The 72,089-nt window shown below is 39.5% G+C and overlaps 3 protein-coding genes across 3 annotated transcripts in view; 1 reads left to right on the forward strand and 2 right to left on the reverse strand.

Moving 5' to 3' along the window:
• The first annotated feature begins 207 nt into the window (after positions 1–207).
• LOC139738065 (uncharacterized) lies at positions 208–15,639 on the forward strand. Its single transcript, XM_071648726.1, has 10 exons — positions 208–217; positions 582–698; positions 1,434–1,700; positions 2,947–3,096; positions 5,401–5,514; positions 7,653–7,766; positions 11,827–11,940; positions 12,641–12,754; positions 14,451–14,564; positions 15,512–15,639. The coding sequence occupies exons 1-10, from the start codon at positions 208–210 to the stop codon at positions 15,637–15,639; spliced, it is 1,242 nt and encodes a 413-aa protein (XP_071504827.1).
• A 6,609-nt stretch (positions 15,640–22,248) lies between these two features.
• Positions 22,249–46,465, reverse strand: LOC139738108 (uncharacterized). Its single transcript, XM_071648777.1, has 28 exons — positions 46,401–46,465; positions 41,436–41,549; positions 40,917–41,081; positions 40,156–40,341; positions 39,509–39,622; positions 38,967–39,080; positions 38,208–38,321; positions 37,416–37,529; positions 36,911–37,024; positions 36,461–36,574; positions 35,730–35,843; positions 35,244–35,357; positions 32,687–32,800; positions 31,087–31,200; positions 30,664–30,777; positions 30,382–30,495; positions 29,756–29,869; positions 29,379–29,492; positions 28,807–28,920; positions 28,100–28,213; positions 27,767–27,880; positions 26,494–26,607; positions 25,697–25,810; positions 24,991–25,104; positions 24,322–24,435; positions 23,904–24,032; positions 23,143–23,341; positions 22,249–22,309 (listed from the first exon to the last, which is right to left on the reverse strand). Exons 1-28 carry the CDS (start codon positions 46,459–46,461, stop codon positions 22,249–22,251), a joined length of 3,309 nt encoding a protein of 1,102 aa, XP_071504878.1. The 5' UTR covers positions 46,462–46,465.
• Positions 46,466–64,124: 17,659 nt separating this feature from the next.
• Positions 64,125–72,089, reverse strand: part of LOC139738087 (COP9 signalosome complex subunit 1-like) — a gene marked incomplete at its 5' end in the record, with an annotated part of 18,281 nt that continues 10,316 nt past the window's right edge. Inside the window, one exon of the mRNA XM_071648749.1 lies at positions 64,125–64,516. Within this exon, the coding sequence (XP_071504850.1) occupies positions 64,448–64,516 (69 nt within the window). The remainder of the gene's footprint in view (positions 64,517–72,089) is intronic.

Consider the following 72,089-nt stretch of genomic DNA (forward strand, 5'->3'; position numbering starts at 1 on the left):
TTTATTTCTGCATTTCAAAATCAATACAAATCAACAAATCAACAAAATACTTACATAGTCATTTACACAGCTAATATTCGTAACGTTTGGATCTTACATACATTTTCTTTTTTTCAAGAACGAATATCATATATGAAAGGAAGCAATAGGAAATGATAAAAATGAAATGCAGGGGACCATCATCATAAGCTAAGCTTGACGAGGAAGATGGCCCCAGGTAAAGAGTTGATTGACCTAGCTAGTAACATACAGGATACCTTACTTTAAGCCAGAATCTAAAATGATAGTGTCCCAGCCCTAAGCCAAAAAGCAAATAATTGTTATTGACTATGTTCAACTTTACAATTGGTCTAAAGGTGGATGACTCATATCACACCCGTACATGAATAAAATGGTTACATGTGAACACAACCTTTTCTGACGACGATATGAGAAATCATCGGCAACCACTATCCACCAGCCAGTTTATTTCGGTGAACGAAGATGCCCTAATACCTGTTGGGACCCCCTTCAAGTCTGCTCAGCTTTAAACGTTTTGTTTTGTTTTGTTGTTGTTTCTGTTTTGCCTTTACTTATATTAGGGGAATGCGACAGTGACCCTTGTCAGAATGGCGCCACCTGCCGGGAGTACGATGGTAGCCACATATGTCTCTGCCTGGATGAATATCACGGACACAACTGCGAGCTGGATATCAACAGTACGTACGAAAGAGCATGACCTGACCTGCTGAACTGCAGTGAGAATGTACTACCTCTAGTGGTTATTCATGTGGTCGCCTGTCAATCATTGCTCCTTCTTTCTTTTAGTTGCAGTGATATTTTCGATCTGTAATGTTCATTCTGCTATCACGGCTATTAACAATAAACATATCGACATGTAAATCGTTTTATGTACATGTCATGAAAGGGACAATGCTGTGCAAATGCATGTTGACTCGTGTTGACTCACGATACCCTCAAAATTATATGGCGAAACAGATGCCTAAATACGGTTCATAATGTAATTTTCTATTTTTTCTTCATTTTACTCGGATACGCCCACAAAAATCTCCCAAACCAAAGTTCTGCTGTGAGCTTATCTGTCAACTATTGCTAAAGTATACTTACATGATTAACAAGGGCTACAACTGAGCATAACTTTTTATGTAGCTATATGGCTAATAAATGGCATTGCACTGGAAAACGTGGAAATTATGGTCGGTCTATTAGAGGAGATACACTCAAGTAACTTGTGATAATCATTATCATTATTATGTGTGCTTCACATATAGGCTCGTTTTCTTGAATGATTGTATTCATTCTTTTATTTACATTATATGCGGATGGTTGCTCAGATGTATAGTCTTCATCGTTGGTGCAGGTATGTATATGCATTCAAGTTAACTTATTTCTGTCATTTTGTTCTCTTTCAAACAATACTCTTAACTTGGAAGTTGGCTGTGGTTACAACAGTTATACCTCATCTGGCGAGCTCACCTCTCCAAATTACCCTAATAATTACGACAGTGGCTCTGATTGCTATTACCTCGTCAGAGTTCCTACCGCCACCTCCATTAATCTGACCATCCAGGACTTCGTCAGCGAATTGAACAAGGACGTGCTTGAATATGGCGAAGGCTCCACCATAGATCTGACATTAATTGATAATCTGCTTCAGGGAGATATTTCCATGCTGCCCTCAACCCAGATCGTCATCAATGGTAATCAACTCTGGATCAATTGGAATACGGACAGGAACATTGATCTACGGGGATGGAATATCACATATATTGCCGGTGAGTCTATCACAGTCATTGTTTGTTTTTTTATAATACTTAATCTCTATCTTTTAACATGTTTAAATATTCAATCAAGGCAATGCAGTATTCGGGTATCCGTCTCTTTCAAATTGTAGATGTATTTTAAAAAAAGAAAACAATTCAAATGGGCAATAATCTCACCACTGGACGGAAATTATTGTTCAGTTATAATTCATCACCACCTTCTCTGCACCTATGACATGCAAAGGTGTTTGCTTGAAAGGACACATCTGGGACTAAGTGAATAACACCCACTGAATTGTGTCCACCACTGTGTTACAGCATGCCATGGCCAGGTGTAGTCTCTTCTCTTTTGAACGCTGAGCATCCAAAATTTGCCCCGTTCTCAAAACTGTCAATTGCCCAGAAGTTATTTTGGTTTGGACAAAAAAAAAAGAAATACATACTTGTGCGCATTATAATCTAGTGCATTTAAACAGCGATTTCATTACGTGTATATTTTATGCAACCTTTCGATACAAAATGACCGCAGTCTTCCATTGTACAGTATGTCCCCCAAGAAAGATTACAATCGGATTTTCGCATTGATAACACCCAGTATGATTAAAATATCTTAATACTACCTCAGAGTCTTGAATTTTATATATGTTGTTATATAATTTATCTCGGATACTACATGAATCTTTTGCAAATGTTTGAACAATATTATTTCATGACATGTATACTTTGTACTATGTTTTGATTTTCGTTGATTGGAAATAAACTATGATTGAATTGAACTGAATTGAATTGAAATATAACATATTAGTTCTACTTTGCAGAAAACTCCATTCAGTTTGGTTAAGCGGTCACATAGAAATATGGATTGTTGTAAAGCATGTCATGAGTCTGATTCTTTCAAGTTTAGCACTTGGATGCTCTTGGAACTGCTTATTTTATGTGTGAACCCAATAGACAGAACTTGGAGGGAAGAGATTCCAGATATGATCTACAAAATTCCTCATTTCTCTTTGACCACTCAAGCAAATTAAATGGGGTTTTCTGTAAGATGTGGGCAATGAGATATAATTTCATACCCTGAAATTGTGTTTGGATTGATTCACTATTTTTAAAGTTATCGTTGCGGAACGTACCTTTGTATTTTTTTTTTGTGGGGGGGGGGGGGACTTGATTGATAAATGTAAAGGTATTGATGAATTTTTGTTCTCATGTTCTGTAGATATCGACTCGTGCTTTGAGACGAACCCCTGTCAGAATGGAGGCACATGTCTAGACGGCTTTTTCGATTACAGCTGCATGTGTCCAGCGGGATATTCTGGCTCAAACTGCGAAACTGGCAAGTATCCCATGTCGATATGTAACTGTATTAGTGATGTTGTTATAAATGTTTTTTTTTTCTTCCAGTTACTGTTTGCAAAGGTTTGCCACGGTCTGTTAACGATCTGCTGATAGAATAGCCACACTCTGCAATGACATATTGTATATAACAATGTTAATGAATTGCTTGGAATTGATTGATGTATAAGTAAAGCAATGCCATGCAGAGAATGAATCAAGTCATATCAAATCAAATCAAAACAAAATCAAATCAATTGCAATTTTCCACTGAATAAAAAAATCGCATGCCTTTGGTAGATATGTGTTATCACATGCTACATTCTTACTCATTTGTTATCATATTGAAGTCATTTAGCAGCTTTTATAAGAAGACTGAAAAATCATAAAAGCCGGCTTCCACTCTGTTACCTCCTCTATCTCTCCCCTAGTCCTGCGCAAACGACAAACAAAGGTTTTAGGCATTGTTTTCCGTAGTTGTTTGTTCTTGCCTGTGACTGGAATAGTGAACAAAATGATGTCTTTCAAATCCATGGATTTTGAAGTATCAGGTAATCTTTTTTATTTTTTATTTATCTTTTTTTTTGGGGGGGGGGAGCATCGAGGAATCCATGATATCAATTTTGGCCAGTAATAGTGCATGGCATGTTTGCTTTAAATCCTTCAAAATCAAATGAAAATGTTACGAATCTGTAACAAAAAAGAACAGTGTGTTCACTAAACGTATCTGTCGCTGTAAGTTCGATCAAAGTCACGACATGAGGCAGATGCCAATAGCACGTTACACTGGTTATTGATGAAAACCTTTGTGGACCAATATTACTCAAAAGGATTTCATTCACAAAATTACTATTTCACATAAAACAGGAATGGGCTGTTGCCATCTAGCTATCAATGCCTATGAGAACGTTCCGAAAGGGGAGAAACCAAGTCATAGTGCGCGTCAAACATTTGTAAGAAGTTTAGTAGAATGGGTACATATAGGGTACCAATTACGTACATCCAGCGCAAACTTCTTACAATGTTAACCGGCCTAGGCTGCTCTCTTTCCCATGTTATCAACGGGTGACCATGTCCCTAGGGGAGCCCGTATTAACCACTCTCGGACGAATATTGTAGCTTTCATAATGATAAAAGTCTTTTAATCCCTTTTTGATGCAGAAATCAACGAATGCATGCCATCTCCATGCGAAAATGGTGGATCTTGCACCGATCTAGTCAACGATTTTAACTGCTCTTGCTTGCCTGGATTTGCGGGAGATAGGTGCCAAACAAGTAAGTGTCAATCCATATTGAGTAATCTTTACCATGATGACCCTTTTTTTTTCGCATTGCTGCTTTTATTTGACGGCAGTCTATACGTCAGCTCAAGTCTTACAACAATGAATTGTACTGATTTTGGTCCACTTCCATTTTATTTCACCTATAACTAAAGGAAACTGCCTATAGATGAGGACTTTGGTCACTACGATTGCTTATCACTGAAGCATGTTTTGCATGTAGAGACAAACAATGCATGGCACATTCCGCGACGTTTGATCTCCCCTGAGCATACGTTCTGAATCAGAATGTCCTTGGTCATTACCACCTCAGTCATTTGAAATATCATAATGCTCATAACTTCGTCTAAGAAGAGAGAAAGCTTAGACTAAATTCATCACTGACGCTAAAGGAAATTCTGTCTGACAAAGATGACCTGTTAGAGTCACTAATGTTTCTGTTGGATACAATCCTAGCAAATATATCTGAATATCGCACGGGTCATCCAAATCCAATTCTTAAAAGAGAACTTTTCAGCCCTGCCGAGTAACTTTTGGTCGGCAATCAGATGCCAACTAATCACAGATTGCTATACGACTAGATTAACAGCTACTGCTTATTGTATATTGCACGTTTTAGTGTGGGTGTGTGTGTGTGTGTGTGTGTGTGTCGGGGGACAAGGGGGGGGGGGGGGGGCTGCGGGTGGACCTGGGGTCGGGAATGTCGAGGGTCAGTGGTACTTCGGCTGTCTTCGCGTATGATATTAGCTTCGCCACGCAATATTTACAAGTCTAACTTTCAGTGTTTTTAAAAGTTGAAAAAGAGTTTGCATTAAAATCTGCTTGCTTAATCTTCACAGGTAACAATGATCAACGATAAACTTTTATTGAGCAATGCAATAAAAAACAACAAATAAAAAGAAAGAGAAAGAGAATTTCACAGTATTTCTCAAGAGACAAAAGATTCTTGGACAGTTGAGACAATATTTCGACAATTAAGCTCTTCCAATACCCCGCTCATTAGAATCCCGTATCATTTTATACAGATATCGACGAGTGTATGTCGGATCCGTGTATGAATGGAGGAACGTGCATTGATGGCATTAACGGGTTTACCTGCATGTGCGCGTTGGACTTCACAGGAAATAGATGTGAAAACGGTAAGTTTACGAGTGCTCATTTTATACAGGATCACTAATAGTGAAAGGTGTACAATACTGGAGACATGTGAATACAAGAGAATTTGTTCATCACTTCCTCAAGTATCAGCTGACGTCTTGTTGAAACTAGTCCAGCTCATCATTCTTCGTTAGTCCGTCATCAGGGACTATGATATGCAAGTCCAGCATAATGATGGCAGACCAATTTAAGTTTTGAGGGTTTTCAGTGTACGGTACTCGTAATGATTACAATTTGATTCGATCAACACTTATCATTTAAAAGACAAGTTGAAGTAGTCCCCCCCCCCCCTCCCCCCATGATAAACCCTCACAGGTTTCAATGAAAAGATCGTTAACGTTGTGGACTTGCTATCTACTTCGAGTTTCCTTATTGTCTTTGTGTGGTTTCCACCATTCAATTATCATCTCATTACTTCTACATGAAATTTTCACAAGTTTCATAATATCGACTAACGCCCGGTGATGTTAACACGTATTTACTTCAAAAATTCCGATTTTTTTTTCTAACATCATAGCATATTCTGTTAAAATAAGCATAATATTCGATGGTATGCAGCCGAGTGTAATAGCTTACATTTGCAAGATAGTTTAACGAAATACAATTCGAACACCCTTTTTTTTTTTTTTGCTGCGTCGGGACACTCAAAAGGAATCATTATCTGAGAAATCGTGCGGTGTCCTTCGATGTCCTTTTTTTTTTAAAGTTTTCATTTTTTAATTCATTTTTTAAAGTAAGCTATGTAGGTTGATAATAGAGCGTAAAAGCCTACACCATGTACCTCTCTAGAGGTCAGGCTTACCAAGGAGGTTTGTTTTGGATGGTTCAGGTTGTAGTGATTTGAGTTCACGGGAAGGTAAGAATGTCAAAAAGGCACATTTTGGCGGTAAACGCATCAAAAGTAATAATGACATAAATGAGATACTAAGAGGGATTATCACATTTTCCTGTCATATAATGTACGTTGACATTCTTGACGTGATTTCTTCACTGTTTTTCTTGTAATCTTCTTTCATAATATTTCTGAAGAAACCAATCAATGCGCGAGCGGTCCTTGCGTGTATGGTATATGCGTGGATGGAATAGACATATACGTCTGCGTTTGCAATCCTGGATACACTGGCGTCAACTGTCATATAAGTAAGTATTTATCCGTCTATCCATATGCATTTGCATGTAATCATGTACACGTTCAACATAAATCCTGGAATCGTTGTAGATTAGGAAGTGACAAGAATAGGCATATAAGTTTTTACTCATGTAAAAATGGAGATGCAACAAACAAAAGAGTATGTTTCATATCGAAGACGGATGTATCTTTACACAAAACTTTGTTAGTCTGTATCTATTAACCCAATAGATATTCAAGTCTCTGTTGCTTTCTAGTTATGACATCACTATATTTCACATCGAATTAGGCGTCAGTGGAAATAGCAGTAGCAAGGCCAAACCATACCGATATGTCCCTTTGTTTAATTGCTTGCTTTTCCAATCACTCTTTTAACTGTGCACCTGAATATTGCTCCCAAATTGAAAATTTCAAACTATTTCAGGATATTTAAAGCAAGATATCATTTAGCAAAGGGGTGAAGGTCGAAGTGTGGATTTTCTTAAATGTTTCCCTCTACAGATGAAATCTGTAAGATCGCAACTGCTGATCTGTAGCTTTAGCAAACATGCCGGGAAAAAGAAACCACGGGACTCGAACCTGTCATCTACTGCTTTCCGAGCGGCGACGCTACCACCAGGCTATCCCTGGTTGCCTTGGCCTTTGCTAAAATTATAGATCAACAGTCGCGATCTTACAAATTCCATTTGTAGAGGGAAACAAATTGAATAAAAAAAATCACACCCATATGTGAGGATATTTTTAAGTTTTATGTAACTCTCGAGTGAATAGGCCAGTTCGTAATTAGCTCATGTATACACATTGTTACAAATGACCTTTCTTTTTCCTCAGTTGGTTAGGCACTTCACTCTTTATCAAAGTGGCACAATACATAAGCTTGCCCACAGTAACAATTTAAAAATTAACAAACAAACATGTCTGTTGGTACAAATGACCCTTTTCTGCTCATGCGCAGAGTGGAATTACGAACTGGTCTATTGTGTTCAACAGATATCGACGAGTGCAGCTCGGATCCGTGCATGAATGGAGGCACTTGCATGGATGGTGTAAATTCATACAACTGTTTATGCCCGCCCGGCTACACTGGAACAAACTGTGAAACAGGTACGTTAGTTACTATAAATGTTGGTTTTGCATTGATTTAGTTTTGCTTCGTGTTGCACATATTATTTATGTGAATGTTGCCAGCACAGTAAACCATTCCACCCTCCGAGGATTTGTCCAATGTTATTCGTCTGTACGGTATCCGAAACCGGATGGTGCTGTGCAGGTTTAGTCTGCTAGGCACTAGAGGTCTCTATGTATGTATGTATGTATGTATGTATGTATGTATATGTGTATGTGTGTATGTATGTAGGACCCAAGAATGTTGAGTTTAGTTGAGTCTATTAACAACATACATGTGAATATGCTAACATGATAACATGAAATTCCATAGGGTAAGATACAATAACATGAATTTTTTTATGAGAATACAATGATTTTGTACAAGGTTCTTACAGCTATGCAAGCATATATTTTACATACTTATATTTACCTTATATATGAGAATACATGTGGTATAATAGATTTAGTTTCGTTGTGATACATTTATAACTGAAAAGGCAAAGAGAATGAATAAGTATGTAATGTAGACATATATGCATAGACAAAGGTTCTGAAAAAAAAAATAATAGAAAAACAGAAGATAATGTTGTTAAAGGGGGAACCAAAGGTTAGTACAAGTGCTAGTCGAGAATGGTTCTCCCATTATAGCTACATGTATATCTAAGCTGCTTATTGCAAGGTCTACTCTTTTAAAGTAACTGTACTATAGAAGTACATTAAACTAAACACTGAATATCCTTTTCATCACTAAACTTCATTTAAAAGTGACTTTTTAGGTTTCTTCGAACTGAAGTTCTTGTTCTTTCCTCTTGAATATTTTGGGGCAAACTATTCCAAAACTTTGATCCGACAAAAGATATAAAAAAATGTACCATGTGTCGTTTTACATTTCGGAAGTCTAAGCATGGAATGATCTTTGCCTCTAGTCCTGTATGCATGATTCATTGGCTCATAATATTGCGTTACAGAATGTGGTAAATGTCCCTTGTGTAGATCATATACAAAGGTTGACGCTGCAAGCTTATGCAGGTCAAAAACATCTAACACTCCTAGACTGGTGAATAATGGCCTAGAACTTGTTCTTAAGGGGGAAAATGTAATTGCTCTCACAGCCATTTTTTGTGCTAAAAATATACAATTTAAGTGGCTTCTGTAGGTACTTCCCCATACTTCAATTCCATAAAGTATAATTATGCGATTGTATAAAGAATTTATATAAAAGCATGAGAACATGCCTTGGAAGAAAGTATCTTAACTTGAAAATTAAGCCAATTTTGCGCCTAATGCATTTGTTGATACATTTAATCTGATCCTTCCACATCAAGGTCTCATCAATTTGGATTTCTACAAAAGATGCTACATTTACTCTTTCTATAACCGTTTCAGAGACTGTTAACACACCTTTAATTGCAATTGGTTGTTTTGGTCCTTTAATAATCATATAATTTGTTTTCTTCAAGTTAATAGTTAATTTATTCACAATACACCATTTCTGTACCTCATTCAATTTTCCATTTACGTCATTCATATCAATTTCTTTTGTACCTTTGGGAAAGGTATGAAAAATGTTTGAATCGTCAGCGAATAGTCTGAACTGAAAATAGATGAGCTAGGTAAATCATTAATGTATAATAGGAACAGTGTGGGTCCCAGCACTGATCCTTGTGGTACTCCACATGTGATCGTTCTACTACTGGATACTTCATTCTTGTAGCACAATATCTGCGATCGGTTTGAGAGGTAATTTTGGAACCACTGCAACACAATGCCTCTTATGCCATAATATTCTAATTTCGCTGAAAGGATGCGATGATTGATTGTGTCAAACACCTTTTTGAGATCTATACTCGTAAGATACCAAGGGTTATTTCACCTTTATCATTTGAGTGTATTAATGTATTAACCAAATTGATTAATGATAATTTTGTACTGTATTTCTTACGAAATCCATACTGGTGTCTGTACAAAATTTTAGTGGACGCCAAAAAGTCCATTAGACGACCATTGACTAATTTCTCGAAAATTATTGCAATTACTGGCAGAACTGAAATAGGTCTGTAATTACCTGGGTCATCTTTCGAACCTTTCTTGAACAAAGGCGTCACTTTTGCAATCTTAAGTGCATCTGGGAATTGGCCCATTTCCAATGACAAATCAAAGATATAAGTCAATGGGGGAACAATATATGGTGCTGCGTCCTTGATGTGTATGTATGCGTGTATATGCGTCTATGCGTGTATGTGTGTGTTATTTATTATGTGTGTACACGTCTGTAGATTAAAGAATTATAAGATATTGTTTTTCCCTACAATAGTTGTGTTCACTCACGCACTGCATGGACTTTCTTTTCCTCCGCCTTACAGAAATCAACGAGTGCGACAGTTCCCCTTGCATGAACGGCGCTACGTGCAATGACGAAGTGAATGGTTTTACTTGCACCTGTGCACCCGGATACACTGACACTTATTGCTCGACCGGTATGTTTACAATCCTTATTGCGGCTGACTCAACTTCGTAGATAAAATGCTTCTGTCCTCAAAGGTTAGATGAGGCTAGAATTTCGTATCCGGGCAATTACCCTCAGAGGGCAATTACCCCCCGGCTAAATACGGGTTAGTGGTAAGGTTAGAGTAAAGATTAGGGTTAGGGTTAGGTTTAGGGTTAGGAGTTTCAGTAGTGTTAAGATTAGGATTAGGTTCAGAATTAGGATTAGGATTAGGGCCATGGGAAGGGTCCAGGTTAATTGCCCAGGTGGTAATTGCCCTAGACCCTAGAATTTTTATGGTTGTCTGGCTATCAGTATGCACACTTTGACACGATTCAGGGGAAAACTTTAATAGGTGGATTTAGTTCATACCTGCCCAAGGTCTTTGTTAAAATTAATTCTAAAGGAGGTGATAAAGTTTTTGTGGATATTCCAGACGTTCTAAGACCAAAGATTGTATCATCCGATACAATCCTCCCTTTTCCCGGCGATGCAATGACTGCAGCTAGGAATGCCCAATTTAATTAGTTTAGTAAGAATGATGACATACACTGTATGTATGTAGATAGTCATTGACACAAAATCATGGCAATGTCATATAGTTGCCGAAATCTTCCCATACACGAATTGTATTTCCAAGTATGAATTGAGGTTAGGAGGTCAAGGGGTGATAATATTACCAAAAAGGAGAGAGAAAACGCATTCGTGCGTATTTTGCAGTTCAGAATGTTATTTCGATTCTTAAGACATAATTCAATTATTTATCGCAGCAAATTTGTAGGAGACATTTGACTTGTACCTTACAATTTCATACAGATGTACATCATAAAGCTATTGCGCAGGATGTGACTATGAAGGATAACATAAGATATGGATACAGTTATACAACCTTCCTTGCTTTCGTTCTTGTCTTTGTCATATATAGTCTTCTTTCCTTTTGTCTGTTTCGCCTGACGTCATGATATCAAGATTTGTATACATGGAGTCCTTTACGGATCTTGAGATGCCCTCATCTCCGACAGTAATTCACAAAATTTACGAGCTATGCTTCTCTTGTGAATTTCTCTTTCTCATGATATAGAGTTGAAAAAAAAAATATTGTATTTGCTAACTTGTTTATATATCGAGAAACAAAATTGATATTATTATCATTATTGTATCCATGTTTTGCCGAAGCCATTCTAAGTTCCTTAGAATATTATGCACACTTATGTAAGCTTTATGTATATTGCCTTGGATTACTATATACGAAAATAAAATGATTGGGTGATTTCAGCAATGCAGTTTTCTTCTATTCATCCTATTATCTATCTGGAAACCAAAACTAGAGAAATGCAGCCATTAGTGCGATTGTGATAGGGTAGCATTCAAAATTGGGATATAATTACAGCAAGCATTAACAATCATCGGCCATGATTGTATAAATCTGGAATTCATTGATGAGGATTGTCCATGGTCCTCATATTCCCATTGAACATGTCTGATCAATACTTATGCTACTCTGTTCTCACGTTTGTTTGTTTGTTTGTTTGTTTGTTTGTTTGTTTGTTTGTTTGTTTTTTGACTGTTCAGATATTGACGAATGTGCAAGTACCCCTTGCCAAAACGGAGGAGAGTGCATGAACCAAATTAACAGCTTCGAATGTATCTGTGCACCTGGATTTACTGGAACAGTTTGCGACATGAGTAAGTTTGTTTTTTTCAGTTATTCCAACTCCACAATACATTCGCAGTTGAATTATTATAGTTAATGATATAGATCCTTTTTTAATTTTTGCATCATCAAGATTTCCTGGCTTTGAAAGACTCAACGAACGAACGCTTTGTCACAGAAGTATGAAACTAATGCACATCATAATTCTGATCATCAAATTTCCTGGCAATGCCAACATTTTTATCCATCTTTTTGTTCCTACATTTCTTGCTCAACCCTTCATATTGCTTTGCCTATCAGTTTACTAGATTTATATTCTAAGCAGTTAGTAAAATACGGATTTTTCTTCTTCTTTGTGAAATCTATGTACGTTTCATGAATAAAATAGATGGTAGCAATATGTTGATACGCAAGTAATGAATATTTTATGTTATGTTGATATGCAAGTATAGCGAAGAGATGTGCAGCCAAACTGGCCCCCTCCTTGATCATTCCTCTGCCACCAAATCTCTGTCGATAGCGTTATTTCTGAATACATGTTTTAGAATAGAAAACAGTTTATGTTTCTGTTGTATAATACCATCTTCGGCTTCGATAAGATTGACTTCGTTCACTTGCTTGATAAAATATCTATTCACCTTCACAACTTTCTACAAATTATATCTATATGTCCTTCTGAAGCTATAAAATTATCTTGTCCTTACTCCAAGCGTATTTTTGTCTTCTTGACAGATATCGACGAGTGTATGAGTGATCCGTGTCAGAATGGAGGCACCTGTGTCGATGGCATCGCAATGTACACCTGCATGTGTCCTGATGACGCGACGGGAACCAATTGCGAGACGTGTAAGTACGATCCACAGCACGCCACTCACGAATTGAAAGATTTCGAATTTGCTAAATGTACATTGATAAAATAATATGTTACACATATTTATTAATTTACTTATTCTTATTCGTTCCGTTTTCTTTTCACAAGTTAGCCATTTCAATTAAAGAACTAATTCACAAAAGCGCCCTGCATGTGAACAACACAAAATACATACAAAGTTACGTACAAAAGCAACATAAAAATAATTATGATAAATACTTACAAACTGAATCCAAATTTGAGATTATAAAGGAAAGAAATACAAAAGTGTAGATTATAAAGGCCAAAATTGGTTCCGAGACGGGTCAGAAATCGTCTTCCACCTTTGTTCTACTTTCCTTCATTGGGCCTACATATGATATAAAATGAAAAACGGTAACAGTGGTATCATAATTTAGGTTACTTGTGGTAATATTAGGCCCAGCAGTTGCAGTTGTATCGAGGAGAATAGCTATAATAACCATGATTATTATGAGGAAAAAAAATCAACGACAACTGCAAAGTCATATCCTGTATTTTAGAACGGCATTGATGTCTGATCAAGCCTCATGATAATGCTACCGCTCAACATCGTAGAAAAGTATAATTTACGATGATTACCATTACAGTAATACCATGCCGTTAAAATAATAATCATAACAGATGGCACCAAAATTCTAATTGTTTGTATTTAAATGTAAATTATCTGATTGCATTCATTGTCGTAGAGTATCATTTTAAACAACATCCACGAACCTATTTCTAAATGACTCTGACCTGAAACAACTATTTCAGAACAAAAAGTAATGCAGAATGTCCTTTTTGAAAACGAAATTTCCCATCAGAGTCATGCAATGGGTTGCCGGCAGTACGTTGATTGTGTATTTTATGTTGATTAATGAATATTGTGTTTTGAATATGAATAGCAGGCGTCATACACAATGCCTATGTATGTGTAGAATCCTATACGTTCCTCCGTCAGTTGGTTGAACTCATAGTGTAGAGGTGCAATTAAAGGGGACTTTACCCCAAATATGTATGTGGATTGGAGAAGTGCAGCAGTGTTAGCAGAACACAACAGTGATAGTTTGAAAATGGGACAATCCGTTCACAAATCATGAATTTTTGAAGTTTTGGTGACAAGACCGCTGGATCAGAAGACTACTACAGATCATGACATCACATATGAACTACGATATATAGAAAATGCAAAGAATATTCGACATTCTTTCTCTTTTCTCGTACAATGAAAGAGCACTATTAGATTAATCTCTTTCAGAAAGCACGGGGAATATTATTACCCTTGACATTTGTCCGTATCTTGCAAGTCCAAGGAATGTGCATTTTCATATAAAATTATATCTTTACAAGGATCTTTTTTTTCTTTATACTGTAGTTCATATGTGATGTCATGATCTGTGGTAGCTTTCTGATCCAGGGGTCTCCTCACCAAAATTGCAGAAATTCGAAACCTTTGGAAAATAATGTCAGCATTTTCTCAAACTTTCCTGATGTGTTCTACCAATATTGCTGCATTCAATCCATATGTATATCTTGGGTAAATTCCCTGTACCAGTTTGGTGGCCATGGTTGTTGGTGACAGATTCAGTTCAATGGAGTATTCCGTCCAAGTTTACCACCCCCCCCCCCCTTTCTCTCTTTTTCGACCTCCTTTCTCCTCTTGAATTACAGCTTTAGACGCGTGCCGAAGTGACCCTTGCGTCAACGGGGCTACTTGCACCAACGATGGGGCTGACTATGAATGCAGCTGTCCTCCAGGATTTGCTGGAATGAACTGTGAAAACGGTAAAAGTTGTTCGATAGTTTTCTCCCCCCCCCCCCCCCCCCCGTATACATGTATATACAAAGATAGACAGGCATCCTCACAATATTATTTGCTAATGGGCCTAGTGCAGTTCTGACTGAACATAGTAGTCGCCTTACTGCCCTCTAACATCTAATATTAAATGCTCTTATCCATCACATTGATAACCATTCAATGTCAAATTCTTTAAAACGTATGTACCCCCCCCCCCAACAAAAAAAAAGATAGGGCTTTCTGCATATATTAACTTTAAAAATGGGGGATGAAAATGCAATTTGTAATAAATTAAGGACATCTTACAGGAAATCCTAATCAATTTGCTTCAGTGGTCACAGAGAAATTGAGATCTTTGTAGAACATGTCAGGAAAGCTTTCCCTCGAAGCTTTGTCCATTATGCTCACACCTTACAAAATACCAAGAGCATCCAAGTGCTAAACTTGGAAGAACGGGCCCGTGACATGATTTACAATGATCAACATTTCCCTGTGACCACTTAACCAAATTGAATGCGTATTCTTTGCAAGATGTAGGTAAGATGTGATAGTTTCACACCTTGAAATAACATTCAGATTGTTTAATCATTTTGAAAGTTATCAATGCGGAAATCTAATTGTATTTTTTGAGAGAGCCGGACATACTGTACCATGCAACCATCGGATATAACCGGTGCTTGTTTGTTGTTGTTGTTGTCGTCGTCGCTGTCGTTGTTGTTATTATTATCATTGTCATTATTACTATTATTACTATTATTATTATATCATTATTATCATTATTGTTACCACTATTATTATTATTATTATTATCATTATTATTACTATTATTATTATCATTATTATTATTATTATCATCATCATTACCATTATAATTATTGCTGTTTGAAGAAGTAGATGCCTCTCCTCTTAATTCTGCCGTTTCCTCTTCCGCCAGATATCAACGAATGCTCCAGCCTCCCCTGTCAGAACGGCGGCACTTGTGTGAACGGTTTGGCCATGTTTACGTGCCAGTGTCGCACCGGCTACTCGGGCGACTACTGCCAAAACGGTAGGAAGATTTGATTTGCTATAGAAGTCTTAGGAGTCACACATTTAAAACAGCGATGCCTACTGATCAGATTGTAGACGTAGTAGGGACAAGATATGCTCATAGAGATTTGCATATTATAGATGAAACATTTGCATAAAAAAAAAAATAATAACAAATTAATACTTGGGAAGACAGTTTTAGCATCATGGTCTGTAGAATGCTATTAGTCTTCGATTATCCGTTCCTGTCACTTAAAAGATAATGAGTTATAATGGGTTGTGCTCATGGCTAGATAATGAACATTCAGAAAACACATGCAGATACACTCTTTTTTTTGCGTTTATTTAAATGCCAGATTTCACCTTGTGAATAAAGAGATAGTCATGAGGTGTGGATAAAGAGAGTTAATTTGTTTTCTTTAAAAAAAAGTATTTTCTTTAATCTTATATTAATTGTTCTGTGCTGTTGTTGTAAAATAGTTGAAAAACATATTTTCGGAGGCATGAATTATGTTTCGTGGATATATTATGCTTTTGTAAAACATCAATTTGTAATCCATTACGTTTGTTTTCTGCTTGGTTGCAGTTCAACTGCCCAAAATAGTTCGTTAAGCCCAGAAGCCGCAGTTGCACAGTGTACTCTCTGATTGAAGCATTCTATTGAATTCAATTATTATCGAATTTATGGCGCGTTACTTTCCGAAATCACATTCTTGTACGCATCCCAAGATGACTATTGGTCGCTACATGTTGTTATCATTATATAGAATACAAATAGTGTTCTATTCACTGCGAGAAAAATAGCTTGTTACTAATTATTTATCAGTCTTAAAGAGCAGGTTGCATAACCCGGTGAAGTAGTCCCGCCTCACATCCAACTGGAAAGCATGGATGACCAGCATGGTGCAGATGTATAGATGGGCTATACTATGCTCTCAGATGGATAAAATGAAACAAACAGAGACAAAGTAATGACAATGTTTATGAAGATAGCACATACAGTAGTATTTAGCGTATTTCTTCTTTTTTTGTCAGCATCGATGTTATCATCTATAAATTCATAATTATCAATACATTTATAATCATGATTTCTATCACCCAGGCTACAGCATGGTGGTGGGATTCGCAGACAACACCTGCGCATTTCCGACATTTGGCTTCACTGTGAGCAGCAGTAATGGTGAATCCACGACAAGCTGGACTGGTCAGTGCCATTTGTGCGACGAGCAGGAAGTACTTTACACAACTTGGATCAACTCGAATTCCGTCAACACGTGTTGTGACATCAGCAAGTCCAACCGGTAAGACAGACTCTAGAAATAAACACAGTATGAGGATTATTTTCCACTAGGGTGAGGTTCTTCACTGAATGTTCGCATTATTAAAATGCTCGAATATAACAGTGTGTATAGATTTCTCACTGTGTTTCACATTGTGTTTCACACTATGGGACACTATGCTCTTTTCAGCAAGGTATATATACAGCTATATACACACACATAACATATACAGGTTTAGGGAAATATTATATACTCCTAATAACTTTATTGAGGAGACACACGATTTTAAGGAAGGCAATTCGTACCTCCTGAACGTTTTCAACTATATTACATCCCATTCAATCGCACGCTTTACTGCTGGAATTCCTTATCTACACGATGTTTCTCCAAAACAGGCTCCAGACTTACAGAAATTGTAATTCACATATATGTATATATATATATATATATATATATATATATATATATTTATATATATATATATATATATATATCATCCACTAAATTTGTTTTTGCTTGTTTCACGAAATACGTTCTACCGCTTGAATATTTTGAGGTATTTAGACTCCATAAGAAAAGAAAGACATGGGAAAGGTACAACAGGGAACAAAGCGGAAAGAGAAGATGGAAATGGGAAAGTCTTGTTCATACAGTTCCAGAAATTTCCGATAAATAACTCACCATGTCTTCTTGTTTTTCTCCTTCCCACTCTCCCTCTCTCTGTCTGTTTGTCTGTCTGTCTCTCAATCACTTCTGTTATACTACCACCTCTATGCTCCATTCTTACAGCGTCGGGCAAGATCGGTGGACTCGCTACATGCAGAGCCAGGCCCCTGCCCAATATATGCCGTAAGGAGGGCCCACGGCCCCGCGTGAGTCAGGACGGACTGAACGGACCCAACGGTGGAAAAGAACAGAACGACAAAAAAAAGAAGAGATAAATTAATAACCAGCTTTGTAAAAATCTACTCATTTAAATGTAGTTGTATGTCCTAAAAAGTTGACTAAAAAGACAATAAATCAAACTTTGTACCGTATGTTCGTTGTGTGCTTTCAATGGTCTTTCAGGGACGTATTTGAAACTTGAAAATTAGTAAAGAACGTCCTGTCATGAACGGTGGTTTATACTGGGAAAAACTATGAATATTTTCATTATATTGTGTTATCTCTTATTGTTTGTTTAATATTAATGATAATATGGATCCTAATCAAATGATTGGCTAAGAGCAGTCACGTGACCAAACTTTCATTGTGCCTGACATGCCCAGCGGGCATAAGTTCTTACCATTGACCGCGTACTAATGACCGGTATACTGAGGACAGCTTAGAGATACGCACGTGACTGGCTTGCCGTAATCACGCTCACTGAAGTCAAAATTGCATATTTTAGCAGTGCGCAATTAATCAGTAAAACAAGTGCCCTCTATCACTTTTCTTTTTCGTGTATACTGTAAAGAAGTTCGAAGTCCGTTTTAAGTGTGTTTTGAACATTTCTTCGGACATCTTGGATTTTGAGAGAGTTTAACATGTACCTACCTGATATTTACCCATGAAGGTTAAAGAAAAATAGTTCATAGCCTCATTTCATAAAACAAATAATGCCCAGACTTAAGTTCGTGACGTTAGTGGAGATGCAGGTCGCTTTCGGGTACAATGTATTTAGAATGTTAGGCAGCATAAACTCGACTACGCCTCGTGCATGTTACATCATTGTCAATGCCCTGGAGTGCTCTGCATCTCCATCAAAGTTCTTTCCCCTGTGCATTTTAATATTTGTATACCTAACCATGGTATCTGAGATATGATTTTCATTGTAAGTCAGACTCACGTCACACATTTGTGGTAACGTAAGATATGAGTTCATTTTTCTCCCGAAGTTTCCTCTTCAGGAATGTACCCAGGCATGTTCAGTTATCAGTGAAAATGTATTAAAGTACTCAGAATGCATTCACATGAGCGTCCCGAATCTCACCTGTCAGGCGACCACAGACGCTGACTGAAGAGGGATGGACATAGTGGAATATTCCATCAGAAGAGTTATGAAGACTATAGTTCTGAGGTTATTAGTTGCACGACTACCCTGCAGGTTAGGCTATTCTGTATATTCACGCAGACAAACGTGACCATTAGTAAAAAATCAGAGCTCTGCAGGGTGCATAACCCGGTTAAGTGGTCCCGCCTCACATTCAACTGGACCTAATAGAAGATCAGCTACATTATAGTGCACATGAGCATTGGCTATCCAGCCATCTTCTCAATTGGCAAAATGAGGCAAACATTATTATATGACTTGCTATTTGCATGATCCATCGACTGGATTTGAACAGCCTTTGTAAATTCCTTGAGGTTTTTTTTTCTTCAATTTTACGCAGTGAATGGAATACGAGAATTCATTTCATAGATCATTATAATTTTGTTGATTTCGTTTGTTGAGATTACCATGGGAAAATATATATAAAAAAGAGTTCTGCTCCGTAGCCGATCATAACCACTCATAGCAAGCGAGTTCTTGTCTCTCACATATATGATAATGGTTTTGAAGTACTCAGTGAGCACCTTCCTTCTTGGAACTGTATGGAACATTTTGATTACCTCTTCTATTACGTTTCGTGAGTTATGAAATATCTTCGTGTATACTTTCAATTCTTTCGATCTTGTAGATTATATTTTACCTAAACTTACAAATTAACATAAAAGGCGCAATTTCAATGACAGTGATAACGGAAGGCGAAACAAAACTTTTTTATGTGTAATGTTGAAGTTTGGTAATAGCGATGATAACTGCTACATTTCCTATGTGTTAAGCGCTTTTGGTTTTATATGTTATTCTATCGAGACGTGAAATTTGTTATGACAAAGATGCTCATCTTTCTTGTGTAAACTCTAACTATTCGATATTCAGACGGTGAAGACGAAATGCTGCATTTATGAAAGAGACATTTTTCGATGCCGCAATGTTTGGAACGTGCGTGAGCAGCTTTTTGTTTCCACTTTTAAGCACAGAAGCAACAAATCGTTTAAAGGGGAGGTCCAGTTGATTTCCATATATCAGATCATGCCGTACATAAATCGACAGCTCCATGTATAGATTTGTGGAATTAACTGCGGTCCTTGAGCACAGAAACCAATATTCTGAAAACCCCCAAACAAAGATGATGAGAGATAGCAGCTTCACCATAGGAATGCATGAGTGGAGGCTCACCATAAGAGTATAGGAGGCTCACATATTTCAGAAATGTAGCAATGCAATTCATTATAATACCACTTTGCTGAACAAGGTCATCTGTGTAGAACTTATGCATGCTTTCTTCTTTTATTTCGTTTCCATGGGCCCCCACTTATGCATTCTTAGTGTGAAGCTGCTATGTCATCATCCTTGTTCATTGTGCTTTGTTATAAGTTTTGACTAGTACATTCTAAGTCCTTATCCCAATCACTATCAATTTTGAAACTCTGTACCAAGTATAACCAATTAATGGTTGTTCAAATGTATAAAAGCCGGAGTTTTCCTTTAAAGACATGGAAAGGATCGAGATATATGTCTGAAGTTACGTCAGTCAACACCGGCTATAAACCTTAATGTGACCTCCTTATGGAACTGGACATGTGACAGTAATATCATTGAGTGCGACTCCAGGAAAGCGTAGCTACTCATGTTCAACGTCTGCGAATTATTCATCAAATCAAAATCAAATTTTTCTAGAAATATATAATTCCTCCATGACTGATCAAGTATGTATGCTTGTTCCACAAAGATATTTCGTTTGAAGAAAGAAACCAGCTTGACTCTTACACACACTCTTCCTGTGTACAACCAAAAGAGTTATGTGACGCACGAAATATAGCAACAGGATTATCTAGCTATATCGAAGTTTGGTATACCACATTGATGATCTGTTTGTGTCGCAGTTGAGACTATATTGCTAGAATAGGATTAGTGTTAGATCAAAATATGACTCATATTAACGAGAGCTTTTGAATAACATGAAAAGCCAAACTTGAGATTGTTCTTTCAGAAATAAAACAGACTTTTATATATTAAAGTGTCCCCGGACTTCTATCTATAATGTAATTTGTGTGATTTTGGTCTGCTAAAAAGTTTATATTAGTCACACTACCAACTGGTTCTGTCCTTTTTCGACCAGTGTCTCTCGGTTTACGTGCATTGTGTGTTTTCTCTCTCCCTCTCGTTGTCACATACGCACATGGGGCGCACACACGCACACGCACACACACACACACACCTATGTGTCCCTTTGAGCTAATAATTTTAACATTATTTTTCACCCATAACTCACCGAGGTACATAGATCTTTTTTCCTGCTCGTGTCTCTGAAATTTCGCATTATCTCTTATTCTCATTTTATATCTCCTGTCGTCCATCTCTCTCTCTCTCTCTCTCTCTCTCTCTCTCTCTCTCTTTTACGTATTGCATACATGAAATAATGGCCCGGAGGAAATACACAACGTTATATTAACATCTCGCAGCAGTTTATTTGAAGTGTTAAAAATGCAGACGGGGTAAAATTGCATATCATTTGTAAGATACCAATAAATAGGCATTTTGATTGCAAGAATGGTAGGAAAGACTAGGATATCGCGACGAATCTTCAGCAAAAGACAAAATCTAGCATTAAAATCTGGATGATCATTTAGTGAGACATACACGATCAGTGGATACAGTTAAAGCTTTGGAAGGATAATGGATCATCGTGTCACAGTAAGTTTATTACGGAAAGAATGACGCGATGAAACCTTAATACAGTTTGATATCACAAGAAAGATACAGGATCAGGTGGTTAACGCCTCCAAGGCAACACTCTAGACAAGTGCCTACTGCCTTAATGGCTACACCGAGATATCTTTTTCAATACTGATTTGGTGATATGATGTAACGACATACTATTCTGCCGCCGCAACTACAGGATTAAAAACACACAAATTCAATAAATCGAAAAATATGCTTGTTGCTAGCATTCAATTTATTCAGTAAACGCACTGTTATTAAAATGTATAAAAAGTTCATTCTGGAATCTTGAATAAATGCAAAACCATGGTGTCGGGTGTCATGATTATATACACATAAGGTGGAAAAATATATATGATACGAAAATACACACAGTGTCGCTATTGTTTCTATACATTACCACAAACTCTTAAAAAATTCTTTAAAACATTTAAAAGAAGGCTTATAACCTTTTGGATCTCGGATAATTCTTTTTTTTTTCCTTTTCATGGTAAGAACATACTTTGCAGAAATTTGTGTGGGATATACAAAAACATACAGTGACGTCAACTATTTAGAGAAAAGGATTTTTTGCCGAAACTGATGGCGCCTTCGCAGAGGAGTCTCTCACACAAGTTACGCGTCCGGCTGAGGGGCAATACTTTGTTCGTAGCGCGTCCATTTGTCCTGCCCAACTCTGCAAGGGAAAGAAAACCAAGCGCATAAAAAACAACACGTAAATATATTAACTAAAGAGTGCAATTTCGAAGTGAACGTATTCGCAGCTAATCCTCATCCTTTTTCGCCATGGGAAGCACTTTATCATTATCATGTTACATTAGCAAACACGTATAACCGTATCCTGAAACATGAACAAAAGGTGTGGGGTTCTGAAGACGGGGATCCACAGTTTTGATTACAGGTTGTTTTATTCTTTGACCCACGACGAATGGCAAGAGTTGTATTATAAAACCTCCCCCTACCCCAAGGAAAAAAAAGAAGAGACATAACAGAGGGGAGACTCTATGTCGAAGGCAAAAGTCATCGGTAAGCGTATTATGTGGTGAGAGCCCGAGAACATTGCAGCAGACACATTATGTTAACTCAATGGAGGCACGGGCATTGCACACACTTCAGGTATGTGAAATATGAAGTAAGTGCTGTACCAGCTGTCTTCAACAGGGTAGAAAAATTCAAACTCTTACGTGCCAATAAGAAAGAATGGTTCTGAACAGGCCTGAAGTAAGCAAATCACCCGTCGTTATTCTTCGCCAACAGTTCTGCTAAATATGTTCAGTACGCTTTAAAAATTTTGGTCTTATTGGTCCAGCAGAGTTGCACAGTGGAATGGTTTAGTTTTAATATTATTTCATGATAGCAATAAACATGCTTTTCCAAGACTTTGGGTCGGCACTTCTATAAAACTATATTACCTATCCATGAGCGCAACACAATTTGGTGGCGCAATGTCATAACAGGAACCACTCCCTTCACCAATATCCTGATCGGTACACGGCGTGTTTGACTTACAGGTTGGACTTCTTGATCTCTTGGCAGGTTTCCACCATGTTGGTGTTGATCCAGGTGGTGTAGAGGACTTCCTCGCCGTCACACAGATGACACTGACCAGTCCAACTGGTGGTTGACTGGCCGTTTTCGCGGACCACGGTGAAGCCGAACGATGGGAAGTCATAGTTGTTGCTGGCGTAGCCGACGACGACGGTGGGGACTGCAGTCGATAAATCGAGAGAGTGAAAATTATCACTCGGATGGCACATGATCAAGCTGTCAGTGTTACAATTACCCCAGTGACTTGTTATACCCATGATATTTCGCGATGGAAGGAAACGCTTTGCTCCAATGCCGACACTTTACATGGACTCGACGGATACGCGCAGGTTTATGCAATTCCTGAAATTTTGCTCAAGTCTACTAAAAAGATCACAGCTAAAGAGTTAACCTCCGCCAAGTTAAATGGGAGGGATTTTTCATATCAATACCACTAATTCCATCGTTTGCAAAGGGGTAAGATTTGTTTTCCTGGTACAAAATACTTGTAGTGTAACTCACGAGTGTCAAAATGTATGATCTGAGAGTAATGACAGGAGCTCATACGAGTAGTCGTTAATTAACACAATTTGGCAGGATTTCAATATAATATCAAGAGATACATAATACCTATGACAAACACGATAATGGAGGAAATACACAGAAAACATTGACAGGATTGTCAATGATAAAACACCGTATGTTGAAGGTGGTCAAACTGATGCGTGATTCCAGCGAGTTACCTGAATATCCGAGAGAGACCTCGTCCGCGGTCATGTAGTCGCCGAGCATCATACCCGTGGACGTCTTCGTGATCGTAATCTGGTCGTTGCACTCGTTGTACCACACTCCTTCCAGATCACAGAATCCAACTGAAGGGGACGTTCAAAATATGACGATAGATGTACTTCCGTGAAGAATCAAACAATCACGTAAACAAAAGACGCAACGATGAAATTAAAGACCAAACTGTATTAAAAGAAAGAATTCTTAACATAACTGAAGGATGCAAAAAAATACTTCCGGTTAGCTCAGATTTACTGGACGATTTATCTATCAAGTTGCACTCACAAGTGCGAGCGTGAGTGGATGTGTGATGTACGCAAGTGTTGTATTGCAGTCGGAGAGCAATGGGAGAACTTTCCTAGCGAATTCACTCACCTTCCTCGCAGTTGACGCCGATGTATCCAAGGCGACACTGGCAGGTGTAACCCGCTACTCCATCGATACATGTGGCTCCGTTCTGGCATGGAAGGCTTGCGCACTCATTGATGTCTGTCGACAATTGAAAAGAAAATAGTGACGTTATAACATTTTGTTCCTCCCTTGCGATTAGAACCCCCCCCCCCCCCCCAGAAAAAGGGGGAATTACCAGACAATGAGAGTAAGCTCCATGTTTTCTGAGCATCTTCCCACAAACTGATATTTCCAGGAGACAGCAAACAGGTATGCGTACAAAATCGTGTCAATGTTCGACTTTTGGCTTGTGTACATTCTGAACATTTTAATATCAAACGTGCTAACTTCTGTCATTTTTCGTCATATTCATAATTCATCACGTAAACTAAACTATGCGATAATATAATCCTGCATTTATAGCCTACCTCCTGTGGTAATTAGGACTTTGCGCATGAAGAATCGACCCTCGACGGTGAACCTTCTCTGCCTGATCTTTGACGGCAAGCCTGTCTTATGTTTTTTCCCGTTAAGATTCATGTTCTATCTCTAAGTGTTATCTAACATCACTACCATTACCACGATCACTTGCCAAGATCATCACTAGTTGCAATCTCGTATATTACACTCGCGAGCAAAATTCAGAGCGCTTACCAATTTCGCAGTTCCTGCCGGCGTAGCCTGGGGGACACTCGCACACGTAGTCGGCGCCTACATTGATGCAAGTAGCTCCATTTTCACACGGCATGCTCTGGCAGGCATCGAGAGCTGAAAAAAAAAATAGGATTGAATAGAATACGATTGACCGTCATCATTCAAGTGTGTCTTACGGCATATGCCGTGCCTAAATTGAAAACTTACCTGCAATCTGCCTGCAATTATACCTTTGAAATTGAGCTCGGCATGAATTCAAAAGGATGAAAAACTCAATCTTATGTAGAAATGCAATGAAAGGAGTTCCATTTATTTTTCCAGTATAAAAGGGAGAAAAAAACACATTCGTTTGAAAAACCACAATGTTGCAGAAGTCTCCTAAAAACCTCCAGAAAGAAACCTCCCTCCCCAGAAAAGGACCAGATAGTGTTTATTTATTGTTACATAGTTCACATCACAATTATCAAAACATATAAAAAATGTAGGAACTGGCATCATTTGATGTGAGGGGATATTCAATGTTTTACCATATTGGCGGAGAGAATTCTTTTACGTCTGTTATTTTTCTTTTGAATACCGACATCGTTCTCGCTTTTCTCTTATACGTATAGTTTACACCCCGCATTCATGGGTAGAATATTTCAAAAACGAGCACTTTTCAAAACACTTTCACGATTTTTCTTCCAAGCCCATGGATCATACTTACAAATCTCGCAGTGGGTTCCAGTGTAGTCCGAGGGACACATGCAAACGTATCCATTAACACCATCGACACACACGCCTCCATTCAGACATGGGTTGCTTGCACATTCATCAATGTCTGTTTGAAACAGAATAAAGACAAAATATCAATAAAATTCGCGTCTCCACAAAATCCTTCATAGGATAGATCGCAAATATCAAAAGGTTAGATAAAAGTTCCTAGAAAGGATTAGAATTCATCTTCCACCATTTGGAATTTACTTGCAGCTCGGAGAAAGGGTCTACAAAGAAACTTGCCGGTCTAACCTGACGCGATTTGCCAAGAGAGTGAGTTTTTTTTTTATTGGGGGGGGGGGGTCTGAGGGGGCGATATTTTGAGATCAAAAACCATTACGTAGCAACCGCTTTCAGATATGCTTTTTTCATCGTTATTCGACTGAAATCCGTCATTCAGGGAAACTAATCATAGCGATATTTAACACATCTTATGCATGATAAATTATGTGCCCATTTCAGAGCAGAAATGAACAGTTTCTGAAGCCATATGAGATATGAGGGGCCATGCCATGAAGCACAAGAGCCATTATGCTTGTTGTTTTTTTCGGTGGGGAATGAGGACAAAACTAACAAAGGGAAGCTTATAAAAAAACCCATCAAGACATCAAATCTTTTGCCACATTGTCTCACTTATCGCACATTCTGTCATTACGGTTGTGCCTGAACCTACAGTTTTGTCCCATTTAGTCGATGCATACTGAGCAATAACTATACAAGCAGGCAATCATTGCGATTGTGACTTACTGATCTCGCAGTTGCTACCGGTGAATCCAGGCACACAGTCACAGGTGTATCCATTAACACCGTCTGTACACACTCCGCCATTTTGACAAGGATCGCTGGCACACTCGTCAATATCTGAGAGAAAAGAAGACATATTATACACCTTGTTAGGTTTCGTCCGTATATGTACGTACATTCTGAATTTTCCACGCGTAATAGCGACGAGGGTTTAGTGCTTTGAAAATATCTCACATTATGCGACGTTGACAAGTAAACAGAATGTAAAGGGATTAGAGGCGGTCATTGATATACGTGCGTACAATATTCGATATAAAAGATTGATAGCCAAACATTGAAAATTGAAAGCAAGTGCCTATATACTTGCGGCATGTTGTTGGAAGAAGTCAAAATAGGTGTTAGGAAATAAGTGGTGAGTAGGAATGTAACTCACAAAACGTCGCAAAACACAAAACAAACATTTCACCAAAAATTATACAATTACTTTCGACAAGGACATGAAAGAAAATGTATCCCTTCGCTCTTTCAACAGGCGGAGCAGATGCCATTTTCATTCCACGAAGTGAGACAGTAAAACTCCCAATGAAATGCACCGTCTCTTTATTTTTATTTATACCACGTTGGGTTGTTACATAAATAATCCCAGAGAAATATATAAATCCACGAATATGTCTGCTTTAACTATTGTTACTTGTTTTAATTTGGTTACATCCTAAACTTGCACATAAACATAAACACAATGAGATCACATCATGCATTGCTTAATTCGGGTTAGTGATCCGCGTATCCCACGATGAGATTCTCAGATTAAGCAATAGGTCAGAAAACGTGTCTAAAAATATGTGGTCAGTGCGTCATAACATATCAAAATGTGGCGTGTTCTGTTAAGTGGTCAACACAAGTATTACTGAAATTCATGGCAAAACAAATAGCACAAGTGTTACCAATCGTATTCATTCCAGCCATCTTATCTTCACCGACACACAACATACGCAATCACATTGCCACAAACACATGGGCACAGAAGCAGACACACCACATTGAAACTGCAATTCGCAATCAGCAGCAAGTCCAGATATTCTGTGATTATCAACAGAGAACTTAACACATTTCTAAAAATATATATCATCTTTTGGAGGAAAAAAAGGACGATAACAAACATACATTGTTGTTTCTACATTTTCAAGACACTCAAACCCCAAATAGCTAGTTCCGGATATTATCTTAACACGCCCCGCCCTGGTTTTGCTCCAGTGTGGGTCATCATATACATTACTTGTTTCACAGTTAACACCGGTGTATCCAGGAGCGCAAGTGCAGGTGTAACCGTTGACCAGATCGGTGCAGACACCTCCATTTCGACACGGGTTGGAGGCACATTCGTCGATTTCTACAAGTAATGTGAAATTGGATAAAAATAAATTATGTGTTAGAGAAAATGCAGAGAATCGACATTGTTTTGACATGGTTTGAAATGTCAAGACAAATTAGTCACTGTATATACCTGTATGTTTTACCTCTGTTCAGAATAGAGGACAAACTGCCTAGAATTTGTGTAATTGATCCCACAAATGGAACTTTAAGGCAATGGATCAGGATTTGCACAAACCTGTTTCGCAGTTGGTCCCTGTGTAGCCAGGTGCGCAGGTGCAGACGTATCCATTGATACCGTCTGAGCAGACGCCGCCGTTTTGACAAGGATCGGACGAGCACTCATCAATATCTAGCGGGAAACAAAGACATACATGCTGAAAATATTAACCACACAATGCGAAATAATTCAAGCCGTTTGATTTACTTAAGCTTTGTAAAAGTAGTCACCAGTTTAGTTCATTAAATATATTGTTGGTTTCTTGTACTTTGTTCTGATTGTTTGAGCACTATTTTGAGCAGGCGCTAAGTACATGTATTGCTTATGTTATAACATATGTATGATGAGCACAAATCACGAACTTCTTTTCTTTGTCTTATTTTATGGACAAGACGTTGTCGATCCACGGCATGTGTTAAAAGTCATTTTCTACCTTCTTTCCTGTTTTGCTGACAAGTACTTGTAAGAAGACGATGTCTAAAAAGCCTTGCACATGGATATAAACACTTAGATACATTATGGAACTCACTGGAAACCATAATTGGAAACCATAATTGAAGCAAACCTTTATCTGTTTGTTTTGTTTTGTTTTCTTTTTTTTTAGTTGCAGTGTTTCACGAACTGATACGACGAGGTTGCGTATCAAAGCAAACGGCATTTAAGTAGGTCATTGTCTACTGAGTGATGGCGATATAGAAAATGTGCACTCTGATATTTTCTCTTACTGATCTCGCAGTTGGTGCCAGTGTAGCCGGGAGCGCAGACACATTCGTAACGGTTGACTCTGTCGAGGCACACGCCGCCATTCAGACAAGGGCTACTGTCGCATTCATTGATATCTGCACGAAGTGGACGAAATATCACAGAATGTTTTGAATTTTAATAAACTGATTGGTAGCCTATGGCCAATAACAACGTGTAAGCGCGAAAGGCTTGAAATAGAGATTATAAAAGATATAACTCCTCATATATCTTTTAGCTGAACTCAGAAGCGAGTAAGCAACTTTCGTGGCAGGTGGAACTCTTAAGACTGAAGCGTACAGTGTATTTGTAACAAGTGGTAAAATACGCTATTATTAGACATGTTAGACAGTTTTGAGAGGTCTCAATTAAATGAAAAATAAAAGCATCGGGATATTCAATTTTTGGTCAAAAAAAGGAATAATCGCCAGTGTGCCCTTTATAATGGATACCATCTCATTGGTAGTACAATATGTAATTTGAGGAATGAAAGAAGATTATAAATCAATCATCAAATAAACTGGGTTTGTTAATTCCTCGCTCTTGGAAAAGGTACCTGTTTCACACAACGTTCCGGTGAATCCTGGCAAGCAGAAGCAGACGAATCCATTCACTTGGTCGACACACTGGCCACCGTTACGGCAAGGCGAGCTGGCACACTCATCGATGTCTATGACAAAATGAATCACCAATAAAGATTAGACATGTCATTTCAGTCATACTACAAGATGGGTACGGTGACACAATGTCACATTTAGAAGTGAAGATCAATAAACTTATCCGTCACTCAACTACACCTGACATAGTAACTAGATTTCATAAACAACTTCAAAATTCTACTGGATGATTAGTAAAATAAAAGAAAAATCAGCATGCGTATTTCAATATATCAAAGTAATATCAGGTTAAAAAAAGAAAGAAAGCATTTCTTACTAATTTCGCAGTTTGATCCTGTGTATCCAGGGGCACATGTGCAGACGTATCCATTCACAACATCAGTACAAGTTCCGCCATTTTCGCAGGGCATTGAGGCGCATTCGTCGCGGTCTGTGAACAAAAATCGATGCTTCGTTTTTCATTGTACATTTATGACTGGGTGTTCCAAACAAAAGTAATTGCCAAAGTAACTACATCCAATGAAGGGATAGAATGTACTAGTACTCTAAAAGGTAGATCTCCGTTTAGGGTAGACGACATTTGTGATGTCATATTGATATCAATTGTCGGCATACTGGTTATCTTGGAAAACCTTAGATAAGGTTAGCATGTATTTGTATCTGGTCCGATTTGCCTTCGAATAAGATATTGCATATCAATGGGCATCCAGGTATCACATGCGCACTACATAATTATCTTATTGCCTCCAGGCTCAGTCAGCTGATCTATATTACATACATCTGGCTGAAAATTAAACGTACAACCAAATGAAACTGAGATATGCTTTCGGGGGGGGGGGGGGGTGCGTCTGTAGCACTTACTTTTTCTTCTTTCAATTAGATAATGTCCACAGATTTCCCAATTGACACGAGAGAAAAATATACTCTAGGGCTTTTTCCTACCCGTTTCGCAGTTTATGCCAAAGTAACCGGGAGCACAAGTGCAGAAGTATCCGTTGACTTGATCGGTGCAGGTACCTCCATTTTGACAAGGCATCGAGGCACATTCGTCAATATCTGATAGAAAGAAAGATTAGTAATGCCAACGTAAACACAAGTAAACGAGTTTCCCATCGGTTCACTAATTGTGTACAACAGCAAAAGATCGCAAGGCAAATTCAAAACAATATTTCATGGCGGTAAACAAAGCCCGCATAATACAACTCAGAAGCCCGATTAACTCACCTATTTCGCAGTGTGTTCCGGTGAAACCAGCTGCACAAGTACACACGTATCCATTGACTTGGTCGGTACATGTGCCTCCGTTTTGGCAAGGGTTCGACGCGCACTCATCAGTGTCTGGGCACATGTGAAAAATACAATCAGAAGAGTGTCATCAAACTGAATCACGAAGTTACCACTTCAACTTTAACACTAACAATTCGCGATTTAATTGCTAAAACTTTCCGTTCAGAAAAAGAAAATTCCAATTTGTTACGAGCAATAGACACCATCGCCATTCCACGACATTTCATTGTTTAAAACTAGATGCCTTATGGAGCTGTTGAATATACAAGTGGTCTTTTAAGGTAATCAGCAAAACCTGTCAAAAAGAAACTTGGGTGTAAAAAAGGCAATGAAATGCTGCGTATAAGCACCAATGCTCACCTGTTTCACAGTGGGTGCCTTCATATCCTGGTGCGCAGGTACAGAAGTAACCGTTCACCTGGTCTGTGCAAGTGCCTCCATTAAGACAGGGGTTGCTGGCGCATTCGTCGGTATCTACGTGTTGGATGCGAGAAATGGCAACTATGCTACGAAATCGGCACTACATTTCATTCAGATTGGGCGAGATAAGAACGGAGGAACGGTTAGGTATTAGAATTCCGTGTAAATATATTCGGGTGACGTTATTAATTCAAGTGATGATCGAGTGAGTGAGAGGATGTAATGAACAGAGAAAGGCTGAAAAAGTGAAAATACAGATTAGAAAGAGCAGCAGCTTGCAGGAGCTTTCTCTCCAATCTCCTGCATATTCTTGCAGCGGATAGACGTTTGAGGTTGTGAACAGTTTAGGACATGCCATTGCAATTTCATGGTTCCACACATTCAGCACAAAGTCTCGACAATCATTCAAAAAGAACAGGTGGAGTGAAGACGTGAAAATAGTGACATTGGTTAGTTTTTTAACTAGAATACTATGTTTAAAGTAAATCATCACTTGCCGACAAGATTGGCGCACACGTAACACGCACAAACACACGCACACACACAGACAGACACAGACACACTTACACTCAACCACAATACACAGAGCTTCATTATACACAAATGGTTTCAAACACATTGCATGAATGCAGTTATGACATTACTGCAAACACTCTTGACCGGTTTCCTTAGATAGGACGTATATTGATGACGAAATGCTTAAATGCTTCGTGATGTTCATGAGGAATAATTTTAATTAGAAATCAATATCTTGACAATTTCCACAGACTTTGGGTTTAATGGGCATAATTGATATCCACACAAATCATGTGGTGCTTATTTTCATAATTTTACGACACTGGACAACTAATTCACTCTGTCTGAAGATTTGAACACGAAAGACTATAATATAGAGGAGACTGCAAGAAACAGGGCTAAATGATTCAGAATGGATGGGTAAGAAATAATTATAGCTGGCGATCGTGAAGAGGTGGGACCACATGCACCATCAGGGTATTAGTATCTGGATGGGAGTATCTGGGTTGGAGTCAATTCAAAGCAAAACGGTCACAGCGGAAATCATGCTTGCAAAGCTGTCAAGTCATAGAAATAATAAAAAAAAAATCAAATACAACGCATCATCCATGCTGGATGCTTTTTACTCTTCAGTCATTAAGGGGAAAAGGCACAAGATGACTCGGGAAAAAAAATCCACATTACAGAAGCAAGTGACAAGGACTTTCTTTGTTGCAAGTTGATAACCCGCGTTTTCCGGTCTATTTAGTCTACCAATGTCAAGTTGAAAAGAAATAGAAATATCTTTTTCTTGGACTAACGGGTCGTGATGAAAATCTCCGGGCTTTGTTGTTCTGATTTTTCGTTTATTCACAAGAACAACAATGCCCATCACACGCTGTTCGTATACTCTTTCTGCACCACATGGCGATTGCGAGTGTGAAAGCAAAGGGTCACGTGAATTACACAAAGTAAATGGAATCATCGCTCCTCTGTGGAATAACTTATTGCTATTCTCACTCAGTTTGATTGCTCAGCAACTCACCGACTTCACAGCGGGCACCCTCATACCCAGGAGGGCACGTGCAGATAAAGCGATCAGCCTGGTCGATGCATGTGCCACCATTCAGACACGGATCTGATCTACATTGATCAACATCTGAAACATAGGAAATCGATCCTGCCGTTAGGAATCGTTCGGGTTATCCAACAAAGGTAACCCTACGCAACTAGATGGTTGTTGCATGATGGAAATGGGAAAATGCAAAAAGAATAAGAACAAGAAAAACAGCACATATGGGAAGATGGAACAAAGTTTCCGCAGCTAGAAGAGGGCTATATGTAACTATAAATGTGATGGTTTGTGTACTAAGATGTATTACAATTGCCGTCACCGGATTCCGTTCTAATGGTCGAATCGATATCTAATGATCTAGATGGTAATGATGCTTACTAACGGAATGTCGCCTGTGCTACGTGGATGTTGTCAAAACATATACGCATAACACCCATTCACAATCAAGATCTACAGTATCTTTTGTTTTACCTGTCGTCTGCAGGTGAGGCCAACAACTGTGTAACCATTCCGCGGTCGTTCTTTATGGCGCGTTATTTTCAGACACATTCAACCTTCAGTATTCTGCATGGAAATTAATTACCTATTCTTAAATTTTATGTAGCCATTTTCTGTTGATTTTTGTGTAGACTTTACAATTGTAGAAGATCCGAATCATTCTACTCAAGATTTTTCTTCTATTTTAGTGAATATACTGATATGATTTCATAGAAAATGATAGATAATTTTGACTCATAACTCGGTTAGTTAGAATCCTCACCTTTCGCCCGGGTTGTCTCCAAGGCGGGGTCAGTCCGTGTAAGCTGTAACATACCGCCACCATTATGCCAGGATGGCAGCATGGCCCTTCACCTGTTGCTATATATGCCACTGAAATGCCATTTCGTCGACAACACATGTATAGATTAGAATTAGATCAAGATTCAACGAGATAAAAAGGAGAGTCATTGCTTCCAGGAAGGTTGCCGTCCATCCGTTAAAAGGAAAAACATGAAATCCGTATTTTTGTGGAAGATAGGTACCTCTCCTGCTCTTGCTAAACAAATCGATGTCAGGAGTTAGATGTAACATCCCGAGGAAATAGCGGACAAGAAAAGTGAGCCGTACCATGTCGAATTTTCACATTTGTGAAGCACAGAAGAGTCATTGCGAAATCAGTGCACGTATAACAATTTTTAGTGCCAACTTGTATTTTCAAAGCCACTGTTCTCCGTGTGGGAGTCATTGTACATGGAAAACAGCACATTCATTATTTGACACGCAAGCAAGCGTTTTCTATTAAGACCAGCGTCTTCATCCACACACATTCCACAAGATGCATCAAAGCAAGCACACTGGAAGGTATCGAGACACCCTCCTCCCACTAAAGTGCAATCAAAATCATTCAAGTTGTATGCCAAAACAAATCTGCCACTGCAAGATGCATACACTTCACCACACTCACGCCCATTAAAAAACACACATTTTTGTTTCTCATTCTCAAAAACACCGCAAAGGTGATGAAACAAGACAGTCATGCTAGTAGGATTAGTGCTCCGACGGACATGGACACAGAAATACCAGTCTGCTGTGCGAATGAACTATACATGGTGTAGAAGTGTAGTCTACAATCACTAAGAAAATGTCATGATATGAAGAGTAGTGCGCCTCTAGAATGAATGCAGTGAGTAAACAAGTATTACGGAGAGCAAAATGCAGTGTGCCGCCTTAAATCATTGTCGGCATTAACGTCTCACTTTTGCCAGTATAATTTGTCATCAGCTACTCGTGTGTGGCAAGTTATATGTTAGTTGTGTTAGCGTACTCATCGTAGGTAATGCCCTGGAGATGTGTTAGAAAATAGTTCCTCGATCTAAGTGGAAATTAGTCACAACACTTGGAAGGATCGATTGCGCACATAACTTTGGTCTGGAAAATAGTTACAATTGAATGAATTTTTTTTTTACTCCACATGACGTAATATACTACCATCCGTCACTGAAAACATTGAAACGCAATGTTGTATGCATGAAGAAATGGATGTTGCTAAGTATGACCAGCTATTGACAGTTTGCAGAAAACTATAAAGACCATACAAACGTGGTTAACTTGGAATTTGTTTACCTCCCGAACTAATGTGTAAAAATACGTACTTTTGATGCTTTAGACAAAGGTTTGGGTTTTTTTTTCTTTTGGTCTACATGAGACATGGGATGAATGATGCCTGGATGATTTAAAATTCTAGCATTTGAGGTTGTAGGTATAGCTTCATTTGCTTCAAGTAAATGAAGCACACTAAATAAATGAGGGAGGGGGCAGATGGACGAGGGATGTTTCGGCTACAATGTTCAACCTTCAACCAATGCATAGCTTCATTTACTTGAAGCAAATGAACCACAATAAATAAATGAGGGAGGGGCAGATGGAAAGATGTTTCGGCTACAATGTTTAACCTTAATTCGCTATTGATTGACTTTCTTTAGTGCTCCAATATAAACGAGCTAACCCCTTCTGTCCCCGTTCCATGAATATCAAATTTCAACGTTACCAATCTCGCAGTGCGTTCCCTCGTAGCCGGGGGCACAGTCGCATACATATCCGTTGATACCGTCGATACAGTTGCCACCGTTCTGGCACGGGTCGCTGGCACACTCGTCGATGTCTGGGTGTGAAAAAGAAGGTGTGTGTGCGTTCGTAATTTGTGTGGGAAGAGAGTGGGAGTGACAGATTGATAGATGAAGGAAGAAAGACCAGCATATCAGTATCCTTCACGTATTGCCGGTCATGCCTGTGATGTACTTCCTTTGTATTCCGCGTTTAGACATCTTTAAGGAGCTTGTTAGACCTGTTTGTTTAACATATCAAAATCTTGAGTAAACCTTTCTCCCAGAGGGTTCTTTGGACAACTAGAAAGCTTGCGCTTCATATGCATTTTTGTAATGTTTTCATGAAGATGGCAAGGAGACCATAGAGCTTATTTTTCCGTCAAGATGGGCTAAATACGATATGCTGACAAGAATTGACATCTACTCACTGTTTTCGCAGTTGTCACCGTCAAAGCCAGGGGCACAATTGCAGATGTAGCCGTTGATACCGTCAACGCACATGCCACCATTTTGGCAAGGGTTACTGGCACACTCGTCAATATCTGGGAGAATAGTGGAAAGAAATGATGAATAGATGAATGGAAGGGGCGAATGAAGGATTGTGAAAAGGAGTGAAGAATGTGAGGATAGCATGAAGGAAGCGAACGAGCAAAAATAAGCCACACATTCAGCAATGTTAAGATGAGAAGTGACACGTCTGAAGAGAGTTGGGGAAATGAAATGTGTAGATATAGCTGCCAAGATATAAATTTGAATTTGTAGTTCTCAAGTTTTGCTGATGAATTTCCAGATTCTTTGGTGTTTGCGATTCTACAATTCCTTTAGACAATCTGTTCTCATGAACATTCTTATTGAGAAAATCCAACTTAGATATCACAGAGGTAGGGCAATCAAAATGTATAATGTACACAAATGATACTTATGCCTACGTTTAAAATTAGTGTATATCTATCTACTTTGAATGGTAAATCAATGCCCGTAGATTGCTACGGGAACAAAATGGTGGTGAAGAAAAGGATAATCTGTGATTCCGTCAACCTAGAACCAGTAAGACAAAAAAAAAAAAAAAAAAAACACCAGCGGTACACCACGGCTTATGTCCCTGTCGCAGGGGTACCCAGAGGTACCTATAAACTGAGTTAGCTCTAATGTCACTTACTGTTCTCGCAATGTACACCATCAAAGCCAGGCAGACAATCACAGGTGTATCCGTTCACACCGTCGATGCAAGCTCCTCCGTTTTGACAAGGATCGCTGGCACACTCGTCGATATCTTTGGAGAAGAAAGGGGTTTACTGAAAATGTAACGTCTTGATATTTATTTATTTGCCATGCTTAAATCTTCATAAAGTTGTATGTTTTGTCGCAAATGTTGTCAAGATTTAATATTCTTTTTATTCTTTCTTGTCCTAGCTCCACGTTTTCACAACTATAGGCCTAATTCCCAGCACAATTATGTATAAGTCAATGTAAATCCAAGAGAACTGTAAGACAAACTTTGAAATCCATTCCCTTCTAAAACTTTGCTTTATTTGAATGCACCTCATTTTGATCCTTTTGGGGCGCAAGGTGAATTGTATGTTAACGCCGAGGGTTTTGACACACTTACTGTCTGCACAAGTGGGGCCAGTCCATCCAGGGGCACAGATACACTGGTAGGCGTTGACGAGATCCACACAGGTGCCTCCATTCAGACAGGGCATGCTGGCACACTCATCGATGTCTGTAGGGCAGATGAGTATACGTGGAGCACGATAAAATTGGCGGCTCTAAAAAGATTGTGTCGTGAATCTTGCACAGAAATTCGGAACAAATCGGTCTCACAGCAAGTCATGAAAATGACTGAACGTTTTATTTTCTCCTTTATCAATTACTTGATTGGCATTGACTTTGCATTTGCCACTTGAAGCTGAGGTATTTCTTAGACTCTGGGTCATGATTCTTCTATTTTTCTCCCCAACATTTATCCCTTTACATTTTCACTCTTTGCAAACCTGCAGAGTCTCTGAACATAGTCATTGTCAGTCATTCCGCTGTCAACATAATTAAAATAAAGAATGTAACTACACGTCTTGAGAAAGAAAGTGTTTTCCCGATAATGTCTTTGGTCTTACTAATTTCGCAGTTAGCTCCGGTGAATCCGAGTGGACAGGAACAGGTGTAACCATTGATGCCATCAATACAAATACCTCCATTCTGACAGGGGTCGCTTGCGCACTCGTCGATATCTGCGGTAAAAGAATGAAGCATGCATGTTCTCACACTCCCTCGTTAGTCTTTTTTTTCTTATTAGAAAAGAAAACGTATTTCGTCTCTGGGTGGGAATACTGTTGGACTTTGAAAAAAAAAAAGATCGAAGAAGGCTTATGGTCCTTGGCGGGATCGTCTTAGATATGGTAAGCGTACCATCATTTCTGTGTCAATGAAATCTTTAAGGCAGTTAGGTCAGATACTAAGGTGAAAATTGAAATACTGCATTTGGCACACATTGCAACTCTTTCCGGACAGACGTTCAAACACGAGGCCGTTCAAGATGAAGCGTGCATACACAGAGACATACACGCTCGCGCACACTTGCACACACTTGCACGCACACATGTATTTATACAGGTTACAACATGAACGCACACTTTTTTTTCGAATGGAAATTAATGTTGCATAATGAGCCACATCATCCAGTGCTACTTGCATAACAATTCCATCACATACATAGTAGTGTACAGGCTGATTTACAAGCGTGCACATAATACGAGATTACTCTCACATTCATCTATAAAGGGTGGTTGATTAGTATCTACCAACTACTTCAATCAGAAACTAATCTATGAGGGGATATCAGGGCTGTGAAATGCCACTTGTGTTGAGCCAAGGGTTTGACAGGTTATTAACTTGCGTGCTTATCTTACTTGTTTCACATCGCACTCCGGTAAATCCTGGAAGACATGTGCATTCGAACTGGTTGATGCCATCTGTGCAGGTGCCTCCATTGAGACAGGGGTCACTGGCGCACTCGTTAATGTCTGTGAAACAAAATCAATACTTTACTGACATGTTGCTTTAAACAATGATTGCACTTTCTTAGGCCTATATCATGAAGTACAAAAAGGTGTGATTACCGAGGCTAATTGGAATCATTTTGAGGTTTTGAATTTTCTTCAGTTTTTCTCCCTCTAACAAATAAGATCGCAACTGCTGATCTGTAATTGAAAAAAAAACATGTCGGAAAATTTTGCAATGTACACATTTTCTCCCTTTTCTGTTTGCTTGCACATAGTGCAAACGCACCAAAGTTTATGTAATTGGAAGTGTCATTTAATACATTGGCCTCTTCGCGTCGTCATCCCTTTCCTTGAAAGAATCTGCTGATTAGAAGATGTATGCCACTCACACGTAGATATGAAAATGCACATTTTCTAGAGATCCCTTGTTACCAAAAGTGAATTATTTCATTTCCAGGGTGGTGTTTGACTTGTGAGGACATCGAGAGCAGACAGGAAATTAGAATATGACCATGACCCGCTCCACAAATCTTATTTCCATTATAGTGCATGTTGTGGTTCAGAATTGAAAATATGCCATATCTGCCCTTCTTTTATTCCGAGCTTGTTCTTTCCGCGAAAAGTCATACAGAACCATTGACGCAAGTTTTGATCATTCTCACTTACTTGTCGAGCACAGGTCGTCGGTAAAACCTGGTGCGCAGACGCAGACGAACTCGTTGATTCCATCGATGCAAGTTCCACCATTCTGACAGGGATCACTGGCACATTCATCGATGTCTGCAGAAATAAAAAAGCAAGCAATTCAGATTGTCATAGAGCGATTATAAAAGAGTCTAGTTGAGGTTTGCAACTAAATACGTTGTCTTAGAGAAAGTGCTTGAGTTTGATAGCCAACCAGATGTTGGGCATATAAATGCGGTTAAAAGTTTGAAACTGTTGATACCAAGGGATATAATAATGCACTCGATGTGAATTACGAAATTAATCGTTTATAGAGAAAAGGCTCAAACTGAGAGATCGTTTTCTCTGCCAAGGGTTGATAAGATTGGACAGAAACTTTTCTTGTGAGCAAAGACACAAAAATGTCATTTCTTTCCGAGTGTGAAATTTGGTCGTAGAGTGCCGAAGCGAATTTTATTACACACGTATGTGCATGCCCATCTTAGTGTATGCATATATAGCTTACGCGTGGAACCTCTACTTACTGGTGGAGCAGTTGAAATCTGTAAAGCCTGGTGGACAGTCACAGGAGTAGGCGTTGACGAGGTCGTTGCAGATCGCACCATTCTGACAGAAGTTCGGGTCGCAGTCGTCACCGTCTACATTGAACACGGGTCAAGAGTTCAAGACACATATCTGATTAGCACGGCTTCGTGAGCTTATACTAAATATGAATAATGCGACACACCGAATCATAACGCAAAAACATGAATTCTGAATGTTTCTGTCGCATGTCAGCATCCAGTGATTCACATTATATTCACGTTCGGATTTTATCTATATTGATGGACTCTTTGGTCGCTGAAAAATGATGATGATCAGCCTGAATCATTCGTTGACTACCACACTACTGCAATACCAGTGGCAGAAGAGCTTGATCTAATATAACCTTCAGTTTTAATGCGAAGTTAGAGAGCAGAAGAGAAACTTATTGTAAACAGGTTTCGAAGAAAGTAACATCAGGGGCATTGCAATGCAAATTGTTGGGGTGATGGAGACAAGTACACCTTCAAGGAGGTGTGAAATAGGCACAAAAAGTACTCAATGTTTTAACGTTAACTCACATATCCGTGCTTCTTGTTAAGATATAATTGATAAAAATAGTTCTTTAATCAGATTTTCCCTGTCTTACCAGATGTGTATGAGATGCTGAATCCGCGGTTGACGATGTTTCGGTCGGTGCTGAAGACAAACCAGATCTGATCTCCATTTATGGTGATGGGACCTGGCAGGCTGCTGTCGGCGGTGAGGTTACCCTCGAAGGAGCCGACGGCCTGGTTGAAGTCTGCCTCGGGTCCGACACCATACTCGACAACGTCTGCAGATTGGAGGTTTTGCGGTGAGAATTTTCAAGATTCATAGCGATTTTGTGGCACAGATACACGGGGTAAAATCTGGTCAATATTTCGATATGTCACCAGCTGTTCACAACTAACCGGTTCATCAATATTCTCCCGATGATACCGACTTTCCAAATTTTCCTAAGAAAGTATCTTCAAGTTCAAAGACTCTACACATAATGAATTTACTGTCGGTTTGTCAAGATACCCTTGAATACCGATTTCTGATAGTGGGGATAATATTTCTTAAAAAGTATAATATATAAAGTAAATAATGCGATCGTGTATAGATCCATTTGAACAACTTCTCAAGATGTCGATTACTACAATTTCTCTTTGACAGGTAGTGAAAATGATAATGTCTATCCCATAGTGTATACAACCATCATGACTAACAAAGCGTTCAACAGATATCGCAATACGAAAGGATACATATTCAATATCGATCTGTATTCGACCTTGTCATGTACTGTTGCTAGTGTGTTCGTGTTGTTACGCTCGAGACGCGCACAGAAATATGTCGTGAGAGTGGGATGAAACCCAATCAAATCACCTTTGAAGATTTCGGTCATCAAGTCGTCAACGGAGAAAGTGATACTGCGAGCATTGTGGATGCGCACGAGGTAGATACAATTGGCGCGGTTGTTGTACATGGCCGGGTAGTTTGGTGATTGCACCACACCGCTCTCAGTAAAGGCGTTGTAACCGCAGTTTCCCCCTGAGGACATAAACAAAAACGCATGTAGTTGTATTGTAACATACACCTTTAACATGTCCATATTTCCATAAAGTTCGTGATACATAGGGAGATGGAACAACAGTTTTGAATCATTTCCATTTAAGAACATCACAAAAGAAGCAGTATTTTTCACAAGCTCAAACACACACAGACACAGACAGACACACGCTTCTTTTTGTGATTGTTGTGATTTGTGACATATTCAGCTGGCTATTTAATGTCACCATAGTCCAATATCTTGGGGACTAAAAATAATTTAATACCTTGAAACATTACATGGTACTCCAGCATATCAGTTTTTACGTAATAAGACATGATTGAGGATTTCGTTACCGTAGAAGATCTCGCAGTTGACTCCGTGAAATCCATCGGGACACTGGCAGGTGTAGTAACCAGCGCCGTCGACACAGGCGGCTCCATTCTGACACGGCGAGCTGTTACACTCTCCTGTAAAATCAATGACATCAATTAATATCGTTATTTTTATCTGTTTATTATAATGTTTAAGGTAAGGCAGACATTTTTATTTGAGCCTTTTGTTCGAATATGATTGTTCTGGTTGTAGAATTACCGAAAACTTTTTAAGGGCTGAATTAATGACCATTCTTTAAAGTTTTTTTTTTTTCATTTTGGCAGCGTTTATAGAAGTAGAGTTCCACTTTCAAGCTGGAGTAGTAACCGATTTCCTTTAATCATACAACACCAAGTGTACGGTGAAATTTCGGACTGTCAGGATAATAACGCAGTGATCTATGCAGTAACATTCTTTATCCTGCCCTGGGTTTAAAAGTTTGAATTCCTTTGACTGTTCTCATGAGGATTATTCGCCTAAAAAACTGTCAAATGATGGGGGGAAAATGTATGAAATACTACCAAAAAAAGTTAACAAATATCAAATATACATAATAGTTGTCATATGGCTCTCCCAAAAACTTTTTTGGGGCAAAATCTCAGATATTGTTCGTTCAATTTAGTGCCACACCGACAATTATCCATGATATTGATTCGGATTATCAGAGGTGTTGCGGGATGAAAGTAAAGCGGTGGTGGAAAATGCTGTCATTGCTCTCCAACGATGATTTGCGACGGTTCAAAGATGGATTTCAAAAGAAAGGGAAAAAAAAACCCCAGCGCATATCCCCATTGACGTCAGGAATGGGCTCTTTAAATATCTTTACAAGTTTTCCTAAAGAGGGAATCCAAACAAATCCTGCCTATTGTATGGGTGCCATATCCTATATATATATTTTTTTTCTGTTTTTGAAAAGATCTACTCCCCCCCCCCCCGTAGTTCTCCTCTCGTAACAAGACATTTGTTCTCGTTTTCAAACGATGGTTGAATGGCAATGGATCGATGTGATGGAAGCTCTTCATTTCGCAAGGGGCATTGTGTGAGCAAGGTGTGGCCGTATTGTCTTCATTTACGCAATGTTGATGGCGCGTAGACTTCGTACCAGGCATTCGGATTATGTCAGTCATGGGGATCACGTTACACAAATGACACAAATATCAGTGTGTCTATAGGCTCGAGAGTCGACATACGATAAACAAGTACCTTTACTAGAAAGAGACTAAAAAACTGTGCCTTACAAAAACTGGGCAGGAGGATATTACATAATTCAGGGCAGAGATCAAGTTATGTGCATAATAGATCTTGATGTGTCTGTATATGTGTGCATTCTACGCATTTACGTATGTACAGAATGTGGTTATCCACGTATAAAACACTCACATACTTGTCTTTCTCCGTCATCAGTTCAACACAAAATTCATACCACGCAAAATACACATTGTGACGAAATCAGGCGATTTCACTAACGTTTTTGTGCATATGAGGTGTTACGAGGTCGGGCGCATTCTTGCAATACCAAGGCATGTTGGAAACGGTGGCGTTTCCGCGGTATGCGGTTGCGGGAATCGGATTATGTTCATTGTAAAACCAGTTCATATAGTTCCGCTTCACCGCCCACCAACAAGTGGTCGTATTAGTGGCAACAGGGAGCGGACATTCTGAAGGCGCCACGTATTTCCCCAGCAGATATGTGCGGAAGACACGCGTTCATGGCTGTGCACTTACCATTTTGTTCAATTCAAGTGAAAGTTAACATTTTTCCCACTATTTTGAGCGGCAGTGGCGTCGGATAGCTGCTCCTTTGATAAATTCATGACATGTTAATGCCGGCATTGAAAGTCTACTGAACTATTCGTTTAGACAATGAAAGTAAACGCAGGCTCTATACTGCCGTTTTCTGTAACTGCATTTTATTCTAATATATACATATACTAACCGGGAGTGATGCCCCTTCCCCTCCCCCCCCCCCCCCCAAACCGCCACCCTTCTCACTTCGGGGCTGACTCGGGCCAATAAGCCAGTTCGTAGTCCACTTTGCGCATGAGAAGAAAATGGTCATTTGTGATATCAGGCATGTCGGTTTTAAGATTCACCGAGATAAGCAGCTTATGTGATGTAATGAATATTCATGCAATCCTGATAAATGGTGCTTACCAGCACATCCACCTGACAAAGTGTTCATTAAATTCCGGGTATTTCGCAGTATCATCAATAAAAATGTGCGCGCATGCATTCAATGCAAAAAAAAAAAAAAGAATAAAAAAAAATTCAACCAATTGATGCTTTTCAAGTGCAAACTGACTGGCCATTCTAGCCATCTGGATTATGCAGGACCATTCTTCGTTTGAACGAGAGAGAGAGAAATCCCATTTTTCAAATGTGCACGTGAACTGGCTTTCACGAGTTGAAGGCAATCAAGCTTTCGAGTTTGTCTCTTCTACGTGTAAGATTCATAATTATGCCTTCTTCCCTCTTATTGTTGGTTGCAGTTCAAATAACATTTCATTGGTTGTCGCAAAGATAACCACGACTTACAGATCCATGATCTGCACGTTTTACTCTTACGTAATCATTGTCTTGTGTATATAATGTGTGAGTTTTTTTTATTTTCTCATTTTCAAATGACTCATAATTGTATTACTCATGGCCTAAATGTGTTTTGTCATCATTTTCTTCCCCACCCCTTCCAAAGCTTGATATTTAAATACAAGATAGAACGTTGAAGTATGGGTTTTCTTCAGTTTGTCTCCCTCTGTACAAATGAAATTTGTAATATTGCAACTGCTGATCTACATTTTCAACAAACATGTAGTGTCGCTGCCTGCATGGAAAGCAGTAGATGAGAGGTTCGATTCCCGCTGAAGATCCGCAGTTGCGATCTTACAAATTTCATGTGAGAGGGTGTCAAATTGAAGAAAACCTATACCTTAGTCTCCACTCCCCTTGCTTGATAATCCCTTGTTTTGATTTAAGATAGAACATTCTTTGTACACGAGGGACAGTGCCATCACCATTAACAACATTGGTTCTTCTGCTGACCATTGCGTCTTATTTAGACGCTTCCGATTTTTCTGAATTTCTTCTCCGCGTAAAAGTACCAAACGCCGAGTACACCGTCAGTTTAAGATATAAGGAAAAAATTGTTACAAAATTGTCCTCAGTTTACAACTGAATGAGAATATTTTTTGTCTGATACATTAGTCTGAAGTTTTCACGAAGCTCCATAACAATGACCGACAATAACTCTCAGTTTAACTCTTGAACGCGTTAACATTAAATTGTTTTCTCCGTCGTCCCACAGGGCGCTTTACTGCTGTAGAGCACGTGGGGAACACATCATTAAGTGGTCAAGATTTATGAAAGAGAATGGTTCTATTGCCATCCCATCCGAGTTCAATGAACTCGATCTGAAAAAAAAAAGGTTATCCAATTTCACCACAGTATGCGATGATTTCTTGCTTCAAGAAATTGTAAAGCTCAAAAATGGTATCAGTCACATTTTAAGGAGATACACAAATATCGCGAGCTGGTGCACACGGTGGTAAATGAACACACGCACAGGTGAGCGCGTTTCCTTAAATTAACGCATCAAACCATTTCCCGTTAAATTAGAATTGGATATCAAGTTATCACAGGTCTGGGGATGTAATATCTCGAGAAATCAACGAGTCGCAGTTCCTTCATTTCATCTTTATGACTTCAATCTCTCTTGTCATTGTCTTTCCTTCTCCGTTTTTGTTTTCTCTTAGTCCCTTGTCTCTTTGCGGTAAGACTGGTGTTAAAAACCGAGAGAAAAGAGAAACAGATGTTCCATCAGAGATGTAGAGTCTAGACAAGGATTAAAATGATTCAAAGCCCATAAAACTACACACCTCCCGTGTGTAGGACCTACTACCATGTAAAACTACCATGGTCGCAAAAAGAAAGAAAGAAAGAAAATCAACTCCCTCACAACGAGGTTTTCTTGTCCGTGTATTTTTTAAGCAAAGTTAGTGAAAGTAGTTTTGAAGGCTGTGAAGAACAAGCGCATTCTCTTCCTCTTACTTCTGGATTACCTACATAATACACGGCGGGAGGGGGGGGGGGGGGAGGAATTGATTCGCATTATCCTGTTCCGCACGCGTTTGTCCACACACGTATACATGGTGCACGAGGAACCCTTTTTCATGCATTTTGATAACGCACCCCGAAGAACGCCAAGATGCCGAAGGAATGCGATTTTAACAAATTGATTTTCCGTTCCGACCGCAAACTTCGTAGTTCCACGCTGTCTTTACAGATTCTCTCATGCTAGCCTTCGGATCGATTCAACAGCCAAGCCCAGCTTTTTTCTTTTACAAGAATTCACTATGCTTTCATTGATCCATTTATATCTCCCTCTTCAATAAAGCATGAAAGAACTTCATCCCGTTGATGTTTTCTGGATTGAGGAAGAACCGATAATTCGAGACTGAATAAGGTGGGGAGTTAATTTTGCTCAATTTACCCTGGTAATTTTATCTTTTTAATGGTTTCTTCTTTGTTATGGTGTGGGAGGTATTTCACCCTCTCTATCACGGTCAGTTCAGAATCAGATCAAATATGAATTTAGTCCATAATCTAGATCTAATTGTTACACTCCTTAAATGTTATTGCCAGAGGGAAAAAAAAGAATGCCAGTTATCATGGTTATCGGCATGCGAATGATGAAAATGAAAATGACGATACGCCCTCGGCGGACTGAAAATTTACAAAACTGGAAGAATTAATTCAATGCGGGTCAATTTAGAATGCGCAATTGTAGGATTCATCTTAACTTTCATTTTTTGTCATTTTCCACAGATTACAAAAAGGTCTGTTAAGTGCGAATAAATTCACAGTCTTCTATCATAAACCTTGAAGTTGGGTAATAGCGTGTTGTTATACCGGAGACTGACTGCTTTAAGAAGAACGGAAAAGGAACTTACCTTGTGCCTGCGACAATGCAATGTAGGAGGCCACGATGGCCGAGAGAAGTAGAAGCCTCATATTGAATTCAGGAGGGTGGGACTCCGATGGTGGAGAAAGAAAATTACGGAGTGAGAGTGAGAGACCAGTTTGCAACCACTGCAGGAGGTAGTCTGTCGGTTGGGGCCTGGCCGGTGGGTGGGTATACACACGGGCACACACTCACAGAAAAAATCACCCCTCGCGTCCTGCTGCGTCCACGTTTGGCAAGGCTCCGCGACTGAGTGGAGTGGATGCAGACTCTGCGGGTGACTTCACGCTGAAAGTAAAGCTACTGAGGTGACGCTACCACCAGTGAAACACAGTCAATAGGCCTACCAACCATAGCCTCAAGAGAATGAGGGCGAGGGATGAAGCGCAAGAGTCGTTGGTAGCTCTCCCAAGCGTAAAGTTTCAGCAGCCGCACCCACTTGCATTGAGACCTTTTCATTCAAGAAAGGGAGCTTCGCTCTCCACGCCACAGTCTTGGTGTTATTGTCCGGTCCCTTTTCAAAATCTGTTTCTATTATTTTGGAGTTGAAAAGACGGACTTCTTGTTCTTCATCCATGCCAGGCACAATGCCCCCTTTCTCTCTCTTTCTTTCTCGCTCTCCCTCCCTTCTTCTCTCTCTTCTGAGACGGTCCAGCGCTTTTAAGAGGGTCGTTTTGGGGAGAGATTTGTCACGGCAATCCCTCTTTCATTCAAATGCAAATGCAACACTGTCCAAGAATGTCAAGTCAATGAATGCCTTGGAAAATACCGATGATGAGGGGATAGATGCATTGTGGGGCAGATGGGACGCGAATGAACAAACACCGGAGAAAAAGAAGGAGAAGAGATAGAGAGTGGATAAGAGAGAGACAAAGAGAGTTAATTCCTTGAAACCATATAATTATCTAATTGTATACCGCCTCCTGGAGCAAAATGGGGCGTGGGTCGCGTTGCGAGAAACGCCAATTTTGGCTCAGTAGCCCACCTCGGAAGGATGGGGGTATAGTAATTTCACTTGCGTTGGATGAAGATTCCCATTAAAATCCACAGTATAAGCTTCATGAACGTAGAGTCAGTATCACCAGTTGTAAAATTCCATGTTGTCTGTTTAATGATTCCAACGTCTTCTGAATTCTTGAAAGAGAATATATGTAATATGCACTGGAGAATATAGTTTCTCTCATCTCTCCCTACTGAAGGCTCACGAAAAATGTTTAGTGATAATTCTGATGACCTCCTTGAAATTTTTTTTTTCATTCATCAGCGGCATCACGAAAGTGTCAAATTTGCACCAGTTTTAATGAATTCTTGCTCTAGCATGGCAAAAGCTCCTATACCTACATCGTTTTGATATCATCAATCCACCCCCTTCCGATTCCGACCTGTTGCATTAAAAATGAATGAGAAGTTGACATGTATTCTTTGAATGTACGAGTGGGTATTATTGTAAGCAAGCCCAACAATTCATGGGAGGCCTGTGGGCACATAATATCCGTATGGTTCAATTCGGCCAGCAAATGTCACTGGGATAAAAGTAAAATTTTAAAAGCATTTTCGAAGCAGACAGGGTCAGACAGCTTATTGATGATACAAACTGGTTACCTTGGGAACGAAAATACATGGCAATGTTGAGACGGCACTTCCAGCGAGGAAGAGAGGTGTACGACGCAATTATTACAATGCTGTGATAAAACCTAAAATTGGCAATATTAAGCGCTCCATTATGCCCGGGATGCACATGTTAAAAAAAACAGCCCAAAGCACCAAAGAGGTAAATCATTATTGCATTCTTCGTCAGCGACCAGGATGCTACATTGATATTAATTTAAAAAAAAAATCTGTTTCTGAAGCAGACGTGCACACAAAATTATACGTCTGCTCCTGGTCGGACTGATTTTAAGGCTGCGTTCACATAGAAGTATACTATTCGGGTATTCGGGCTCGTTTTTCGAGGGCACGCGAATAGCTTGAATCGAACGATAGGATTTCCTCACACCGGTTCACATAAGAGGGCACTATTCGAAAGTACCGAATACCTGCGAAAAGTATAGCAAAGTGGGAATCGAGCTTGTTCGATTTTCTTGCAGCGTATACCGTCTCTCGTTTATGAAATAATGACAATTTTGGTCTGGATTTGCCCGTTAGCAAAAATAAGCATGTAGACTGACATTCTGATGCAGTTTAGAAATTAATAATAAGATTTGCTGCGATGTAGGAGGAAGAAATCCTCACTACATGGGATGGTGAGTTGACGGTGCGGGTGATGGTGTATTCGGTGCTCGAATAGCGAATAGCGAATAGCGAATACCGAATACTTCTATGTGAACGTAGCCTAAAAGGAACCCGTTTGTGGTGGAATGCGATGGGTCTGTCTAGATGCTACTGCCATGCCTGTGACTTTTAGGCTGCGTTCACATATAAGTATACGTATTCGCTATTCGCTATTCGCTATTCGCTATTCGTTATTCGCTTCGCTATGCGCCGTCAAGTCGACCCAGTACACCATCACCCGCACCATCCACTCCCTATACTTCTTCCTCCTACACAATCATCCCAGCAATAACAATTTCTAAACTGCACCAGAATGTCAGTCTACATGCTTATTTTTGCTAAAGGGCAAATCCAGATCAAAATTTTCATCATTTCATAAACGAAAGATGGTATACGCCGATTCCCACTATGCTATACTATTCAATGCTATTCGGCATTTTCCAACAGTGCCCTCCTACGTGAGGAAATCCTATCGTTCGATTCAAGCTATTCGCGTGCCCTCGAAAACGCGCACCGAATACCCGAATAGTATAGGCCTACTTCTATGTGAACGCAGCTTTACGAATGTGATAGACAGGTTTGCTAACAGGTTAACATTATTCAAATCATATGCATGGGCTTATGACAAAGATTGTTATTGTCAAAGAAGAAAGTCTGCTTGAAGTTTACTCCGAAGCTTTCAATGCCGTTAGCATAAACAGGTGGATGAAGATACAGTACATAACATGGGGTTTGCTCAAGTTGCTTAAGACGACAGCCTTGTTTGCTAACGTATTCAGATGTATGATTACTTTCACCGAGGTGCTGATAACAAACTATGCAATTCACCCGCGTTCACCACATACTTGCGTCAATACCCGATCGAGGAATCCAATTTAACACGCATTGGGTATTGAGATAGCCTGCTGGCAGGCAGAGGTAATGTTTGTTGTGAAGACAAACATTAAATCGCATGCTGGTTAACCAGTCTTTCCAATCAGAGGCCAGGGCCCTGTTTTATCAAAAGATATAATCGATTTTAAATTTCCTTAACACACACGCTGCCACAGACTCACGACAGAAATAAACTTTATAATCAGTTTTAACTCTTCAGAAAACAGGGCCCAAAATTCATCTTGAACGCTGCTATGCGATACTATCGTTAAGATTCCATGCAACAAGATTATGAAAAGTAATGACAGTCAGACGTTTACAAATGTCTAGTTGAACCCAAACTTTCTTTCAGACACAGATCCATGTCATCCCTTCTTATTCCATCAGAAGGGGAATCATTCTGTCACTGTAACTACCAGCGCGAAATAGAGCGACGTGTTTGCTACCGCAGATGCTGCTAGGTTGCAGGGCAAATTCTGCAAATTTATCAAAAGCTGTTCTATACTCGAATAGTGCAAATCATTCGAAAGTATGTTCCATCTCCATCACTTTCTCATATTAAAAGAGGGCTGTTTAAGATTCCATTATGCGTGGCGTGTATTGCATAGGGGTACAAGGTTGAGACTTAGGCCTAACCACTGCTACGACGATGATGATCAGGCATGGTGATATTGCTCTGCATTAATCTTCCTTTGATATGAATTGAGCGGTTCGTAATGTGATAACAGCTTATCTTATTAGAATTTTTATAACGTGCCTAATAGCACAAAATTCTCTCAAGCAGTATCGCCTGCTGAAGAAACTGCAATAATCTAGCATGTGTCAAACCTAAAAATGATGATATTGATTTATGTAGCGCATTATTATTACAAAAATCAATTTAATTAATGTCCATATGCTACTGGAGGATGGAAAGTATATGAATAAATAAAGGAGAATAGACATAAGAGAGGTAGGAGGAAACAAGGAAAGATTAAAAGTGACAAAACTTTGGCATACAGCGCAAAGCCTAGTCAACTGACAAGGTTTAGTTTAAAAAAATAATTATTCACCTCATAATTATACTTCTGGTTTCAGTCTTTCGAATTGTAAAAGTCACACACCCTTCGTGCATCTCGTTTCAAGTGGACTGACTATTCAAAGCAGTCCCAGGAGTGGTAATTGCCCTCTCTTTCTACCCCGTCCCATTTTCACCAATGACTGGAATAGCATTTGGTGATGAAAGAGTAGCATTTATCAAGCTTCAACTCACAAATACCTGACTTTGGAAATAAAAAATGAAGATGTTCCATTCAGTCCCTCCCTCTCTTCTCGTAAGCACTAAACTTCACTTGGCACTTTTCAAAGACTCACGATAAAGTGACCTACCTAACCCTAAGGCTGCGTTCACATAGAAGTATACTATTCGGGTATTCGGGCACGCGAATAGCTTGAATCGAACGATAGGATTTCCTCACACCGGTTCACATAGGAGGGCGCTATTCGAAAGTGCGAATAGCTGCGAAAAGTATAGCAAAGTGGGAATCGAGCTTGTTCGATTTTCTTGCAGCGTATACCGTCTCTCGTTTATGAAATAATGACACTTTTGGTCTGGATTTGCCCTTTAGCAAAAATAAGCATGTAGACTGACATTCTGATGCAGTTTAGAAATTGTTAATAAGATTTGCTGGGATGTAGGAGGAAGAAATCCTCGCTGCATGGGATGGTGAGTTGACGGTGCGGGTGATGGTGTATTCGGTGCCCGAATAGCGAATAGCGAATAGCGAATACCGAATACCGAATACCGAATACCGAATACTTCTATGTGAACGCAGAGGGCACTATTCGAAAGTACCGAATAGCTGCGAATAGTATAGCATAGTGGGAATCGAGCTTGTTCAATTTTCTTGAAGCGTATACCGTCTCTCGTTTATGAAATAATGACAATTTTGGTCTGAATTTGCCCTTTAGCAAAAATAAGCATGTAGACTGACATTCTGATTCAGTTTAGAAATTGTTAATAAGATTTGCTGGGATGTAGGAGGAAGAAATCCTCACTGCATGGAATGGTGAGTTGACGGTGCGGGTGATGGTGTACTCGGTGCTCGAATAGCGAATAGCGAATAGCGAATAACGAATAGCGAATAGCGAATACGTATACTTCTATGTGAACGCAGCCTAACAGTACTACTTATTCAGAATATTACCGTCATCGAATTCCTACGACTATGGGTGCACATGATTATGGGCAGAGGTAACCAGGTAAAAGAGAGGTAGCGGTATTCATGTCTGTTGTGCCCGTGACTGAGAAAATCTCCTACATTGTTGACAGACAAAGTTGGTGAAAGCAGGTAAAAATGGCAAGGTTTTCCCGAAATCTGCAGTGTTTCCAACTTGCCGTCAGGTTATCGTGACGTGCTTGCAGGGCAAGATGAATGAAGAATTCGATCGAATTACCAGTAGGCCCACTTGGGCCCCGTTGCATAAAATTTACGATCAAACGCAAGTCAAGAAGATCAAACGTAAGTCCCAAATGCTCCATTCTGATTGGTTGAAAATCAAGTTGCATATGATTTTCTTGACTTGCGTTTGATCATAACTTTTATGCAACAGGGCCTTGGTCGGGTAGACTTCCAGCAATCTAATTGTAAGTTAAAATGATTGTTTGATTTTTTTTTTAATAATTTTTTTTTTATTTCAGTGGGGGGAGGGGGCAAATTGAAATCTTACCAATCTTCACATACTGCAAAGTGTAGATCGCGATGTGGAATCACATGTCAAGGTGTTTTTTTTTTTCCGGGCAATGCTTAGAGAGCGCAAGTCTTTATTCGAGACCACTCCCTCGGTAAGAAAATGCCTTTCCGAAACAAATCTACAATGACATTTCTGCAAAACCGACTTGACAGAGATTGTAAACAACGGAAGCGTATATAAAGCTTTATCACACAAAATCCGCCATGACCACGATGACCGGTCTTTAGGCTGCAAAAAGTCGGTCATTTTAGTATTGGCAGTCGCAAAAATAGGCGTCATTCCCCCATCACTCAATGCAATGGTTTCCTTTATCCACCCCAATCTCCCAAATCTCTCATTTCAGGCTATTCAATAAATCCATCCCTGTTGAATACATTTCAAAAACTGGACCGTCATACCAAAATATTTTTTCCTCGATATTTTTTCCTCGATATTTCATTCATCTTACGACAGTCTAGGTGTAGGTTGTTCACCGTTGCCCTATTTTTTTTTTGTGATCCTTTGACATGGGGAGGGACACAGAGCCAACATGTCCTCGTGCCCGCCCTGTCCAAATTACGTGAATTTTATAACAGACTCGAGCGGGAGGGGGGGGGGGGGGGGGGGGGGGGGGAGAATGTTGTGCGTATTCGTGTCTTTGTGCGATTTGATGTTGTTTCTTTTTCTAGTATTAAATGTTGATTTACTCAGAAGGGGATACAATAGGAATTGCGAGGCAAACTCTGCGACAAGAATGCAGACTGACACGACCAGCTTCTGACGAATCCCAAATCAAAACACTTCATCTTTCAATTGGGGTATTTACATTGTCGCTACCCAGGGAGCCTTACGGGTTTACCTCGGGACAAAATGCGACGCGCGTCTCCTAGAAGAGGGGCGTCCCAAGCCTTCCTTTCTCCAACTGCACGGTCTCTTTCACAGGGCATTTGTTCAAAACCCCTAAGTTGTTGTTTTTTGTCAATTGAACTTATGATAATTATGAGCAGATAAACTACTGTTATTATCACCCCAGTCCAACGATACTTTCCCTATTTCTCTTTTCCTTTCTTCGTGATAGACAATGCTACACACAGGGGCGGATAAAGGAATTCCGTAAAGGGGAGAGGGGCGCCTTTACAAAATGAAGAGGGGGGGGGGGGGGGGAAACGCTCCCATTCCATTTTTCTTTTTATTTCTTTTGTTTAAAAAAAATAAGGGGCGTCCGGTGCGCCCCCTCCTGAATCCGCCACTGGCACAGAAAAAAAAGTAATATGGCCCCTTCTGCAATGTATGCGGTTTTTCACCAGATGTTATGCAACGGCAATATTGTGTTTAATTGGAAGAAGTCTCCCTTAATTAAGTAAACACAACCACAGAATAAACGAAACCATCATATATATATATATATATATATATATATATATATATATATATATATATGGCGTCATGCAATGGATGATAAGAGGATAATGTGCATTCTAGACCCATATCAGATTTTGGCATGTTAGACTGAATATCGGGAACGTTGCGTTATTGTTTATTGTCATGATCACTGCCATCATTATCATCATTATCATTATCAATCTCATAATTATTTCTAGCCGACATGAAATTATGAAATACCAATTCAATATTTTTCGTAGATTTGTCGTCAATGAAGTAGCTTTTGCCATAATCATATCAAGAGATCATAAGCCGCAGCATAAGATATCTATATCTGGTATAAGTATGTTACCTCCCGATAGCCCGCCAACATGCTTTGTAGTATGGCTGAAGCATACGGTCTGATGTTTGTGTCATGGCAAAAGAAAATTATACATGTATATTTTCCGCCGTGTTAATCCACGACCAAGTGTACTCTGTGATCGAACATGCCACTTAGGTCAGAGATCATGAAGAATGGGAAATAACAGTACTGCAAGAACACATCTTATAATGCAATGACTAATATCAGAGACTGCTGTAGTTGTTTTTTGTCATCATTTTTGCATTTCCATGACTCTGGCTACCTACAAATGTATGTGTGTGTGTGTGGGTACTTCAGCACGCATGCGTGGGTTCTATAGACGGCTGTCACAACATCTATTCAAGTGTAGATGAGGGCATGTTCTTGAGTAAATGTTTTGGTAAGAATTCGAGTCCCCCAGCGTTGAAATGTTTATCTTGAAACCTTTGCCGAGTTTATTTCAGTCTCATGAATGGCTCGTGGACTCCGCCTTAAAGCTCGATCAATGTGAAAAACGTCTGAAAGTGCTTTATAGAAAAAAAAATACAATGATCCAACAGAGACTGAACTACTTACGTTTGCGTATATTCAGCAGCTCATAGCACAAACCATAACTGGTTTTGTATGTGTGTGTGTGTGTGTGTGTGTGTGTGTGTGTGTGTGTGTGTGTGTGTGTGTGTGTGTGTGTGTGTGTGTGTGTCTCAGTGTGTGTGGGTGTGTGTTTATGGGTGTACATATTGCATGACAAGTGAGAAAGAGAGAAATAGAGAAGATGGAGAGAGAGAGGGAGAGAAGAGGGAGAGATGTGGGACGAGAGAGATTGTAACCTGAAACATTTCACCTCTTTCTCACCTGTTCATTGTAACCCCAGACTGGTACGAGACGAAAATCCCACAACGCGTAGGTTTCAATTCATTTCATGTTGCCAGAATTATATAGAAGAAAACCCTCTCACGCAGAAATAGCCGATCTAATCTCCAAAATCAGAGATTTGTCGATTATTTTGGTCCTTCACCTTTCTCGACTCGTTGACAAAATCTCATTTCAATCAGTATCAATGGCGACGAAATCAGCTTCTGATCAATATCAAATTTCTTTGGTCCTACCCAACTATAGATGCCAACTTTTTTATAGGAGATAATACACGACATTGATGGGTGCAAGACGACATCAAGAACATGATTGCTCGTAATTCTTGCAAAAAAAAAAATGATTCCTGAAAAAGTAAAAGAAAAACGTTCAGTATTTCAGTGTCTTGTCACGTATACTTTCTGCAAAAGCGTTGCCCCTTTGAATCATTTTTTTTGTCGTTTTAAATCGCGCAATATTTGGGACGAAAAGTGTTCTCAAACTCAAAACCAGGCTGCAGCTAAAGTGCATCTGTGCTCAGTTTTACAATACTTTCACCATTTTTTAAAGCCTTGCAAAGGCAACCGGATTTACCCAATCATTGGCTGAAACAAACCATCAAAACCAAGACTAGGTTTCATTAGAAGACCGATTGCTTGAAAATGCTTTTCAGTACAATTAAAATGATGGTTTGTCCAAGATTTATGCTTGAATGAACCAAGTATACAAAGTCGTTGCGTTGAAAGGGTTGAAAACCTCTCCTCGTAAAGGGCAAGGCCGTGTAAAGATTCAAAATCTTTGTCACAGAAAATAAGTAAACAATGGCAAGCCTCTTTACTTTCTTCTTTTGTTTAGGAGGGTGCCCTGAAATAACTTTACCCGTCGCTTCCATTTTAATAGATTCGAAATTATATGACTGCAAAGAAAGCACCGAAGCGCAATTAGAAATCCTCTTTTACGCCATGCCTTCACGTATTAAGTGCAAGCGGTGAAGAATTCCTAAAGATCGCGAGGATGCGATTGAACTTTTCACCTGTTTTCTTGTTTGTGTTTGTTTCCATCTTCAGCCAACAATATCACACTGCAATGCAAAGGGTGATTACCATCTCTATATATATGTCCATGTATGTAATACTAAGTATATTGTTATGGATTGTAACAGTGTACTGTTCAAAATTTGTTTCAAATTGTAATCTGTATTTTAATAATTTTATGTAATACAGGGCTCACTTGTAAAGCAGTTTTATGTACTGAATAGACTACCCTGTATAAAGAACACAGAATAAATAAATAAATGAATGTCATGTGCCCCGTGTTTCATCGTCTCCTTGGTCGTCAACTTATCTCCTTTTTCTTTCCTCATCCCTGTACAACTTCAACGTCTAATGTTGATACAAATACGACGACATTACACGGCTGTACCACTGCCAGAGTCAGAGCATGTACTTTTCACTGTAACGATTGCATCAACCTGGTCAAACTACCGGTAACAATGCATACTTGACTTCTATTTCTACTACGGGCGTTCCGATGTTATACTGTCAGTTTACTATGTATCTTTCTACTGCGAACAATATTGTTGCTTCTATTTCTATTTCTTCTTTTACTACTACTTTCTCTACTACTGCTGCTACTACTGCAACCACCAAGGATACCACAACCAAATAACTTATCTTTAATAGAATTACCGATTGTCACAACTTTGGTTTATTTAGTCACTACTTTTGCTTATGAAAACACCAATTCATGTGTGTAATGATGTATTCGTTCAATAGATCTGTGTTTTTTGAATGGAATGAATAAAAACTGATTTGAAATAGATGAGGTAATTTGTTCTCTCTCCTCTGTCTCCAGCAAACAAATGTTTTAAAGTCTTTCTATTTATTTGGGTTTTTAAAAAATAATTTCCATTTGTAATTGTATTGCAACACTCCGCACAAGCGCTTTAAACTCATAATCTTTAATCACTTTCTACGAAAGTCAACATCGGTCAAGGTACAAAGAATTGCAGCGTAAGATGAAGTGACACATGTATATTCAGAGCTGGATAAATTGAAGATTTGACAGGGGCCTCGAATTAACTTCGGGCAATGAAGGTGTGCTCTTATTTTCTTTTCATTTCTTTTTTAACGTTCTTCCTCCGAGAATAGGAAGCAGCCACCGCCGGACTGGGTTAGGTGAGTAATGAGGATCAGAGGTGTCACAATAGAACCACTTTTATCAGCTCTCCCTCTCCAGACCCACCCCCCCCCCATTCTCTCTCCCTCTCTTTCTATCTCCCCGTGTCCCTTCTTAGATAACCCCAATCATGCAGTATACATCAGGATTCGTTTCTTTTCTATGTTGTAAAGAGTATAACTTAATTGCGTAGTCGCCATTATGATCATTCCCATCTCTCTCACAGCTTGGCTCGCCTATTTTTATTTGCGACTTTTCTGACAATTTTTGACTATCATGCCTCACACAGGCGAATCTTCTGTCCTTTTTCAAATTCGTAGTCTCCCGTACCTTCTCTCTCCCCCATTCATCAGCAGGCTTCAACATATTCTCTAAATCCCTTTAACAGTGTTTAGAGGAAGGCTATTTCATGCACCAGAATTAACAGAGAGATAATTATTCATTCCATTGCACTCATCTCAGATAATGCTAGTGACGGAATGCATTAAGCCATTAAACCGTCTGGGTGAACGCGCAAATCTCAGTTTTGACTACGTCTGCTTTCGATAGCATGTAAGTTAGCATTTACGATCCACCAGGGTAGTCAAAATTGTATAATGGTCAAGTGTGTGTGTGTGTGTGTGTGTGTGTGTGTGTGCGTGTGTGTGTGTGTGTTTGTGTGTGTGTGTGCGTGTGGGTGCGTGTGTATGTGTGTGTGGGAGAGCATGTATTTTTATGATATATACATGAAATTATATAATTATACATGTCCATGCATTATCATGTATACATTATAGTCAAGGTCAAGAGAAAAAAAACATGGGTTACGCAATGCCATATTCTGCCAATAACTCATTGTAAAATACATGTAATTTATTGGCAAAAAGGCATGTCCATTTTTCTCTTAATATAACTTCCGACAAGTATGTTTGAGCGTGCGCGCTTTGGTGTGTATTACATATGCACGGCCAAACTTGTTCTTGTTATGAAAACGTTCATGCCACAAGGGAAGGGGTATGTCATAGCCAGAGGGTTTGTGACTTGCCTCGTACAAGTTTAGCCTTTGTCATTCCTGACGTAAGTCTGCATCGCTCATGATGACAATTCAGCAATACGTTTGGCAGGATGTACTTTGAAAAGGTCAGTTTTAACATTTATTTGGTTACTCAGATTCATGGATTTTACTTTGTCCCCATCATGTAGATTAGTGAGCTTTTGGCCACACATCAGCAACTGAAATTCAGTTTGCTATATTTGTTGTTGCGACGTCGGGCGTAAGTCGGGCAAGCTCTACGTCTGTGGGTTAAAATAGAAAGGAAGAAATGTTGTAACAGCTATCGGCAGCACTAGTAATTTATGTGTTATCAGAAATTGTCCTCTTCTTTTACATTAACTTTCACACATGTGAATTAAAGTTCCAAACATTAGTTGTTGCTGTGTTGGACAAACTTTTAGAATTTTTTTTTTGGGTGGGGGTGAAACAGGAAAGAGAGCTATTACGACCAATGTTTATAAAGTATATGAGCAGACCTTGACTCAGTCAGTACGCCTGCCATCTATAATGTTGCTGGTCCGGTTAATGTGAAGCAAAATTATGCAGTGCCATCCTCTGTACTTCTTGTGTCGTATATATTGTATTTGTAGGAACAAAGTTACAAACTGTCATATAGCAACAGGTGATGAACCTTATGTACCTCATTTCAAAACCTCGGGGAAATATCTATGAATTTGAGTTGACGAATGAGCCAGGCTTCTAATAACCACGGCAACCATTCCATCTCTAAGCCGACTGACCCACGGCAGAGCAAGCATGCCCTTTTTTCTCCAATCTTGACTTGCTATTCAGGCATACAAGTTGATGAGTTCAGAAGGTCTTGTGTGTTGGACATTAAAGGTATATTTCCATCTTCCAGTCCTTTCCTCTTCTTTCACCCTCCCGTCACGCCCTCCTCTCTTTCGCTCTCCATTTCTCCTTGAATACAAGTTTCTCTGTGATGATGCCACAAGCTTGCGAAAGCATAGGATGATTGAAAACGCTACGATGCTAAAATAAGCTAATGCTCCAGGATTACTGTCTTTAAGATGGGAGATATAGAATTGATCTCGGTCTTTTAGTGCTTGGAACTCCTCGCAAGTACCTACGAACCCGACAGCTTTCTAATCCAATACACTGATGAAAGCTTTCTGCTCTGTTAATTCCTTATTCGTTTTTCGGCTTGTTTGTTTTTTGAAGGAGGGTCTATAGCGTGGCTGCTAAAAAGTAAAGCCTACGCGAATAGTGCACGTCTGGAGCAGAAATGTCGACCCTTGGCGTTGATTTATGCCCTCAATTCGCTACGGCTTAACACATAATGCTTAATACAAGAGGCGCTGCCATAAGAAATCACGGCAGGCGACACATAGGTCTATATACATGCACCCATGCCTTTGAAAAGTAGGGCGTGTCCGTATAAAGCCATCGTCACTGAATCACCGACCCATTCTTATCCATTGTCTGGTCCCAGGTTCCTCAGAAGTCTTACAGTTTTCGATCGATGACAATGGATCGTGCATACCAGCCAGCAGAGTGGTATAGGGCCAAGAGAGATTAACCTAAAGACAAATCTGTGCAAGGCACTATAAGAAAATAAGCAAAATATTCTCCACGCGTATATCTGTAAATCAGAATTTTAACGTTCTTATCTCCCACTTTCTCGCTTCCAGCGTATTTTCGCAAACTTGAGGTGCAGTATATACAGTGTCTACCTACAAAAATGCCAAGGTTAAAACTGTGTCCAGGCGCTTTTGACTTTCTTTAAGCTCTTGGCCTCTGTAACACGAAAATCTTTGTTATTGAAAACTATCTCTTCTTCTTCTTTTTTTTTTTTGTTCCTTTATTCCTTTCTGGAATTTACTCGCTATCTTCATGTTACCGAAACAACGACAGGCTTGCGTGCATTGGAGATTTGCCACAGGCTTTCCAGATCTACCAAACAAGCAAGGCATGAGACTGACATTCACCTCATCGTACAAACACGTAATGTGTAACCCACAAATAAAAAGAATCACTTAAGGGGACAACCAATTGCCCTCTAAACTTCCGACATCACGGTATGTCTTTTAAGTACTGGGGACTGGGGTTCAAAGACTATTAACTAGAATTCTAACTCATAAGTGAGAGAGATTTATTTGATATTATAGATTATTATTTTTTGAATTATTTCTCATGAAATAGAAATAATCTAGGATAAAATTTGAAATTCAAAGTAATTTTATAAGTAAATGTTCGGCGTAAATATTCTTAGGGTATGATAAACGCCCACAAATTTGAATAACAACAACAACTCCTTAATACTCAACATTAGCCAACCGGGACCCTATAGATATGTAGAAAGGTACGCCTAACTCTCGAAGCGATTTTAGGAACTAGAACGCACTTGACATCTCAAATCTTTAATGTCGTTTTCTCAAACCTTTTACTATTTTGGTAGGTGGGTGAAGGGTCGATATTTTGGGTTTGAGCTCAGAACAGTCCGCGTCGCAGAGAGTCGTGAAGTTAAGTTGCAAGCCGCGTCGAGTTTTACGGAGGAGCTCGTACCCTCGTTCTCCAAAGAGACAACGCAAGCTTCCGCCTCTATACAAATTACAAAATACATGTCACGCATTTCGAGTCTGCGACATGGCATTCATTCTTGTTTATCTGTGGTAGCTTGTAAGAAGCCTCGCTGTAGGGCTAGTGTTGATGAGTAGGCTACTTGGCAAGGCCGTTCATCGGTCGCTAGGCTTCCAGAAGGTAAAACTTGGAGTGCTTCGTAGTAAGGAAAAGAGGAAGAGTTCATTCAGCGGTCTCCCTTTGAGAGTTATGCTTCGTGGATTACGCGGATTTTTCCCCCGTACCTCAGACGATAGCAAAATGTGATCTCTCAAAATACTTATCATTGGGTGCGGCGCACATTTTGTTTTTGTTTTCGTTTTTGTTTTAATATTAGGCTATCGTACATGTTCATTATGTAGGCCTGCTCCGGTTTTGTTTTGTTTTGTTTTGTTTGATTGTTTGTTTGTTTGTTTGTTTGTTTGGTTTTTTTGGGGGGGGGAGGGGGGGTGTTGTTGTTAATGCCTAATCGAGCCCACCTAACTCATTGCACAACCCATTGAATCATCTTTATTTTTTTATTTTCATATTCATTTTTATTTTTTATCTTTGCTTCAGGGACCCCAAATTACGGCCGACATAGGTAATACGAACGAGTCTAGACATTATACAATCTTGTGGGGATGGGTGCAGTGCTTGGCTGTAGAAAGGCTCGTGGGTGGGACAACGTTTGGGTCCATTTTAGCCTCATTATTACTATTATTGCAACCTGTCCTACCAGTGACTGGTTGGTATTATCAATGCCATTAAAACGTACCTATTCTTCCACATTCCAGACGATTTGAAGAGACACAGAAAAAGAAAACCATTCAACTCAAACACACACGTGTTAACCCTATAATCGTTCCTCTCCGCGTTTTAATAGTAGGCAAATTGTTAAGGCATCAGAGGGCTGGGGAATTGTATATAGGGAACATTGTAGGCAGTGAAAAGGAAATCCACTGTAAGCTCTGCACGCTGGATGCACACAGTAAGTACGAAAATACAACACTGTGACAGAGCAGGCCTACACAAGTTCCGCAAAAAAAAAACCTGCGGCTCTTCTGTCGGTCAACATTCTTTCTTTCATGTCATGTAAAAGAGACATGGCTCCGTATCTCACTAGATGGAGCTGTGTGCATTGTGCATTCCAGGTAGCCTATTGGTGTACAGGTTTCCAAACAGTTTAGGACAGTTGTATCCAAACATGTAAAGATGGACAATGGATTGACAGGCAAACGCAATCATGTGATAGGCTAGTAATGTTCTCTCCCTTTATTCTCTCTTTTTCCTTTCTCTCTCATCTCTCTCTCATCTCCCTCTCTCTATCTCTCCCTTCCCCGCCCCCTTCTCTCCTTCCTTTATCTCCACAATCACTGCTCTTTTTTCGGAAGATCTTTTCATGAGAATCATTTCACCATGTTTCCTTTCATTCCATCAGTTTCTTTTCATTCTGTACAGGTGCAAAAACCCATCGTACAGGTGCAAAAATCCATCGTACATTGATCACACGACCACACCAGTCTAGTTTTGTTTTGTCCATGCCACTTCATGTTTATTCATTTAATTATTATTATCATTTTTGTTTCTTGGTACATTCAAAATGAAGGAAAATGGGTAAGGGATGATTGAGGAAGTATACAGAGAGAATCAGGAGAGAATCTGTCATTCAATAACAGAGCCAACAACTCTCTCTTCTTTCTTATTCTCTTCTTATCCTCCTTTTTTTTTCACTTTGCATAATAAACAAAGTAATAAGAGCTGAATTGCATAATATTCACAGGAACATCATCGTATTAACTTTGATATAATAATCATTACCAAGCAAATCATCATTCTAATATTGTCGATCCACTTGATTTTACATCAACGATCTTGAGTACTGCTCTGCTATACCAGTATGCAATAGCTTCAAGCACAATGAGATAATTACTTGAGACGCACAAGATGAATAAGGATTACTCTACAGGGTTATTTTTAGCTGCCCAATATTAAGTCTTCATGACAGCCCTTACGATGAACAGCTTCAGCAGCCAGATTGCTAAAAATACACTGCATTGCTGAGGCTTTACATATGACTGTTGTTATTGTTGTTGTTTTTTTACACTAATTCTCGGGTATGGATGAGCTTTGCATGCCAACACTGTGTACTGTAGGCCTGTTGACTTGAACATACCACAATGGTCTTAGTATACACACTCCAGCAAAGAATGGTGCCTTTATTAGACTCTCTTTATGAGATTCTCTTTAAGGCAGTGTTCATGTGGTAACATGCTGTTTTATTCTCTCTTTTTTTGTCAAATGGAACCAATGATCTTTCATGCATGATGAAATGCACAGTACACCACTCTTTGCTCCAAGACAGGTAAAACTGTAAACATGGGTTACAGGCCATTGTCATAGGATGTTAATTTGTCTACTATTTCATTCATAATTTCTGAAATTCTACACCCTCATCAGAGAAAACTATCAGGTGAACATCAATTGCTATCAAATGTGCTACCTTGTTACCATTGTGAGGCATTCCGCCGCACCTTCAATGCTTATAGTGACATGGTCAAGTGTCAATATGAGAGCACCAGAAACCAGACACTTGTAAATCAGGAACACAAGTTGATCTACTACAATGTAGCAACGTAGCTGCCATCCCTCCTCCATTTTGGAGAGTGTGTCTACTTCCCATGTTGTGCCAGTGTGCAATGTATGGCAGGGGCTATCTCCGGAGTTGGCCTTATTCATTCATAAGAATCTGACAGGCCTTGTCTGTAGCATCTTCTATTTATCTGCTAAGGCATTATATGCAATACATCTGTATCTAAACATGTCTTCAACCTCTTAGAGGGGAAAATTACTCATGGAAGCTAGCTGGTCTTGGACCTACAATCATCTTCCCAATAAGAAATTAATTCCTTTCTTATGTTTTTTTTTTCTTCAAACACTGATCAGCTTCAGGTTTTGTGTCCCTGATATGAGACAGAGCCAGTTCATTGACACTCCATTGACTCAAATCTTTGCAAATTCTCTAACACAGAAAACAGACCACATCACCTCTTAAAATTTGTGTGCCCCTTCTGCAATCCTGAAAATCAGATCCCTTTCACAGGCTGGTATATGGTAGAGATTCACATTCTTAAGTAACATGGGCTTAGCATTTAACTTCTTACAAAAAAAAAAATCATATAAAAAAAACCCTCTTGAGATGTGCTACCATGAAACTTTATACATAATCTAGGAAGCCATTTTGCTTCAAGCGTACATACAAGTTTGTGACATTTGCAGAAGGGATGTATGACCTTTAAATATTCTACAACAGTCTTCACCCTGTGCCATTAAACACGATCCGAATTGACCCAAACTGCATTGTCTTTGGGAAACCCTCAACGGTGCCCTCAAGACAACACAAATTAAATATCATCAAAGCAAGGCATAGCACTTTACATGGTCTCTTGGAAATAAAAAAGAAAAGAAAAAAGCTGCAGGTTTTACATTATGCAACATCCTGAAAGCAGCTGGTGTTGTTCTTTTCAGTTTTGTACAAATCTTTACGGAGCCATACCTCTGTCTCTCCTTCTTCTTAACCCCAACATATACATAAATTTGGTAGAGAGAAGTAACTACATATCAAATTTTGCAAAAAGCTCAGCAGGAACACCCTATGAACTCTTCTGAAATGATGCAGAGCATACTTAGTCTTTGCACCATGATGGTATTTAATCTCTTCCATGATCAACTATGGAGGATCTCACTACAAATGCAGATTCCAGCCTATGAGGATAATTGAGCCGGTTTGGGGTAGAGTCGCAAGGGAAGGGGGCGGTCATCTAGGGCTCAACCGTCATCATCGTGTCGACGGGGCTATTCCACTTCCAACGGCTACACCTTCTGATGCACTAGAACTGTCCTGTAGCTGTAAAGATTAAAAAGCAAACAAACATGGACATATACATACTTGACATCGTTAAAGCACGGTATTGCTTTGGCAGTTTAATGTATAAAATGGATAGAATATCTTCATATCACATCATTTAGCACTGCTGTCAGAGAGATGCCACTAAGAATGTCTAAAACACAGAGTCCCTATTGTGGAAACACATGAGAGACAAAAGATGACATGATATTCCAGAATAATCAGGTTTTTACAATATCACAGATATGAAGATTTGTCACAATAACCGACAACTCAACATATGATTTCACTGTATCTGCTTTGTCTCGTTTTCAGGGACAAAACCTTTAAATACAGACATACTGGCACTAAATGACAAATGAGATGAACAATGCCTCAAAGACTGATAACACGATACATTACGATATAGGACTGTGGGGTCACATTTGCAAATAATAGAATGTGTAATTGCACAAAGAAGCAAAGGACGCAATCCACATAGTTGTATGGATGTGGGCAAATAGGTCAAAAAGAATACATGTACATATTAAAATCAAGGCATAAACTTTTCAGGCAACATTTAAATAAAAGTAAATGAGAACAGATATATATTTTCATTCAATTCGACAACAATAAAAAGCACATGATGTCATGATGTGACCCTAACTTGATGAAAGCATCATATACCAGGCATGGTGTACATGAAACCTGCTTTATAGCCTTTTAGCTCCCAATGTTCTTCCACAGTTCCTGCCATTAAAGGGTGTGTACAGTTCTGGTCGAGGTGAAGATTTAGCTTTTAACGTTTTGTGAGATATTCAGAAACCACTCTATGAGATGTCAAAGAGCATGCAGTTCTATGGGGTATCAAAAGCTTATTCGATGAAAATCAGTTTTGAAATGGCTGAGATATCCAAAAAACAAGGTGAAACAAAGAGATACTAATAAAGTTGGGGCATGTCGCCTTCTATTATTTGCTCTTTTTTGGATATCTCAGCCATTTGAAAACCAATTTTCATCAAATAAATGTCGAATCCTTCTTAAAATTACATGCTCTTTCATATTTCATAAAAGGCATTTCATTATCTCACTTAGGAATGTTCAAAACATGAATCCCAACCTCAACCACTACTGTACAGTCCCTTTAACATCCACTACCATCAAAGATATATTTGTGCAAATTATATATGGGCAAACTGGTGTACTGGGATTGAGAGACTTAATGCTTCCAATCCAGGACACTGGATCCACTGACTGTGCACCATTTCAGCGACAACTACAATCCTAAAGAAAAGCTTGAGAATATACGCCACTACTGCCTAAGACTAGGTAGAACACAAAACGCTGGAAAGGGGGGGGGGGGGAGGATCAAGGAATCTTAAGTATCACGCCTTATTACGAGAACTGTATTACATGGCACACTCCAGCGATAATCTCAAGCATGATACGAGTCAAGAATTTCCCTGTCTCTGTGAGACCCTGGTTTGCTGACAAATTTGCTCAAAGAGCCTTCATAAAGTGCATATCAGGGCAGCCCCTGTAACAGTTCAATTGTTTTGTGAATTCCATTGCCTCCTGCTGGTTTCTTAATACACCAGATCTCTGTAAAGAGCACTAAGCAATCAATTCCGAGTTTTATTCTATTCTATTTGTTTTGTTGTTGTTGTTGTTGTGTGTGTTTGTTTGTTTGTTTCCAATGCCAGCATTCACGGACAAGACGTCTATCCTACCACCTAAATCCCTCCCCCCCAATACACACATACAAACACCCACTTTGGACTGCTACCAAAGCATCCTTCACTTGACGATTTGGGAATATTTTGTGGGCATCGCCTTGGCTAATAGATGGCTTACTGGAAGATGACCTAAAACTGACGGAAGGCTAAAACTGACGAAAGGCTAAAACAGGAATGGAGGACACAGACAGCAGGGTTCATGTAAATCAGGATACTATGTAACAAGGCTTGTAAAGAAAGAGTTGGTGATCATCCAGTAAATGTCACTTGTAACATGATGCAGAAAGCTGTATAGTGAAACATGGAAGAAATGTATCCCACACTATACTGTTATAACACAGCGGGACAAAATACCTGTTCCTTCACACAGACGTGTTTGAAAATGTCACTGGGATCTGCAGCTGTGTGATGTAACATAGCATCATTTCATTTTACCTCCACCAAGAGAGGAGGTTCTGTTTTCGTTACCGTTTGTTTGTTTGTCCGTGTGCAAAATAACTCAAAAAGTTGCAAACGGATTTGGATGAAACTTGCAGGAAAGGTTGACAGTGACACAAGGAACAGATGATTAAATTTTGGCATTGATTCCGAAACTTTTATGGATTTTATGAAGGATTTTTGATATTTTGGCAGGTAGGGTCAATGAACTTGACCCTACACTGGGAGCTCAAGCTGCGTATTTTTGAAGTTTTCATACGCGCTCTAATGTGCGTGCTCTACTGCAAGGTGTGCAACGCAGCTGAGGGTTGATGACGTAACAAAAGACTTCAATACTTTGGAATTTGGATGATTTATAGCATGCCATATGTACAATGGGTGGAAATCACTGATCTCTGGAAGAACAGGATTATTGGTGGAAATTGGCGGAGGTCTGCGCTCTCAGAGTGCTTCTGTAGTTATGTGATGGTATTGTATATATATGGAAGTAGAAACAATTGAGTTCTTTCATTGATTTCATTCATTGCTGCCACTAAATGCTCCATCACATTATGTCATGCCATGAAACTTGCCAAAGATATTCAATAAGAAAACAATCAGTCCAAGTACTAGGGAACCTCAAAACAGCATACCAGATGCATGATGGGCAAAAACTTTGAATTTCATGGATTTTACGGGCCCATTTTTATAAAGCAATGATGCACAGGCCTATTTCGTAGATCGGTGAGAATTGGATGCTTTCATCCAATTCTCACTGATAAACTGTGTCCTGTGCATCATTTGTATATTATTGCATTTGGCTTCTTATTGAGGTTTCACTGTCATTACACAGATAAGTCTCTATTCAATGCTTAATGTTTTTGTTGGTTTGTGTGTGCGTATGTGTGTATGTATATGTCTGTGTGCATATGAGCATGTGTGTAACAGTAAAACAATCAGCAGTGTATTGGTGCACAACATTTAAACAATGGCTAGAATAACAAATAAGTAATAGATCATACATACTCATTCCTGCCTGTCTTCCCCACCCACCCCATCCCCCCTCTCCACCCCTACAACCCTGCCCCTCCCATTGCCCCTGTAGCGGTTTCCAATATTTCTGTATCTTTACTGTCTGGCTGCCGTCAATTATGCTGTCTGACAACTCAGCATTCTGTCAACAGCCACGCGAACTTTCTTTGTGCGCCGGCACGAGACAGGTGCGCACTACATTCTCCGCCTTTGTCATCGTGCCGAGGTACGCGTACTTCACATTCCAACAGTAGTCGGATTTTCATAAACACACCTCTTGTTTTGCTGTCACGGAAACAACCTACCAATTAGTGGCGAGCTGTACACCTTCACCAGCCAATTACCACTCTCAAAGCTCCTGTCCGTGACACGTTTTCTCCGATCACGCTGTTTCATTTTTCACGCTTCCTCACTTCACGATTAGCTTTCACCCTGAGAGCACGTTCTAATCGTTGGAGTCACTCACGTCCGCATATCACGTCGGGGGGGCTAAATGTAGCGGTTTCCAATATTTCTGTATCTTTACTGTCTGGCTGCCGTCAATTATGCTGTCTGACAACTCAGCATTCTGTCAACAGCCACGCGAACTTTCTTTGTGCGCCGGCACGAGACAGGTGCGCACTACATTCTCCGCCTTTGTCATCGTGCCGAGGTACGCGTACTTCACATTCCAACAGTAGTCGGATTTTCATAAACACACCTCTTGTTTTGCTGTCACGGAAACAACCTACCAATTAGTGGCGAGCTGTACACCTTCACCAGCCAATTACCACTCTCAAAGCTCCTGTCCGTGACACGTTTTCTCCGATCACGCTGTTTCATTTTTCACGCTTCCTCACTTCACGATTAGCTTTCACCCTGAGAGCACGTTCTAATCGTTGGAGTCACTCACGTCCGCATATCACGTCCGTATATTACTTCCCACGTCTTTTCTCGCGCATGATACCTCGCGCCGTGGACTGCCATTTCTTACGGATTATTACATTTCATACGGAATATTACACTTCCTCGGATTTCATACCTCGCGACATTCGCTCCTTTTTGTATCGCGACTTGCCCTTTCTTCATGCTCTACACTCCAACTTGGGGATTTTCTACGTAGCTGCATTCAACGCGATTCGCGTCGTTACATCGCTGCATCGGTCCTGCTAGCGTGCTGTCGGTGGTGTGCAGACTCTATCAGGGACCTCGCAGTTCTTCGACCCAGCGCTCCAGCGGTGGATTCTACCCTCGCTTGTGCTAGTCGCGGCACCCGGAGGCTACTCCACGCTGTCGCTGGATCATTTGTACATATTTATATGGGACACTGTCGTCTTCGGACACCCAAAGTGCATTCGGAGTTAGTCCATATTATTTAATATCAGTTCGGGAAGTGCAATACCCATTTCAAGGACACTGTTCACCTCTACTGGTGCCCTGGTGTTTTCTACAGTCCATACACTACTGTCATACGGTCGGCTACCATTCCTGCTGGTGGTACCTTACTTCAGCCCTGTCGTCCTGTTTGCCATTCGGTGAGTTGTTAGGTATTACATCATAGGCCCGTACCATAATACCTACACCCCCAAGGCTCCAGATCCTGCACAACCTTAGAAGTTATTATCTTTTTCTTCCCCAACAGGCTAGCTGCATCAAAGGCAACACTCTCCACAAGGATCATCCCTTATTCAGGGCCTTTCTAGTCTGACTACAGGCAGCAAAGAGAAAAGAGAAACAAAGGAAAGAAGGAAATAAGCTTCTTGAGGGGGGTTCTTTATCTTGTGGTTTTAAAGCAGCCTCTGTCGTTCAATAGGCAAGGGTACGGCCAGTAACCTCGCCTGTGTTTTTCTGAGCCTCCACTTTTCCCCCTTTCCATTCTTCCTTAAAGGGATCGTATAGTTTTGGTTGAGACCTAATTTCAATTTCTAACATTTTTTTTTGTGAGATAATGAGAAACCTCTTACAAAATATGAAAGAGCATGTAATTCCATGAGGAATTCGTTTCTTTGATGAAAATTGGTTTTGAAATGGCTGAGATATCCCAAACAGAGCGATTCTAATAAAGTGTGGGACCCACATTCTATTCCGATCGCTTTTCCGATTGTTTTACTTTGTTTTTGGATGTTTCAGTTATTCCAAACCCGATTTTCATCAAATAAACTTTTAATTCCTCTTAAAGTTGTATGCTCTGTACTATTTCATTAGTGTTTTCTTGGTATCTCGCAAAAAGTTAAAAGCCCAATTCTCATCTCCACCAATACTGTACCATCCCTTTAACCCATTGAATACTATTCCATCTTGTTTGCTTGTCATGATATTGTCTAGTGTCTGTCCAGACTAAAGCCAAAACAACACTGCGAGATGCGGGCAGAAATAGGAGGGAGGAGTGGGGGGGGGGGGGGGGGGACAAGGATTTCAAAGACTCAGAATATCTGGAATGGAGAACCAATACTATTACTGACAATGAAGACATGTCTCATGAATCCCCACCAAGAAACAAATACCAGCTTCCTTTGGAGCTCTGAGCAGTTATTTTCTACCCCACTCCCTCTAACCCCCCCCCCCCTTCTCCTTTATGTTTGTAACACAGCACCAGTAAATCACAGGTTTCTTTTGGTGGGTCTTCAGGTTTCCTTCACTGACCATCCATCCATTTAAAATGGGGGTGGGGGTGGGGAAGGGGGAGAGGAAAAGTGGTGATATAAAGAGATGAATGGCTTAAATTAAGACTTGACTCCGTTGAAAATAGGATTTTGTGAAGGAGTCTTCTCGTTCCCAAAGGTCAGGGAGATGCAATGCAATCAGATCTGTGAGGGGCGGTGCCGGAAGTTGAAGATAAAGCTTGCATAGCGTAGTCAATGGGAATGCTATAAGGAGCTCATTGAAACCAAGATTACACTGTGTCCCTTGTATATCACCGACATGAAAACCCTGGGGAAGTTCACTGTTATGCATCTAAACACTATCACACAAAGTACGTAATTCAAGCCCCCATCCAAAAAAAAACAAAAAACAAAAACAAAAACAAAAACAGAAACAAAAACAAGTAGAGCATATACACACACAAAAAAGGTAGAACCCACCTTTTATTACGATTGCTTTGTTTTACTTGTTTTTTTGGATATCTTGGCCATTCCCATACCGATTTTCATCAAATAAACTTTGAATTCCTCTTAGAATGTTATGCTCTGTACTATTTCACAAGTGTTTTCTTGATATCTCGCAAAAAGTTAAAAGCTCAATCCTCATCTGCACCAATATTACACTATCTCTTAAAGGAATTTTCTGGCATAGTCTACTCTTAGTGCAGTGTTTCCAGCTGAACATTCAGAGGATACACATCATATAAGGTATAAGTAAAAGGCAGACTTAGCAGTTGATATCAAATGAAGAAGAAGAAGAAGAAGAGGAAGAAGAGGAGAAGAAGAAGAAAAAAGAAGAAAGAAGAAGAAGAAAAAAAGAAGAAGAAAACTTTGGAAGAAATATCATGAGTTTGACAGAAAATCAGGGGTAGCTTGTGAAAACCACCAGCAGCAAGTGACTTTCAAGATCTTGAAGATACATATTAATCTGTCCGGCAAACACTCCTATCACAAAAAACCAAACCAAAACAAAACAAATGAATAAACAAACAAACACAAAAACAAGCAAAAAACTTCTTGCCAGTCATAAACCGAAGCAGTTTTATCCAACTGCTTCCAGACACTGGGTATAATATAAATCAAATTCATGGGGCTGCTATCAGTATTACAATTTGCAAGCAATAGGGTATGGGTTGAAAGCCATAACTTTGCACATTATGTATTGCCTATATACAAGGAAAAAAAAGCTACCAAGATCACCGCTAAAATCAGAGACAAGTCACACTCTAGCCTTTGTCATTGGACTTGAAATCATTCTATTCATCTGATAACTGACTTACAATTATTCTCCACAGCCTTTAGGTGGCATAGTCAAATACATCTCCACACATGAATCGTCCGATACAATTACACTCGTTAAGCTTAGGAACAATTACCAGACCTAATTTGAAACTCTGGTGGTCGTTACAAGGGAGGGTTGGGATACATAATCATTGTCCCCCCCCCCCCCCCCCCTCCCCCCCAAAAAAAAGGAAAAAAAAAAGAGCAAAACTCCACAAACAAAGGAGAGAAAAGTGATTAAAGACTGTTTCCAGAGCTATCCATGGCTCCTTCAAAAAGCCTCCATGGCTAAGATACCTGTACTTGGCATTGTCACGGTTGCCTATTGTATCCTATGGTGTTTGGCTCTCAATAGCCTTTAAACAAGGCGACTCGCTCTGCGTGCCCCCGTATAGCGCGTTTACCCCACAAACCTGTTGGCCGGCGAGTGGAGCGAGCCGCCTTTATCCACTCGTTCAGGGATGTGTACTTTTGTCGTTGTTGTCGCTTTATATTCTTTGACAAATT

This window comes from Diadema antillarum, unplaced genomic scaffold (assembly GCF_040938485.1).
Source record: "Diadema antillarum isolate AM-2024a unplaced genomic scaffold, OU_Dant_1.0 seq00000720_RagTag, whole genome shotgun sequence".
Classification (NCBI taxonomy): Eukaryota; Metazoa; Echinodermata; class Echinoidea; order Diadematoida; family Diadematidae; genus Diadema; species Diadema antillarum.

Bases quoted from the DNA above. Each gene is read 5' to 3' on its own strand.
- LOC139738108 (XM_071648777.1), bottom strand. From the start codon at position 46,461: ATGAGGCTTCTACTTCTCTCGGCCATCGTGGCCTCCTACATTGCATTG. The intron at 40,342-40,916 runs GTGATTTGATTG...TCCAATCTGCAG, and splicing joins GATGACCGAAATCTTCAAAG to ACGTTGTCGAGTATGGTGTC. The intron at 36,575-36,910 runs GTAAGTGTGTCA...TCTTCTCCAAAG, and splicing joins TGGCCCCACTTGTGCAGACA to ATATCGACGAGTGTGCCAGC.
- LOC139738065 (XM_071648726.1), top strand. The intron at 7,767-11,826 runs GTACGTTAGTTA...TTGACTGTTCAG, and splicing joins TGGAACAAACTGTGAAACAG to ATATTGACGAATGTGCAAGT. The intron at 11,941-12,640 runs GTAAGTTTGTTT...TCTTCTTGACAG, and splicing joins TGGAACAGTTTGCGACATGA to ATATCGACGAGTGTATGAGT.